Raw genomic sequence first — 72089 nt, 5'->3', positions numbered from 1 at the left:
TCCTTATCAGTTGAGTAAATGAGTAATCCTCATTGCACACTTAGTGTGCATCCTTTCCCCCCAAGTTTATTGAGATACAATTAACCTATAACACTGTATAAGTTTAAGGTGTACAACATGTTGATTTGATAAACTTGTATATTGTAAAATGATTACCACAGTACGGTTAGTTAACACCTCCATAACCTTACATAATTGCCATCTTTTTTTTTTTTTGTAGTGAGAACACTCAAGATTTACACTCTTAGCAACTTCCCATATATAGTACAATATTATTAACTATAATAACCATGCTGTACATTGGATCCCCAGAACTTACTCATTTTATAAATGGAAGTTTGTACACTTTGGCCAATCTCACCCCATTTCCCAATTCCATCCCACCCCCACTACACATACATACACACACACACACACACACACACACACACACACACACACACACACACATCCTTTCTCGTACCATGATTTTATTCTGCTCTATGAGTCTGGCTTTCTTAGATTCCACATATAAGTGATATACAGTTTGTCTTTCTCTGATTTATCTCACTTAGCATAATGTCCTCAAGGTCCATCCATCTTGTTGCAAATTGCAGGATTTCCTTCTTGCTTGTGGCTGAATAATATTCCACTGTGTATTTATAAACCACATCTTCTTTACCCATTCATCCATTGACAGTCACTTAGGCTGTTTCCATATCTTTGCTATTATGAATGATGCTGCAATGAACATGGGAGTGCAGATATTTCTTGGATATCTTGTTTTTATTTCATTTGGATGGATACCCAAAAGTGGGACTGCTGGATCATAATAGTTCTATTTTTGATTTTAGGAGGAACCTCCATATTGTTTTCCATAGTGGCTGCACCAGTTTACATTCCCATGAACAATGGACAAGAATTTCCTTGTCTCCCCATGCTTGTCAACATTCGTTACCTCTTTGTTTTCTGATGATAACTATTCTAATAGGCATGAGGTGAAATCTCATTATGATTTTGATTTACATTTCTCTGATGATGAGTGATGTTGAGCATCTTTTCATATACCAGTTGACCATTTGTATGTCTTCTTTGAAGAAATGTCTATTCAGTTCCTCTGCCCATTTTTAAAGTGGGCTGTTTGTTTTTGCTATTGATTTGTATGATTTCCTTATATATTTTAGATATTAACTCCTTATCCAATTTATGATTTACAAATACTTTTCCTATTCCAAATATTTCCTTTCTATTTTGTTAATTGTTTCTTCTGATGAGTAGAAGCGTTTTAGTTTAATGTGGGCCCACTTATTTATTTTTGCTTTCATTGCTTGTGCTTTTGATGTCATACCAAAAAACTATTGCCAAGACAAATGTCAAGGAACTTTTTCTGTTTCTTTAGGAGTTTTATGGTTTTAAGTTTTCTGCCTAAGTCTTTAATCCATGTTGAGTTAATTTCTGTGAGTGGTGTAGGATAGGGGTCCAGTTTCATCCTTCTGGATATGATTATCCAGTTTTCCCAGTACCAATTTTTGAAGAGACTACCACTTCCTCATTGAATATTCTTGAATCCCTTGTCAAAAATTAATTGACTGTATATGCAAGAGTTCATTTATGGGCTCTTGATACTGTTCCATTGGTCCATGTTTCTATTTTTTTTTTTTTACCAGTACCATATTCTTTTGATTAATATAGCTTTGTAGTACAGTTTGAAATCAGGAAGTGTGATGCCTCCAGCTTTGTTCTTTCTCAGGATTGCTTTGACTATTCAGGGTCCTTTTGATTCCATAGGAATCATAGGATTTAAAAAAAAATTTTGTGAAAAATGCTTTGGAATTTTGATAGGGATTGCTTTCAATATATAGATGGTTTTGGGTTGTATGAACATTTTAACAATATTAATTCTTCCAATCCATGAACACAGGATATCTTTCCATTTATTTTTGTATTTTTTCATCCAAGTTCTATAGTTTTCAGTTTACAGATTTTGACTGCTTGGTTAAATGTATTCCTGAGTATTTTAGTGGTTTTGATGCTATCATGAATGAGAGTATTTTATTTGTTTTTCAGATATTTTGTTGTTAGTGTATATAAATACAACTGATTTCTGTATGTTGATTTTGCAGTCTGCAACTTTAATTTGTTGACTAGTCTAACAGTTTTTGATTGGTCTTTTGGATTTTCTATATATAAGATCATATAATCTGCAAAGATAATTTTACTTCTTCCTTTCCAATTTGGATGCTCTTTATTTCTTTTTCTTGCCTAATTGCTCTGGCTAGGACTCCAGTACTGTGTTGAATAGAAGTGGTGATAGTGGGCACACTTGTCTTGTTCCTGATATTAGAAGAAAAGCTTTCAACCTTTCCCCATTGACTATGATGTTAGCTGAGGTCTTGTTATATATGACATTTATTAGGTTGAGGCATATTCCTTCTTTGATCTATTTGTTGATAGCTTTTATTCTGAAAGGATGTTGTATTTTGCCAAATGCTTTTTCTACATGAATTGAGATGATCATATGATTTTTATCTTTTATTCTATTAATATGGTGTAAAACGTTTATTGACTTGGGTATGTTGAACTATCCTTTCATCCCAGGAATAAATCCCACTTGATTGTGGTATATGATCCTTTTAACGTATTGTTGAATTCAGTTTGCTAATATTTTGTTTAGGATCTTTGCATCTATGTTCATCAGGGATATGGGCTGTAGTTTTCTTTTCTTATAATTTCCTCATTTGGCTTTGGTGCAGGGTAATGCTGGCCTCATAAAATGGGTTTTCAGGTGTTCCCTCTTTTTCAACTTTTAGAAGAGTTTCAGAAGGATTAGAAGAGTTTGAGATGGATTGCTATTAATTTTTTAAATGTTTGGAAGAATTCACCAAGGAAACTCTCTGGGCCTGGGTTTTTCTTTGGTGGGGGATTTTTGATTATTGATTCAATCTCATTATTATTGGTATGTTTCAATTTTCTATTTCTTCATGATTCAGTCTTGGCAGGTTGTACGCTTCTAGGAATTTATCTGTTTTCTAGGTTGTCCAATTTATTGGTGTATAATTGTTCATAGTAGTCTCATGATCCTTTGTAATTCTGTGGTTGTGGTTACAATGTCTCCTCTTTCATATCTGATTTCACTTATTTGAGTCTTTTTCTCTTAGTCTAGCTAAAAGTTTTTCAATTTTGTTTATCTTTTCAAAAAATCGGCTCTGAGTTTCATCGATATTTTCTATTTCTATTTCTTTTCTGGTCTCTGTAATTTCTGGTCTGATCTTTGTTATTTCCTTCCTTCTTTTCCTTCCTTAATTTGTTCCTCTTTTTGTAGTTCTTTGAGGTGTAAAGTTAGGTTGTTCATTTGAGATCTTTCTGTTTTATTTATGTAGGTGTTTATCCCTTCCTAGAGCTGCTCTTGCTGTTTCCAACAGGTTTTGGTATGTTGTGTTTCCATTTTTTCTTGCTTTAAGATTTTTTAAATTTCCCTTTGTTTTCTTCTTTGACCCATTGGTTGTGCAGGACTGGGTTGTTTAATTTCTACAAATCTGTGAATTTTGCAGCTTTCCTCCTACTATTGATCTCTAGTTTCCTAACATTGTGATCTGAAAACATACTTGGTATGATTTCAATTTCCCTAAATTTGCTAAGATTTGTTTTGTAATGTATCATATAATGTGTCCTGGAGAATGTTCTGAGTGCTTTTAAGAAGATTGTGTATTCTACTGTGGTTGGATGGAATGTTCTATATATGTCTGTTAGATCTATTTTGTCAAAAAATATAGTTCAAATCCAATGTTTTCTGGATTTTCTGCCTGGCAATCTATTTTTGAAAGTGGTGTTTTGAAGTCCCCTACTACTACTGTATTATTGTCTGTTTCTCCCTTCAGATCTATATTTGCTTAATATATTTAGGTGCTCAATGTAGGGTGCATACATATTTAAGATATTATGTCTTCTTGATGAATTGACTCGTTTATCATTATATAATGACTTTCTTTGTCTCTTGTTATAGTTTTTGGCTTAAAGTTTATTCTGTCTGATATAGTTATGTCTACCACTGCTCCCTAGGCTTCTACTTGCATGCACTATCTTTTTCCATTCTTTCTCTTTAAGCCTATGCGTCCTTAGGCTAAAGTGAGTGTTTCATAGGCAGCATATAGTTGAGTCTTTTTTTTTTTTAATCCGTCCAGCCACTCTATGCCTTTCTTTTGGAGAATTTAATCCATTTATATTTAGAGTACTTATTTATAGGTAGGGACTTATTCATGTCATCTTACTAATTTCTAGCTGTTTTGTAATTCCCTCTTTTTTTCTCTTGTTGCCTTCCTGTGAACTGATGATTTTCTGTAGCAGTATGCTTTGATTTCCTTCTCCTTATTTTTTTGTAATCAACTGTGTTTTCACTTGTGGTTACCATGAGGCTTACATGAAACATCATATAGATATAACATTCTATTTTATGCTGGTAACAACTTAACTTTGACTGCATAAAAAATTCTGCCCTTTTACTCTCCTACCTTTTATGTTTTTTATATCATCATTACCTCTTTTTACATTGGTATTAATTTAAAAATTATTATAGCTATTATTTTTAATATTCTTATCCTTTAACCTTTATACTGGAGTTAAGTGGTTAACACATCTCCATATTACAATATTAGGTATTCTGAATTTGACTATATATTTACCTTTACCAGTGTATTGTATATTTTCAGGTTAATTGGTGTCTTATTATTTCTGCTTGAAGAACTCATTCCAGTATTTCTTATAAGACAGTTCTATTGGAATGCTAAGTGAAATAAGTCAGTCAGAGAAAGGCAAATACTATATAATTTCACTCATATGTGGAATTTAAGAGACAAAACAAATGAGCAAAGGGGAAAAAAGAGAGGCAAACCAAGAAACAGACTGCTAACTATAGGGAACAAACTGGTTACCAGAGGGGAGGTGGGTGAGGGGATGGGTAAAATAGGTGATGGGGATTAAGGATTGCACTTGTTGTGATGAGCACTGGGTGTTGTATGGAAGTGTTGAATCACTATATTGTATACCCGAAACTAATATTACACTGTATGCTAACTAATTGGAATTTAAATAAAAACTTAAAAAAAAAAGACTGTTCTATTGGTGATAAACTCCCTCAACTTTTGTTTGTCTGGGAAAGTCTATTTCTCCATTTCTGAAGGACAGCTTTGCCAGATAGAGCATTGTTGGTTGGCACTTTTTTTCTTTCAGCACTTTGATATATCACCTCTTTCTCCTGTTCTGCAAGATTTCTGCTAGAAATATGCTAATAACTTTATGGGGGTCTCTTGTAAGTTACACACTTCTTTTCTGTTTGTGCTTTTAAGATTCTCTATTTGCCTTTGATCTTTGACAGTTTTATTTAATGTGTCTGGAAGACAATCTTTTTAAGTTGAGTTTGGTGATTAATGAGCTTCATGAACTTGGATGCCCAAATCTCTCCCCAGATTTAGAAAATTCTCAGCAATTATTTCTTTAAGCTTTCTTCTCCCTTCTCCTTCTTGTCTCCTTTTGGAAATTCAATAATTTTCAAATTGTTTCTTCATATGCTATCCTATAGATTATGTGGGCTTTCTTCATTCTTTTTTACTCTTGTTGTTGTTCTCTGACTAAATAACATCAAAGTTCTTGTCTTCTGACTCATGAGTTCTTTCTTCTGCATTCCATCGTGATGTTGATGCTCTCTAAGGTGTTTTGCATTTCATTCTTTGAATTCTTCAGCTCCAGAATTTGTTTTATTCTTTTATCTCTGTGTTAAACATTTTGGGGTTTTTTTCATGTATTGTTTCCCTGATTTTGTTAAATTGTCTTTCCTGTGTGTGTGAGTCTTGGTTTTAGTTTGGTTTTAGTGTTTTTGTTTTTGTTTTGTAGCTCATTCAGTTTCCTTAAAACAGCTATTTTGAATTCTTTACCAGGTAAATTGCAGATCTCTATGTTTTGGGCATCAGTTCTTGGAAGATTACATCCTTTCGTGGTGTCATTTTCCTTGCTTTTCTAATGTTCCTCGAAGTTTTGCATTGTTGTCTTCACATCTGACAGAGCCACCTCCTCTAATCTTTACTAGCTGCCTTCAAGAGAGAAATAACTTCCATCAGCCCTGCTAGGGATTCTGAGGCTTTCTCAGATCCTCTGTACAGCTGTTCCATGCTTCTTGCTCCCCCTTGTGGCAGAATTCTTAAGCTTATATGCCTTCTTTTGATACTGTATTGCACCAGGTTGAATGCTGACAGCTTCCTTTTTGTTTTTCCAAAAGTGGCATTAAAGCTCAAATTTGTGGTCTCTCTCTGGCCTGCAGATTCCAGCTGGCTCTCTGTGAACACTCACTAGCCATATGTCAAAGATTGCTTTCACTACTGTTATCAGAAAGTGAACACAAGAAATTGGATACAGGGTATGATTTTGTGTGTTTGTTGCATGTGTGTGCGTGTGTTGCACCAAAGAGTGGGCTGCCCATGGGCCATGTGGGAGGATCTGTGGGTGAGGTGTCCCCTGCAGCTAGGGGGTTGGTTTCCTGATGGAGTCCACAACACAGTTAGTAAGATCCACATCCCTTTAACATCCTCTGAGAATCCTATCTGGTGCTCTCTTAGCCTCTTCCCATTCACCAGTCCTTAACGATTATGATTCAGTACTCTCTGGGTAGGCTGACAGAAAAATGAGCTCCTTTCACAGTGCTCTACACTTTTCTCTCATTTTTTCCTTGTTAACAGGTGAAATCATGGGCTCAGATTTCTCTTGGCCTTAAGCTGTGCTGTCTTAGGGAAGAGGTGATGATTCTGTTCCTCTTCCTTTTCCAATGTGTCAAAACTTTTTTTTTTTTGCTTCAAAATTGTCCTGGAAATTTTCTGGAAACCTGGACTTCTACGATGGCTCTTTTGGCCTTGATTGTCTAAGACAGTGTTTTGCAGGGGCTCCTAGACTGTGGTTGAGAGGGGCTGGAGTGGCTCACAGGCTACTATAATGTCCATAGCTGAGACCAAGGTCTATATGCCTATTACCCATTTTACAGGTGATGGAACTCCTCCCAGGTGTCTTGGCAAATAGTGCTAGATCCCACAGCTCCCACCTCAGCACTTTTATTCATGGATGGATGTCAAATTCTTGTTGGTGGGGGTGCACCAATGAGGGATGTCTTATTCAGCCATGATGCTGACATCACTCCACCCCCAGTGTGTATCTTTATAATTGCCCTTACCATGTTATATTGTCAGTATAATTAACTGTGGGATTCTTGACATTTCCCATTTTTTACTCCCTGGCACTTAGTACAGTATCTGGCACACAAGAACGCAATTATTTATTGAATAAATAAATGAATGAACTAGTCATCAGAAGGTACTTGGAATTTTAAATGGCATGTTTAATTGGGGAAGGCATCAATTAAGAGAAGGGAAACCTAACAAAGATAATAAATAGAAGTAAGTAGAAATAAGAAATAAATAACAGCATTGGTAGGTCTGTGTGCAATTAATGAGAGAAAAGGTTACATGGAAAAGGCAGATCTATTGGCTGTGAAACCTTGATTTGATAGCCTGTAAGAAGTCAGTGTAAGTTTTTAACCAGCAAACTGATGTAATAAAAGCATTTTTTATTTTTTTTATTTATTTTTATTTTTTTTTAAAGATTTTATTTATTTATGTGACAGAGAGAAAGCCAGTGAGAGAGGGAACACAGCAGGCGAGTGAGAGAGGAAGAAGCAGGCTCCTAGCGGAGGAGCCCGATGTGGGACTCGATCCCGGAACGCTGGGATCACGCCCTGAGCCGAAGGCAGACGCTTAACCGCTGTGCCACCAAGGCGCCCCATAAAAGCATTTTTTAAAGGAATATTTACTTCATGTGGTATAGAATTTGAATAGGAATAGTCTGTCATACTAGAATCCTCAAAGTCATTCTTGGCTTCCATAGGCTGAACTGGTCAATGAAATCCTGCTGGTGGTACTGAGAAATGCTTTTGGAGTGTGCGCTGTAGCAGTATGCTAGTTCCGAATCTCAGTCTCTTCCCTGGATTTTAGCAATAGCCTCCTTGCTCCTATCCTTCTTTACATTTTCTCACTCCCATCACTTTCTGTGCTTCTACCAAAGAGATTTTTCTAAAAACAAGTTTAACCTGCCTAAAAAAATCATCTGTCTTTTGCTAGCAAACCCTTTAGCATATTACACACGACCCTTCACGACCTAATGCTGCCCAACATTTTTGGATTTGTGTCATATCACTCATCTCCATCTATATATTTCAAGTACACCATGATCTCACGTTTATCTGTGACTGGCACATACTGCTTCCTTTTTCTGAAATGCACCTCCACCCTTCCCCACTTGAAAAAAACAGTTCAAATGTCACCTACTCTATGAAGCCATCCCCTCCTCCCCCAGGCAGATTTAAACAGATGGATCATGCCTTAGTCATCTTTGTATTTTTAGAAGTTATTGCAGTATGTAGCACAGTACTGGCTTCTATTAGGAACTGAATTTCAAAAATATATATATTATAAAAGATGAATATAACTGTTACAGTTTGGGAAAAATGTAAAACAAATAGATTTATATAAAGTAAAAAGTGAGGTCTACACACTCCTGCATTACTCAGGTGTAATCACCACAAACCCAATTTTGTGTGTATTATTTTACACACTTTTTATGCCTTCACACATGTGTGTAAAACTACACATGTGTATAGTTTAAAAAATTCAGGCCTAATGTTTTTGAATGACCGAATGAATGAGTGAATAAAGGAACTTAAGATGTTGTTTTATCAGTACTCATTAGTTAAAGAAGTCAAGAAAGAGTCTTTATAAGGATAGAAGAGAAAAATAGAATGTGAGTATTGAAAAAAAACCCCTGCAATTTCATGACTCATTTGCCTATGCTGTTCTTATGTACTATCAAATATAATTTCAAAGCCACAAGTTGGATTCATAGGTGGAAATTTATAACAAGATGCAACAATAAAGATAATCCTTCCTATGTCTCTCTCTCTGAATATCAGTTTTCATACCAGTACAATACAAAGAATTCTACCTTGTAGGATTTTGAAGCAATTAGAGATAATGTATTAATATGTTTGGCACATACCAGAGGGGAAAGGGGTGGGGTATGGGTTAAATAAGTGATGGGCATTAAGGAATGCCCTTGTAATGAGGACTGGATGTTGTATGGAAGTGCTGAATCACTATATTGTACACCTAAAACTAATATAACATTATATGTTAACTAACTGGAATTAAAATAAAAGTTAAAAAAATGTAAATAGCCAAGAAATAAAATGTTTGGCACAAAATTGAGCAATAAATTAGAATTTGAATTGATTAGGTGTTTTACAAATAATGCAAGGGCAAATACTATAAAGTTATCCTGTTTATTAACATTATTCCATCAACAATCATTCTGGCTTTCTTCCACTCTTTAAATCAGTTTTCAGGAATATCCTGCAATATGAATTTGAGTTTTATAATTTGCATAAAATTATAGCTATCCTTTTTTGCTTGTCGTACCTCCTGCTGACTCATAGAATCAGCTTTAAAATAGAAAGGCTATATTTATTTTGCGTAATGTTGCTACAGCGATGGCTAAAAATAACTTCGGTGTGCTCTTAATAATTAAGGCTGCATCTCGACTTTGTTCTAATTGGGAAATAATTCATAAGCCGATTTGGATAACTGGGAACTGTTAACATGCAATAGATCTTGCTTTCTAATTTTTCTCTCCCTTCCATCCCTTCATATATTATTTTAGGGCAAACTCAAGTGTGGTCATAACAGACCGTTAGTAAATGAAAATGTTTTGGAGGAAAAGATTATATACATAGTTTTCTACGTGTATAATTTATTAAAATATTGATTTATAGGAAAGATACACTAGGAGAAATTCAGATTGTATTTTTTTCTCCCTCTTGCTGCAATAAATTGTTATACTTTTGTAATTTTCATGTGTTGTTACTTTGTTTTCCTAATCAGAGTGTAACCTGTTTGGGACAGAAACAATGTCTTAATCCTTTTTGTGCCACTTCCAATACCTATTAGAGTGCTATTTAGTTTTTAATGAGTAAATTGTCTTTAAATGCGGTGTTGACAGTGTAAGCTTATTTCTAGAAATACATTTTACAACGTGTTTAGAATGCATCTATTCCTCGTGCTAAACCTATTAGGTGATGGCTCTTATTTTAGTGAATTATTTATCCATTATAATTACAAAACCAAGACTGCTTTCTGGGATATTTTTTCTTTGAGTGATATCAATGTATGTAACTCTGTTATTTAGTAGTGAATTATCTTGGTCTCAGGCTGCTGCTGCTATTTATTGGTACCGCATTCAATTTTACTGGTGTGCAAGTATCAATAATAAAACATTATCATTGCTTTCATATGTGTTTTCTAAAATTTTGCATGGTTCCCATCTCCACACATCAACTGTCCCTTTTTTGGGCAAATGATAATTCTAAGAGGTGTTGCTATTTTCTATGGGGCCAAATTTGTATATAAGTAATTTGTGCAGATATGAACCTTTTCACATTTTCTGTCTCTCTCTTCCTCCCTCCCTCTCTCCCTCTACCCATCTGTCATTATCAGTATACGATGCTAGGTACTATAGGGGATAGAAAGAAGCGTAAGACTTGGTGGGGAGGCGCCTGGGTGGCGCAGTCGTTAAGTGTCTGCCTTTGGCTCAGGGCGTGATCCCAGCATTCAGGGATCAAGCCCCACATCAGGCTCCTCTGCTAGAAGCCTGCTTCTTCCTCTCTCACTCCCACTGCTTGTGTTCCCTCTCTTGCTGGCTGTCTCTGTCAAATAAATAAATAAAATCTTTTTTTTTTTTTTCTAAAAAGAAAGAAGCATAAGACTTGGACATTTCTTCAAGAGCTTATCATCTATTGAGGAAAAAAATATGTGCACATATAAAAAAATTAAACACCACAGCAGTCTATATGTCACAAGTAAATAACACAAGCTCAGACACTATAGAAAATCCAAGAATGATATTTTGGGCTGGAATGATATGGTATGTTGAATGAGTCTGAGGGATAATCTGATATAAGGGGGAAAGCATTACAGCAATGAATTGGAAGACCAGGTTTTCACCTCCACAACTTACTGATTAATGTAACCTTTTGTGTCTTGTGCTTTCTGAACTTAATTTTTCTCATCTACAAATTGGGAACTATGATCATGATACCTTCTGTGTTTCTTTAATTTTTATTTTATTTTTCTTAATTTTTTTATTATATTATGTTAGTCACCATACAGTACATCCCTGGTTTTTGATGTAAAGTTTGATGATTCATTAGTTGTGTATAACACCCAGTGCACCATGCAATACGTGCCCTCCTTACTACCCATCACCAGCCTATCCCATTCCCCCACCCCCCTCCCCTCTGAAGCCCTCAGTTTGTTTCTCAGAGTCCATGGTCTCTCATGCTTCATTCCTCCTTCTGATCACCCCCTCTCTTTATCCCTTTCTTCCCCTACCGATCTTCCTAGTTCTTATGTTCCATAGATGAGAGAAACCATATGATAATTGTCTTTCTCTGCTTGACTTATTTCACTTAGCATTATCTCCTCCAGTGCCGTCCATGTTGCAGCAAATGTTGAGAACTTGTTCTTTCTGATAGCTGAGTAATATTCCTTTGTGTATATGGACCACAACTTCTTAATCCAGACATCTCTTGAAGGGCATCTAGGCTCCTTCCATGATTTAGCTATTATGGACAATGCTGCTATGAACATTGGGGTGCATATGGCCCTTCTCTTCACTACGTCTGTATTTTTGGGGTAAATACCCAGTAGTGCAATGGCTGGGTCATAGGGTAGCTCAATTTTTAACTTTTTAAGGGACCACCACACTGTTTTCCAGAGTGGCTGTACCAACTTGCATTCCCACCAACAATGTAGGAGGGATCCCCTTTCTCCACATCCTCTCCAACAATTGTTGTTTTTTGCCTTGTCAATTTTCGCCATTCTAACTGGCGTAAGGTGGTATCTCAAGGTGGTTTTGATTTGAATTTTCCTGATGGCTAATGATTTTGAACATTTTTTCATGTGTCTGTTAGCCATTTGCATGTCATCACTGGAAAAGTGTCTGTCCATATCTTCTGCCCATTTTATGATTTGTTTATTTGTTTCTTGCATATTGAGTTTGAGAAGTTCTTTGTAGATCTTGGATACCAATCTTTTATCTGTAGTATCATTTGCAAATATATTCTCCCATTCTGTGGGCTGCCTCTTAGTTTTTTTGACTGTTTCCTTGGCTGTGCAGAAGCTTTTTATCTTCATGAAGTCTCACACGTTCATTTTATCTTTTGTTTCTCTTGCCTTTGGAGATGTGTCATGAAAAAGGTTGCTTTGGCTGATGTCAAAGAGGTTGCTGCCTATGTTCTCCTCTAGGATTTTGATGGATTCTGTCTCACATCAAGGTCTTTCACCCATCTGGACTTTATCTTTGTGTATGGTGTGAGAGAGTGGTCAAGTTTCATTCTTTTGCATGTAGCTGTCCAATTTTCCCAGCACCATTTATTGAAGAGACTGCCTTTTTTCCACCGGATGTTTTTTCCTGCTTTATCAAAGATTAGTTGCCCAAAGAGCCGAGGGTCCATTTCTGGGTTCTCTATTCTGTTCCATTGGTCTGTGTGTCTGTTTTTGTGCCAGTACTATGCTGTCTTTCTGATCACAGCTTTGTAGTACAGCTCGAAATCTGGCATTGTGATGCCCCCCGCTTTGTTTTTCCTTTTCAACAGTTCCTTGGAGATTCGGGGTCTTTTCTGGTTCCATACAAATTTAAGGACTATTTGTTCCAGTTCTTTGAAAAATGTCCTCGGTATTTTGATCGGGATAGCATTGAAAGTGTAGATTGCTCTGGGTAGCATGGACATTTTAACTATGTTAATTCTTCCGATCCATGAGCATGGAATATTTTTTCATCTTTTGGCGTCTTCCTCAATGTCTTTCAAGAGTGGTTTATAGTTTCTAGAATATAGGTCTTTGCGTCTCTGGTTAAGTTAATTCCAAGGTAACGTATGGTTTTTGGTGCTATTGTAAATGGGATGGATTCCCTAATTTCTCTTTCTTCAGTCTCATTATTCGTGTATAGAAATGCAACTGATTTCTGAGCATTGATTTTGTATCCCACCACATTACTGAATTGCTCTATAACTTCTAATAGTTTGGGAGTGGATTCTTTTGGGTTTTCCATATAGAGTATCATGTCATCTGCGAAGAGAGACATTTTGACTTCTTCTTTGCTGAGTTGGATACCTTTATCCCTTTTTGTTGTCTGATTGGTGTTGCAAGGACTTCTAGTACTATGTTGAATAATAGTGACGAGAGTGGGCATCCTTGTCGTGTTCCTGATCTTAAGGGAAAGGCTTCTAGCTTTTCCCCATTGAGAATAATATTTGCTGTAGGCTTTTCATAGATGGCTTTTATGAGATTGAGAAATGTACCCTCTATTCCTACACTCTGAAGGGTTTTAATCAGGAAAGAATGCTGTATTTTGTCAAATGCTTTTTCGGCATCAATTGAGAGGATCATATGGTTCCTGAGTCTTTTCTTGTTGATATGATGTATTACACTGATCGATTTGCAAATGTTGAACCACGCTTGCATCCCAGGTATGAATCCCACTTGGTCATGATGGATAATCCTTTTAATGTACTGTTGGATTCTATTAGCCAGGATCTTGTTGAGGATTTTGGCATCCATATTCATTAGGGAAATCGGTCTGTAATTCTCCTTTTTGATGGGGTCTTTGCCTGGTTTGGGGATCAAGGTAATATTGTCCTCATAGAATGAGTTTGGTAGCTTTCCTTCTGTTTCTATTTTTTGAAATAGCTTTAGGAGAATAGGTATTATTTCTTCTTTGAATGTTTGGTTGAATTCCCCAGGAAAACCGTCCGGGCCTGGAGTTTTGTTATTTGGAAGGTTGTTTATCACTGACTCAATCTCTTCATAATTAATTGGCCTGTTTAAGAAATCAATTTCTTCCTTTTTCAGTCTTGGTAGTTTATAGGTTTCCAGGAAGGCCTCCATCTCTTCCAGATTGCTTACTTTATTGACATATAGCTGTTGATAAAATTTTCTAATAATCCTTCCAATTTTCTTGGTGTTGGTCATGACCTCTCCATTTTCATTCATAATTTTATTGATTTGGGTCCTTTCTCTTTTCTTTTGGATAAGTCTTTCCAGTGGTCTGTCAATTTTATTGATTCTCTCAAAGAACCAGCTTCTAGTCCTGTTGATCTGCTCTACTGTACTTCTGGTTTCTAATTCATTGATTTCTGCTCTAATCTTGGTCAGCTGCTTCCTCGTGAGTCGAGGTGAGAATATAAAAACTGCATTTTAGATTTTTCTATTCTTTTGAGTGAGGCTTGGATGGCTATGTATTTTCCCCTTAGGACTGCCTTTGCAGTATCCCAAAGGTTTTGGACCGTTTTGTTTTCATTCTCGTTGGTCTCCATAAATTGTTTAAATTGATTTTTGATTTCCTGGTTTATCGAGTCATTCCTGAGCAGGATAGTTCTTAGTCTCCAAGTGTTTGAGTTTCTTCCAAATTTTTCCTTGTGGTTGAGTTCCAATTTCAGAGCGTTGTGGTCTGAGAATATGCAGGGGATAATATCAATCTTTTGGTATCAGTTGAGACCTGTTTTGTGTTCCAGAACATGGTCTATTCTTGAGAATGTTCCATGGGCATTAGAATAGAATGAGTATTCTTTGGTTCTGGGGTGTAGTGTTCTATATATATCTATGAGGTCCAACTTGTCAAGTATGGCATTCAAAGCTCTTCTTTCTATGTTGGTTTTCTGCTCCGGTGCTCTGTCTATTGCTGATAGTGGAGTGTTGAGGTCCCCTACTTTAACGTACTTTCATCTATCTGTCTCTTTATTCTGGTTAAGAGTTGGCTTGTGTATCTTGCTGCTCCCCTGGTGGGGGCATATATATTTATAATTGTCATATCCACTTGTTGGATACATCCCTTAAGAATAATATAGTGCCCTTCTGTGTCTCTAACTATAGTCTTTAATTTAAAATCCAAGCTGTCTGATATGAGAATTGCTACCCCGGCTTTCTTTTGAGGTCCATTGACGTGAAAGATGGCATTCCATCCCTTTACTTTCAGTCTGGATGTATCTTTAGGTTCAAAATGAGTCTCTTGTAGATAGCAAATGGATAGGTCATGCCTTTTTATCCAATCTGCAACCCTGTGGCGTTTTATGGGAGCATTTAGGCCCTTTACATTGAGACTGATTATTGAGAGATATGATTTTAATGATGCCATGTTGCCAGTAAAGTTTTTGTTTCTATAGATTGTGATTTTCTGTTCTGTATCATTCTTGGGGCCTTTTTACTTTTATAGAACCCCCCCCCTTAATATCTCCTGTATGGCTGGTTTCGTGGTTATGAAATTGGTCAATGACGGGCGATTCTGGAAGGTCTTTATTTCTCCATCAATTCTGAATGACAGCCTTGCTGGATAAAGGATCCTTGTCTGCATGTTTTTCTCTGACAGAGCTTTAAAAATGCCGCCCCCATCTCTTTCTCTCATTCCAGGTCCATGTAGACAGGTCTGACGTAATTCTGATAACTTTGCCTTGGTACGTGAGAAATTTCTTTGCCCTGGCCGCTTTCAATACTGTATCCTTGGATCTAATATTTGCGAATTGCACTATGATGTGATGTGGTGTAGTTTTGTCGTGGTTGAGCTTGGGAGGGGTCCTCTCTGCCTCTTGGACACGAATGCTTGTTTCCTTTGCTAGATTAGGGAAGTTTTCAGCTACAATTTGTTCAAATATCTCTTCTAGACTTCCGTTTTTCCCCACCCCCTCGGGGATGCCGATGATTCTGACATTGGAACGTTTCATTGAGTCAGTAATCTCCCGTAACCTACATTCTTGAGAATGGATTTTTTTGAGCCCAGATTCTATTTTAGCTTTCTCTTGTACTAACCCACCCTCAATTCGCTGATACGTTCTTCTGCCTCATTCACCCTGGCCGTCAGAGCCTCTAGTTTTGACTGCATTTGGCTCATAGAATTTTTAATTTCTGCCAGATTTGCTCTCATTTCTGCCCTTAGAGATTCTATATTCTCATTAACATTTTCGTTAATACTTTTTTCAAGTCTACACATCATCTTGACCATTGTTACTCTGAATTCCATTTCTGATAATTTGGTTATATCCATATCCACTAGTTCTGTGGCAGAGGCCACAGACTCATTGTCTTTTCTTTCCTGGGGGGGACTTCTCCTTCTCATCATTCTGATGAGGAGAGGTTGCGGGGTTGTCCAGAGCCCAAATTATTGACTGTGACCCAGGCAGTGTGCACTTGTTTTATAGGGATCTTAGGGATGTGGGCTTCTTGATTTTTCAGGCTGCCTTTTGGGGGAGGGGCCTGCCGCCCCGATACTCAGGCAACCCTGTTTTGGTAGAGTCTCTGTGTCCCCCCCAGGGGGGATGGGCACACTGTGAGCCAGTATTTCCAGGCTTTCGTTCTCTGGCAGCTTTCCCTGGTGGTTTGCTGTGCCTCTTCTGAGAGTCAGAGCAGCAGTAGCCGAATCTCAGCCTCTGTCTCAAAACAGAGGGATTGCGGACCATTCTCCACTGATGTTCTGGCCACTTTAACTCTGTTTCTGTTGGTGCTGCTCAACCCTGTAGCGTCCTGGGATGTGCGCCCCATACCCAGCATCCCAGCCCTCACTTCCAGGGCCCGCGCATCTCTGTCCTTTGTGTTTCTAACACTGCCAGCTGCCAGCCACCAGCCGCCCCCGCGCGCTTCCGGGGCTCCCGGTCTCCGTCTGGTTCCAGTGAGCACACCGGGATTCCGGAGTTCCGCGAGTAGCCTGGTGGCGCGCGCTCCCGGCTCACGTCTCAGTCTGCTCTCTTGCGGGTGCCAGTCCACAAGTCTGCCCGCTCCCCCGTGCGGGTGGCTACTGCTTCCCGGTGCCCGAACGCGGGCGGTTCCCTTCCCCTTCTGTTTATCTTCCGATATCTGTGCGCGGTTTCACGGCTCCCCGCTTCATACTTCAATACTCAGCGCTGGAGATGTTCATTTGTAGAGATCCAGATGTATCCTCCTGCATCTGATGCTGATTCCGTGGTTGTTCAGGATGGTCTGGTACCTATCCAACTCTACTCCTGCTTCTTTAATTTATGAATAACATAATCAAATAAAGTTATATAAAAATGTTCTGAAAATATTAATGTATGACTCTAACCTAAGGGTGTGTGTTTTAATTTTTCATCACCTACAGAGTTTTATGCTCAAACATCACTAATTTAAGAGATGTTAAAAGTTCAATAGGAAGAGAGGAGCAATGCTGATATATAATGTATATGTATGTATTGATGTGGGAAACAAAGGCAGAAGAAAAATTATTAAATTTCCTTACTACCTACAGCCCATTGACCAGTCCTTGAAACAGGCAGAGTGACATTCCTCTAGGGACTCAACTGCCTTGATGTTAATACTTTGCTAAGGGCAAAAGGCAATCCTAGCCTGATCACCCCACCCCCCCCATCCTGTAAGTCTACTTTAATGTATAAAAATTCCTTTGGAAACTTCCTTTATCTCTAAACCTCCCCAAGTTACGTGTTGGTAAACAACCCCCAAGCATATGGCCCACCGATATACACCTGAAGGGTCTCATGACCCAGGTTTTATTAGACGGTAATAAATGACTTTTCCCAACAATATCTAGTCCCCTCAAGGTCCTGGAAACCTTGCTTCCAAAATTCCTTAGAGACTTAACGCTATCCCTAACGCCCTCCCAACTTGAAAGTATATAATGGGGCCACTCCTCATGACTCCATTGCAGCTCTTTCTGCCCACGGGTCCTGTTCTGTGCTTAAAAAAACCACCTTTTTGTACCAAAGACGTCTCAAGAATTACTTCCTGGCTGTTGGCTTTGAACCCTAACATTGTTCCTACATCATGTACGTAATTTAATAGGGGCAGGAAATAACAACATAATGGCAGGACTGTGATATAAATCTGACATGGAGAAAATTCATACTATACCTATAATTATTTAGAAGCGAGTAATAATTGTTACAAATAATACAAGGATAATTATAGCCATTATTTGTTGAGTCTTTACTATGCCTCAGGGACTCTGTTAAGAACTTCTTGTACATTTTCAAATTTAATCTTTACAATAGTCTTAAGAATCAACCAGTATTATTCCCATTTTCATAGAACAGAAAACTCTGGGTCAGAGAAATGGTCATTTGGCAAGGTCATAGCTAGTAAGTAGCAAGAGCAGGATTCAGGATGTGTCTGACTTCTGAGTCTGTCTTCTTATCCGGTAATTTCCATAATTTTGATATATCACGCAAAATGCAACAGACTCAAAAGAAGTGGTTTGATGTATTTATTAAATCAGAAAAAGAACTAGGTATTTATTTATTTAAAGATTTTATTTATTTATTCATTCGACAGAGATAGAGACAGCCAGCGAGAGAGGGAACACAAGCAGGGGGAGTGGGAGAGGAAGAAGCAGGCTTACAGCAGAAGAGCCTGATGTGGGGCTTGATCCCATAATGCCAGGATCACGCCCTGAGCCGGAGACAGACGCCCAACCGCCGTGCCACCCAGGCACCCCAGAACTAGGTATTTAAATAATAAATTATTTTAAAGCAAAGGTGAAGTGAGAAACTATAAGGGAATCAGAAAAGCCAGTTCGAGGTGGGCTTCTATGCCATGTCTGAGAATTTAAACTTGATTCTGTAGGTAATCAGGAGCCACTCAGATTTCGAATATAGAAACTTGGTCATTGCCTACCTGGCATTGCTGCAGGATTTCTTTTTCTTTACTGCCCATGGTTCTTGGTCACACTGCTTCAAAGAATGAAGAGGTAGACCAGGGGAAGAGTGGTAGGCAGCAAAGCAGCTTATTGCACGGTAGCAAAGCAGTAATTGAGTGATAGTACAAAGCTTCCAAAGAGGGAGGGGACCTGAGAGGGTTGGCACTGGAGTTTCTAAGACGAGGGGGTTTTATGGGATTAATGGCAGCTGTTTAATCTGATTAACCCTCCATGTGCTTGTCACCCAATCAAGTTTTTGTCATCTCCCTATCACATGGGAAAGGGTGGAGGGCTCCTTCCAGGGTGCTGTAAAATCCTTTTAAGGGTTGTTTCTTCTTAGGGCAAGGCCGGGGTGGGGGAGGGGGTCATTCCTGTCTGCCTTTCTCCCAACTATCCTTCATTAGCATAGAGTCTGTCTCAATAAGCAAATGAATGAATGAGATTTGTCTTTTAGAAAGATTTGAGTTGGTGACAGGGTGAAATATGGTTAGGAGGGAAGTAAGATGAAAGTAGGAAAACTCCTGTAAGAGTTTGGGGAAAGATGTCAGAGCCTGAACCAGTGACATCCGGGAGCTGGCTGGTATTGGCCTGGAGAGCCAATTACATATAGCTCTTCCCAATTCCAGGTGCAGTGACATCAAGTTGGTAGTTTGAAATCAGCCACGGTAGGAGAATTTATACCACAGATCTCTGCAAACACTACAAATTAGGGCGTTCTTGCTGGAGAGCTGATTTACCGACACATTACTGGCCTGAACAAAAGCACCAGCAATTGGACTGGAGAACAAGGAAAACTTACTAGAGAGGTTAATGAGGTAAACCCAGCAATACTCACCATTAGCTGATTGATGGGGGAGAAGTGTTGTTGTCACCAGCTAGACCTCAAGACCTGACCTTTACTGCTTGCCTGCTTGCACCCATAGGCCTTTGTTCCACTTTTCCTTCCAGCTCATCCCGTACCTCAAGCACAAGACCCTAGGGGCATAGCATCCTGAGATGGAAACCTAAACTATCCCTCCAGCGATAACAACTGCCTGGGCAGAGTTCAGCTAACAGACCACCCAGACCAATCTGAGATTAACCCCAACTCACACCTTTACAGATGAGCATGGAGTGACCCATGGGATGACTGACAGTTTCCTTTACCTCATCATAATAGTAAAATTTCCACCCAAGGAGGAGCACAAGCCTCATTTGAGCCTCATTTATATAACATACGATGTTAAGGCATGCTTCCTTAAGGCGCATGTGTGACCTTTTGCCCACCCTTACCTACAATGACAAGGCTTCCCTATCTAAATATTCATCCTAACGCAAATAAAAGGAACCCATTCAGCCTTGCTCAGAGAGTCATGTCTTTGAAGTTTATTCCCCATGATCTCCTTATTTGCTGCAAATGAAGTTTACTTTGTGTGATAACTCCACCAGTATAGCTTCTGTGACTTACCAAAGAGCAAACTCACAGTAGGTCAGCTACAGTGTCAGTGGGAGAGATTATAAAATGATTTATCAAATTATTAGCTTGGATGATTCAAATGGGATACTGGTGCGTCCTACCAGGACAAGGAGTTCAATAAAGGGAGAAAGATAGTGAATTCTCTTCAGGGAAAACTGGAGTATCTGTGAGACATGATGGTAAAGATGTCCAGACGACAGTGTTTATATAGATTTGGTACAAAATGAGGTCTGGATTCAATATGAAATATGGGAATCATGAGGATATAACTGATAGTTGAAGTCATGGGAGTAGATAAACATTTAAAACAAAACAAAGTAACAGAACCCTGGGAAAGGCTGTGGCAAATCTTCACATTTCGTAAAGTAAATACAAATGAAATCATATGCCTTTTTGTTTAAAGACAGTTTGAGTAAGTAGGTAGGGTTATATTTCTTTGTAAGTGCTGCATTCAGAATAAAACTACACTGCAATGTAAATGAATGTTAAGGAATATTGGTATCTAATGAAAACAACTATTATAGATCAGATTTATAAGAACTATACAGCAAGATTTATCAAAATGACACTTTAATTTTTTAAAATATTTTATTTATTTTAGAGAGAGAGACAGCACAAGTGGGAGGGGCAGAGAGAGAAAGAGGATCTCAAGCAGACTCGCTGCTGAGCGTGGAGCGTCTCAGATCATGATCTGAGCCAAAAACAAGAGTTGGAGGCTTAACCAAATACACCACTCAGGAGCCCCTCAAAATGACACTTTAAAACAACAAAAAGATTTTTTAAATATCCAAAAGAAGTTTAACTTTTATCAAACATCTGAAAGAACAAAAACATTCCAGAAAATATAAAGAAAAATTATTTTAGAATTCAGCTAAGATGTAATTATAAGGAAGTGTATCCTATACTTAACGCTATCTTGGCAGTGTATTTTAATTGTTTATTTCTTTGCTTCTCTCATTAGACTTTACTGGGAGTGGGGGAATGTTGTGTCTTTTACCCAAGTTTAGGGCCTTGTACATAGTTATATAATCAGAAAAAATCTGTTTCTTCCATGACAAGATGGGAAGTTTGAACAGATGACCTGCGAGGTTCCTTTCAACCTAGAGAGTCTATGAATAGGTCACAGAAATAGAATAGATAGAAAAAGTGATAGTTGCTTACTTACCACTTAAAAGAAGCGGGCTTAGTCCTTTGTAGCAGCAAAGGGCCAATGTTTCAAAGCTACGGAAAGGCAGTTAATATTACAGAAAGGCAGCTTAATATTACAGTGGTAAGAATTTTCAATTATTCAATTAAGAATTAACAATTACAGCAACCCAAGAGAGATTGTTTCAGGACGTGGCTATCTAGGAAATAACTGGAATGTAAAAGCTGATCCTTAGATACTTTTAGTTTAGGTCTTCCCAATCTTATTCATGACATTGCACAGAAAATGGTTGTACAGCATATCAATCAACATCTCAAGGCATATTTGTCACACGTTCTCAGGACTTTGGGAAAACTCATCTAGTCCAACATCTTCATCTGCAATGGGAGAAGCTGAATCTTAGGGGATGCAACATTTCCGGATCAAGCCTTTAACATTAACGCTGGTACTAGATAGTGTCTCTGCACAACTAATTAGCCAAAGTCTCCTTCCTAGAAATTATGCAGGGTTGGATGTCAGGCTTGAAGACTGGGTCTGGGATGGTTGCAGTGCATGGGAGGACGGTCTAGATCAGTATTGCTTAAATGTGGTCCCACGACCACTGGCATCAGAACTTGTTAAGCGGTAAAGGAACTTATTGAAAACAAGAGATTCACGGGCTTCACACAGATATACTTAAGCAGGCACTGCGGCAAGGCCAGGACATCTGCATTCTTAGGTTTGAAAACACTCCCTACTCCCTACTCCCCCACCCCTGCCCCAGCAGTATTTTTGGCCTCTAGAGCTCCAGCTCCGGCTAGAACTGAGCGGCTCCGCTCGTCGCGCCACATGCCAGCCTCACCTCGGAGCAGCGTGGGCTGCACAGTTATCCCGCGTCCTCGTAGTAAAATCGTCTGTTACGTACTAGCCCTTACTATCGTCACAGGCGGACGCCAGCCAGCACGGCCCTACCGGGGGGAGACCACCGCAGCGCCTCCATCAGCCTCCTGGCCCCGCGCAGGAAACGACTGCGGAGGGCGGGGGCCGGGGGCAGAGGCGGCTCAGCTGCGCCCCCTTGAGGCCAGGACCCTCCGCAGGCGAGCTGGGCTGCGGTTTCCCTTCTCCGCCCCCGAGCTCCTCCTCCTTTGCAGACGCAGCCCCGCCCACCGGGGAAGCCACTACGGCGCCTGCGTCAATTCTGCCTTGCACCGCCCTCTACTACCAACCGGATGCTAGCGGATTTCCCATGGTGCTTCGCGAGTGGCGGGCATGAGAGTAGACTGCAGAGGGTCGTCAGTGGGTTCTCGTCGTCATTGTTGGAGTTGTTCTCTTGTGCCGCAGGGCTCTACGAGATTGGTGCCTGGGTCGCTGCCTTGTAGGTTGGTGCAATGGCGCTTTTCCGGGGCGTGTGGAGCGTGCTGAGTGCCTTGGGAAAGTCCGGAGCGGACCTCTGCGCGGGCTGTGGAAGTCGGCTGCGCTCGCCTTTCAGGTGGGACGGCTCGTCTGTAACCTCGGGAGGTGGCACGGCCCGGGACGCTCTGGGATTGGAGTGTGTACTTTTTGTCCTTCCTAGGAGGTCTGGGCCACTATGGCGCTTTGATTCAGACCTCGACTTTGCCTAGGTGGCTTTGAGACCAGGCCTTAACGCCAGTAGTCTTTCCGGCCACCCTCCACCTTTCTTCTTCCTTCCCGCCCCACCACACTGTCCAACCTTGTAAGCACCCGTTCCGAGTTCTCTTTGAAGTGGCGCCATGAGCCTCCCGCCACCAATATAGGCGTTAAGGAGGCAGGGGCCAGGAGCTGAAGTAAGATGCTTTCCTCCACTTCGCCCTTCCTAGGAGGCATAAATAGAGCTTTGAGACTTCAGTTTTGCAGGTCTTCCTTCTGGTTAGGACAGGGTTTTAAATGTCACTAACACGGTGTCATCTATAGCATCTTGATGACATCTCATTTGGGATCTGTGTTCCTATACAAATGACTATTTGTATCACTTAAATACTTGATATCGGTTTTCTTTATTCGTAGTTTTGCGTACGTACCGAGATGTTTTTCATCCACCGTGAATAGTTACCCAAAGAAGCCTCTGACTTCATACGTTCGATTTTCTAAAGAACAGCTACCCATATTTAAAGCTCAGAACCCAGGTAAGGAGTTTTGGAGCACTTACTCTTTTCTGAAGTAATAAAGAGGACACTAAACAATTAAACTTCAAACTTGATTTGCATTTTCAAAGCATCCATTGACTGCGGAAACATAACCATTACATTTAGTGGTCTGTAAAATAGGAAGTATGACATATTTTAAACCGAGTAGAAATGCCTTAAAAATAATTGAGAGTTAATAGAAAGGTTTATTATTTTACTTTTTTATTACTGTATATATATTTATTGAAGTATAGTTGATTTACGGTATTATGTTTCAGGTGTACAACCTAGTGATTCTAGTGATTGCATAACTCTACATTATGCTATGCTCACCAAGTGTAGTTACCAACAGTTGCCATACAATGCTGTTACAATATCATTGACTTTATCCTCCTGACTTATTCATTTAATGAAAGGTATTTTAAAAATAAGCAGCATGTGGAGTGGAAAGCATCCAGGGAAGAGGATGAAAAAGCTGAGTTTGGAGGATCTAGTTACCATTGGCCTGGAGCACCATTGATAAATCATCTTATCTCTTACTTAGCTCCTACTTCAGGGAATTGTTAATGAAGTTGCAATGAAATAATAACTTACGTGGATGTGGTCTATAAACTGTAAAGCTCTGTACAAATTACTGCTAATTTCAAGAGCTTTTTCACTGGAAATCGGTTAATTCCTGAAAAAAGAGATTTTCAGGTAGGATGTTTGTTGACTGCCTAGAAAGGCTGTGGGCCTTCATTTGGGGTTATAGTGGTGTAAAGATAACAACTAAATTAATAACAGTCAACTTTGTTTATGATTTCTTAAGCCCTTTCACAGGGCACTTTTGAAAACCAAGTGAGCTATAATGAAAATTCTCACATTATAAAGAATTGGTTTAAAAGACATGTTTCAGAAGTACTCACATCTTTTAAAATATGGTAGTTCGAACTAAGTGGTTTGTTAAAATGTTTACATGCATCCTGGTCGTTCCAGTTAAGATGAGAAAGAAAATGGGGAATAATGAATTGATTTTGGAATGGTTTGTTTGCAAATAGTATTTCTGTAGTTGAAATACAGGGTGATGCTACATGAGTCAAGACTGTATCTTATTGTTTAGTCAGGTTTTATGAACTTAATAATTCCTGAAAGACTAGGGAAAAAGTTTTGTTTGGAATATGAAGTGAAAAGCTTGAAGAAGTTGATTACCCAACTGCTTAAACTAATAATTTCTGAGGACTGTTTAGGGGGGTATGTGATATACTTCTTATTTTTTAGATAACAGATTTTAACAATGTTTAATAAAATACGAAATTACATATCAAACTTAAATTAGTTGATTAAAGAAAGCCTAAATCATTGTATTGAGTTGTGTGTGGTATAGAGGCATCTGTAATAAAACTTAGAGCTAATGGATTATGCTTTCCTAGAAGTTTTTAGAAATTAATCCTGAGACATAAAATTGTGACTTTTTTCATTTTATTCCAATCTGTAGATGCGAAAAATTCAGAACTAATTAGAAAAATCGCCCAGCTATGGAGGGAACTTCCTGATTCAGAGAAAAAAGTAAGCATATTGGTTTTTCTGCATTGCTTACCAGTTATTCTGCAGTTAAAAACAACAGTCATGTCCTCTAGGGTACCCCCAAAATTTTTATTTAATACCCATTATCTGTAAGGAACTTCATACCTTCTGATTCACATAAATGATTAGAATATGAATATATGGCAGTGGTGATGAAGGGTTGGCAGCAGTCCGAAATTGAAGACTAATTGTTAGAATCTCACCTTAGTTAGCATGTTTATTAAAAATACATGTTTTTAATCCATGTACATGTGATTCCAGAGCACATTTTCCACTTGGTGGTTTAGTCTGTCTTTATCTGAAGTCATGCAGTTGTCTTTCCCTGGCAGGTATGCTGTGTTAAATTTACCAGCAGTAGTTCATTGACTTCTTATTTGGGTTTTTTATTTATAGATATATGAAGATGCTTACAGGGCAGACTGGCAGGCATACAAAGAAGAGATAAACAGAATTCAAGAACAGTTAACTCCAAGTCAGATCGTATCTTTGGAAAAAGAAATCCTGCAAAAACGTTTAAAAAAGAAAGCATTAATTAAAAAAAGAGTAAGTATCAATGAAGTATTCTTTTCCTTTAGCAAAGGACTGAAATTTATATAACTATGAATATAGGGAGTTTTTCTTACTTTTGATATGTGTGGCCAAATGGTAGAATGTCAGCAGGAATACCCCACTTAGGAAATAGTGAGATAGCTCTTTTCTGTCACTACCACCACCTGGCATTGAGTCTGTCTTGGAAACCCTTGTTTCTACTTTCGGATGTATCTGAATTTAAGATATGTAGTTAGGACTAGCATGAAAGCTGTAGTAACAGTTATGAAACAGCCAAATCAGAAATAACAAGAATCTTTGCTTCTGGGTCTTGTCTAGAATAACCTGCTGATTTGAATTGTTTTATAGGTAATGGTGAGTTTGATTCTGAATGTTGCTGAATAGACTGAATTCATTAACACATCAGGAAGAAGTGATTTATTGTATCTAGTCAAGTAAGAAGTACCCATAGGATGAAATTCGATTTTTCTTTATTAAAAATCCCATATGGTTCAAAATTTGTAGTTCCCAGCTTATGGTTATTAATCCACATAAATTCTGTTGCTTGAAAGACTACATTTTTCTGTAGAACCAGTGTTAGGTATGAGGTAGTCAGTTTGCTGGTCCAGTACATATACTAGAGAAAATGGTTATCAGAGTTAAAACTATTTCTTTGGAAAAGTAGATTTGAGACTGATGTGAGATGCCAACATTTCTCTCCCTGACAGGCCCCCCGCAGCACCAGAGTTGAGGACTCAACCATTTTAAAGTCAGTAATCTAGATAGTAATCTAGTCTTCTGATCCAGTTAGTAAAAGGCAGAAAAGGTAATAAGAGAAATACAGTGTCTGTTTAAGGATAGTATTTGGAGGTGTGATTACTGAAGTTTATTCTCCCTCTTTTATTTTCCCTTCCTCTTTAATGCACCCATCCAGTGTTAAGAGTGGAGAGGACCAGAAATGAGAATTGGGCAATGATACGGGATTTCCTTTTCATATATTTCTTTCTCCTTGTGTTTCCATTGTTTTTTTAAAAAGATTTTATTTATTTATTTTGAGAGAGAGAGCGTGCACGCACATGAGCAGGGGAAGGGGCAGAGGGAGAGGTAGAAGCAGACTTCCTGCTGAGAAGGGAGCCCAACACAGGGTTCGATCCCAAGACCCTGAGATCACGACCTGAGCCAAAGGCAGATGCTTAACTGACTGACTGAGCCACCCAGGTGCCCCTTGTATTCCCAGTATATGTTTGTTACACCTGTTAGAAGTTGTCCCATAGGCGTTGGATAGTCTGTTCAGTTTTTGTTTGTTTGTTTGTTTTTTCAGTCTTGGTTCTCTTTGCTTTTGGAGTTTTGAGGATTCTATTAATATGTCCTTTAGCTCAGAGATTCTTTCTTCAGCCAGGTCCAGTCTAATAAGTCCATCAAAGACTTTCTTCGTTTCTGTTATAGCATTTTTGATATCTAACTTTTTTTTTTTTTGGTTCGTCCTTGGGATTTCCATCTCTTTTTTATTGTCAGTCTGTTCTTGCATGCAGTCTAAAGTCCTTAGCATATTAATCTAGTTGTTTTAAATTCCTGGTCTGATAATTTCAACATCCCTCCCATATCTGGTTCTGATGCTTGCTTTGTCTCTTCAAATTATGTGGGTTTTTTTTTTTTTGACTTTTAGTATGCTGTGGAAGTTTTTTCTTGATGGATGGACATGAGGTACTGGGTAAAAGGAACTGCTGTAAATAGGCCTAAGTAATGTAATGAGGTGTGGGGGCAAGAAAAGCATTCTGTTGTCCTATGATTAGGTCCTGATCTTTTAGTGAGCCTATGCCACTGGTCTGTGAACTTCACAAGAGTTTCTCAGTTCACTCCTGCACACACCTCCTCCCCCTTAGGTGTGGGACAAAATGGCTGGAGTGTGCAGGAGTTGGGTATTTCCCTTCACTCAGGTCAGTTAGGTTCTGGTTAACTAGTTAACCCTGAGGGCAGGCCTTGTTAATAGTTGAGTGCTCAGGCATTTCAAAATAGTTTCTTTTCCTCTTCGCCTCACAGAAGCAGGAGGGGATTTTCCCCAGTATTTATTGTGGAAATCTGGTCTAGCTTCTAGAGGTAAATCTTACAACACTGTGAGGACCCTCCTGTGATTGGGTCCCCCTGTGGTTTTTAAACTCTAAGAGTTGTCCACACAGAGCATCCAGCAATTCATTTATTACAATAGAGGTTTTCCTACCCCAGCAGTGGTTCCAGCAGGGCTTGCCTTGACTCCCTGTATTCACTTGTATGTCTCTCCAGTCTAGGGGCGGCACTTTGCCCTGATTTCTCCTCTCTCTTGGATCCAAGAAAGGTGGTTGATTTTTCAGTCTCTTCAGCTTTATACTTACTGTTAAGGGTGATGACTTCCAAGCTCCTTGCATGTAGAACCTGAAACTTGAAGCCTGAAGGTGTTTTCTCTCAGACTTTCATTTTCACTCCCTGTTGGAATTTTTTTTTCTATTGAAGATTCCCAGTGCCAGCTAGTTAGAGATCAGGTGAGAAGTGTGGGGATCAGGAAGTTACAAGTAGAGCACCTGGGAGAGAAATCCCTAGCAGTAGCTCTAGAAAGAAAAGGGGAAATAGTTAAGTTATGGAGTGCCTGGAGTCTACAGTAGTTTTATGACTGAGAAGTTCAGCGAGAAGGTAGTAAATCACAGGGGTCCTACTTATGAACAAAAACTGGGTTATTGACTTTAACCAAATTACCATTAAAAGCCATATACTTTTGTAAATTACAAGTAAATTCAGAAACTAAGGAGGTTAATGCAGTATCCCTTGTTCTCTGAAACTCAGAAACTACACTGATTTAAACAGCAAGGGATATGTGTATTATTTTTCATCTCCTGCCTCCCCTGCTCTTTGGTACCCAATTAAAAGAATTTAACACATCGTTGAGGTTTAAAAGTTGAAAGATATCAGAGAAGGAAATGAAATGAGAGATTATTAAACAGATAGTCTAGTAGTCATGGGTTGTGGTGGAGCCATGTGGTGACGAGGAGATGATAGTGTCCTGTAAGGATGAAGCTGAGATTGTTTTAACCTTTTAAAAAAGGTTTTGTATATATGTGCTCAGTTATTCAGTTTGTGGAGACTATGAAAATCATAGGTAAAGGAATTGTTTTTGTATGGAAAATAACTCATAAAATTTATTAAAAATTTTAAAACTTAGTGCTATCAAAAAAAGTTTCTGTGTAGTGAATAAAGTTTCTGGAGGTAAAGTTAAGTCTCCTAGACGTTAAAACTGTGTCTAACTCTGTCATTTTTGTTACTCAGGAGTTAACAATGCTTGGGAAACCGAAAAGACCTCGCTCAGCTTATAACATTTTTATAGCTGAAAGGTTCCAGGAAGCTAAGGATGGTACATCACAGGTAAAACAGAACAGCATTTGTTTTTTAAATTTTTGTTTATTTTGATTTTTAAAATATTTAAACAGAAAGTTGTAGGGGTGCCCATATGTTAGGAGGTGAAGAAAAGTAGTAAATTATTATAAATACACAAATAAGGTCCTCTTTCTTGTATCTCTTTTAAAGGAAAACCCTTGTTCTTGCCATGTACAGTTAATTTGAGTACTTGCCAATATATGTATATTTGACTTTTTTTTTTATTTAAAAAAATAACATTTTCAAATTTATAGGGGTGTCAAAGTTCTGGAGACTTCTTACCTGGCAATTCTTAACTGCTTTGCAATCGCTGGGAAAGAATGAGAGTAAAATTACAATATTTTGTACTGGGATTTGAGTATAATCTCTTGCTTCATGTTATATCCTTTAATAAAATTTTGGTTATGCCTGTGGGAATGTATTACACACATGAATATCATCATATGAATGTGTCCAAGAAAGAAGCTTGTCATTCCTGCTGTGGCTTGTTCTTTCCTTATTTCCTTCTTAGAAGCTCCAAGTGGTGATTATATTTTTCCTTTTATAATATGATATGGTAAGAAAAGTATTCAGATCCCTGACTCTTGTCAATCTGAGGTGAAGGTATTTGCCACTCTGCCACATTTTGGGTTATTTGGATCTGTACTTCATTTCACAAATCTGTTTAATGCATGATTAAATAATGTTTATGTGATGTAGTCTTCCCTGGCTGTATACTTTTCACTGTTTTATTCCTTGGGATTTTATTTTATCTTATTTTTTTTAAAAGACTTATTTACTTGTTTTAGAGAGACAGAGAGAGAGCGTGTGCATAAGGAGAGGGATGGAGGGAGAGGGAGACAAGCAGACTCCCCGCTGAGCGGGGAGCTTGACACGGGGCTCGATCCCAGGACCCTGAGATCGTGACCTGAGCCAAAATCAAGAGCCAGATGCTTTTAATGACTGAGCCACCCAGGCGCCCCACTCCTTGGGGTTTAAAAATTCAGTTTCTATAGCTTTACATTACTAAGATGCATGCCTGTTTATTTTTTTAGTTGGAATTTGCTCAGTCGCTAACTTACTTTGGATTTAGTGTTCTTATCAGTATAAGAAAGTTATATGCTAGAGAATCCTAACTCAGCGGTTCTTAACTCAGACTGTACCTTGGAATCAGCTAGAAAGCTTAATGGCTGAGGGACCCTATCCTGGGAAATTAACATTAATGCAACTGTCATTTTTAATCATTTAAAAAATATTGGTTATACATCCTCATAGGTAAAAGAATCAAAATAAGACTTGTTATGAAACGTACCAGTTTTCACAGCCCTGTCGTACTGCTTGCTCCAGAAGCAAATACCTTCAGCTGTTAGCTCATTCTTGTGGTATATACCCATATCTCTAAAAAATACCTTACATTGTTACTTATTGATTTATTTCAATTTTAAGCATTATCTATATCTTAGGCATTACCTCCCACTATTTGAGACAAACATTTAACACTTTCTCATCCCACTGTTCATGTTTCCGCTCACCTGCTTCCCAGTATAGTTATCATAATTTTGGTTAGTTGAATATCGAGTATGTTATTATGATAATGTAAACCCTAGTCATAGCTGAGCTGTGCCATTTGCTATGATTATTTTTCCTTTCTTAAAAAACTGACGTCTACTGAAGTTTGTTATGTTTTGTATTTTTTTCCCTTAGCTTATTATATACTCTCAGTAATTTAGCCTTAAACTCTTACTAAATAGATTCACCAGCTTCCAGTGCATTCAAGTGCATTAGCTATTCTGTCAGTGTGGTGCCTCTGATTTGTTCCAATTTGGTTGTGGCCTTTTATGCTTAGTGCACAGTTGACATTCATCCTTGTGGTGCTTTTGCTTCTTCTGTTGTCTTTCTTGATTTACGGATTCTGTGATAGCATCTCCCCAATGAGAGTACATGGGAGATCAATTTTTTGAGTTTTTGCATGTCTAAAAATATCTCTGACCTTACATTTGTTTGATAGTTTGGGCATAGAATTCTAGGGTAGGAATCATGTTCTTTCAAAATTTTAAAAATATTGCTTCTTTGTCTTGTAGCTTTTTGTTATTATTATTATTTTTTAAGATTTTATTTATTTATCTGAGAGAGAGAGCATGAGAGGGGTGAGTCAGAGGGAGAAGCACACTCCCTGATGAGCAGGGAGCCTGATGTGGGGTTCCATCCCGGGACACAAGGATCATGACCTGAGCCAAAGGCAGTCACTTAACCAACTGAGACATCCAGATGCCCCTTGTAGCTTCTTGTTACTGCTTTTGAGAAGTATAAAGCCGTTTTGATGATTAGTCCTTTGAATGTGATCTGCTTTCTTTTTTCTTCCCTTCTCCCCTTTTTTCCCTCTGTTCTTCCTAAGAGAGAGAGTCTTCTGAGCTGGTCCTCTCATTTTCTTTTCTGTATTATTTTCTCTTAGCGTTTTTTGCTATACGTTTTTACTTAATCTCCACTGGCCCCAACTATACCTGGTATCCACAGAGTAGCTCTGTTTTACCCTTTTGAGAGGATAAATCCTAGAATCTGCCTGTGGTGGGGATTTAATATCCTTTTCAAGAGAATTTCAGTCAGTCTCCTGTTTTAAGCCCAACTTTCACCTCTGTTTTCTATCTGTCTGATGCTGCCAATTCCCGAGCTACTTGGGGATTCCTCATTGTAAGCCAGTTTACTTTTTTGGCTTTCCCCAGTGCCAGCTTGGGAATCTGCCTTGTTGGTTAGGTAAGTCACCATTTATCCACCTGCTTTTCAGCTTCTCAGATTTTGTGTTGGTAGTGCCCTCTCCTGTTGTCTTTGTCCTCGTGGGTTTATGCCATAAAAAAATGTTGTTTATTCATTTACTTTTTGAAAAAAATGAACAATAGAAATTTATTGCTCACAGTCTGGAGGCTGGGAAGTCCAAGATCAAGACATCATCATGGTTGCCTACTGGTGAGATCCCTCTTGGTTCATAGCTGGTATCATCTCACTGTGTCCTCACATGGTGGAAGGGCTTTGTGGGTTTTAGGAGGGAGCAAATGTAAATATCTTTCCATCTCTTTAATTTTCTTTAATGAATTATTTTATTTAGGTGAAAACTCAGATTATTAGGCATGCAACTTGATAAATTATTGTTGAACTCAGTGAATACTAAACTTCATGGATTAAATATAAGCAAAAACCTTAAAGAATTGAGAGCTTTAAAGCAGTTCCTTCCAAAGCTAAGAGAGCAATTATTTAGTGAGTAGCTGTCCTTGAATATATTAGATGTGTTTATAAAGGTAAGTTTTAAAATGTTCAAAATGTAATAGTTATGTAGTCTCAGATAGTACCTGGTACCTCCATTTTTATTGATAAGAAAAAATTTAGAGCTCAGAACAGTAAAGTTTATTATTCTCATTCTGCTTCTCCTTAAAATCACTGATGATTTCCTCTTAGCTTTAAATAGATACTTTTCAGACCATTTCCCTCTCTCCTTCACACTTGCCTTCTCCTACCCCTGTATGTCTCCCTCTGCCCTTCATTCTTCACCCACCGATTTATTCCTTCAGTCTCTGCTTTCTGGGAGCAGCAGCACAAGCTGTATGAGGTGTGCTGACTCTCCTCTCTGCCTCTCCTCCAGCCATGGGTTCCCTGAATCCTTCTAATTTTATAAATGAAGAACCAAGCCTAAGGGAGGTAATGATGACTTTTTCCAAGTCATATAATTAAGTTCAGCTAAGTAGAATTAAGGACTAGTGTTGTGGTGTTCCTATGACTACATCTAAATACTTTGGCACAGATTTTAGAATAAAACATTAAGATACAGGGAAGAAATAAAAATACTTAGTCTTTGAAGTTAGTCTATCATGGGAATATAGATTTATACTTGAATATTGTTGAATCGAAAAGGATACATCTGCACAGCAAAGGAAACCATTAACAAAGTGAGAAGGCAACCTACTGAATGAGGGAAAAATATTTGAAAATCATGTATCTGATAAGGGGTTAATATATAAAATATATAAAGGACTTGTACAACCCAATAGCAAAAAAACAATCTGATTAAAAAATGGAGAGAGGGGATGCCTGGGTGGCTCAGTCCGTTAAGTATCTGCCTGTGGCTCAGGTCATGGTCCCAGGGTCCTGGGATCGAGTCCCGCATTGGGCTCCTTGCTCAGCAGGGAGCCTGCTTCTCCCTCTGTCTGCCACTCCTCCTGCTTGAGTGCTCGCTCTCTGACAAATAAATAAATAAAATCTTTTAAAAAAAACGGGGAGAGGATCCAAATAAACATTTTTCCAAAGAAGACATACAGATGGCTAGCAGATACATAAAAAGGCGTTCAGCATCAATAATGATCAGGGAAATGCAAATCAAAACCACAGCGAGATACCGCCTCAGAATGATTTTATCAAAAGATGGCTATTACCCATTTTATCAAAAGATGGCTATTACCCAAAAGAATGACTATTATCAAAATGGCTGTTATCAAAAAGATGAGAAAATCACGAGTGTTGGCAAGGATGCCGAGAAGAGGGAACCCCTGTGCATGTGTTGATGGGAACGTCAATTGCGGCTCACTATAGAAAATGGTATGGCGGTTCCTCAAAAAATTAATAGAATTACCATATGATCCAGCTATTCTACTTCTGGATATTTATCCAAAGGAACCAAAACACTAACTCAAAAAGGTATCTGCATACCCCCATGTTCATTGGGCATTATTTACAGTAATCAAGACGTGGAAGCAATCTTAACTGTCTATGAATGGATGAATGGATAAAGAAACTGTGGTTTATTTATCAACAGAATATTCAGCCGTCAAAAAGAATGGAATATTCAGCCATCGAAAAGAATGAAAGGCTATTTGCAACAGCATGGATGGCCCTTGAGAGCATCATGCTAAGTGAAATAAGAAACAAATAAATACTGTATGATCACTCTTATATGTGGAATCTTGAAAACAACCCAATTCGTAGATACGGAGAAAGGGTTGGTAGTTTCCACAGGTTGGGGTTGGGGCCCAAAATGTGTGAGAATGGTCAAAGGGTACAAACTTCTAATTTTCAATAAATAAGTCTTGAGGATATAATGTACAACATGGCGACTATAGTTAATATTTTAAAGTTGCCTGGAGTAGATCTTAAGAGTTCTCATCACAAACAAAATTTTTGTAACTGTGTTATTTTGACAGATGTTAACTAGACTTACGGTGGTGATCATTTCACAGTATATACAAATAATCAAGTTTATACCTGAAACTGATAAAATGTTACATATTGATGATATCTCAATAAAAAGATAAATATCTTCATCCTATTAATTTTTTGTATGTTTTAACAGTTTAATAGTTTTTATTTAGAAAGTAGGAATTGATGAGACTTTGTGATTCTTGACATCTGAGATTTTATTGTTGGAATGAATAATAAAGATCTTAACCACTGAAGTCTCTGTATCTGGTACTTAAACATATGTGTTTTACAGGTAAAGCTGAAGACTATAAATGAAAACTGGAAAAATCTCTCTAGTTCTCAAAAGCAAGTAAGTAGTATGGTTTTAGTTTCAAGCGTCTAGTTAGAATATCTGTGAGAGAATATATATTAGGGCAAGGCTGGATTCATGTGAAAACAACTTTATATCACTAATAACACAAAGTATTTTAAAATTATTTTTATATCCTTAGAAACAGTTTGGCTTTTTTGTTTTGGTAGTTTTTAACTGCAAATAAAATTGGTATTTAAAACAGTGTCACTCATAACTTAGAGTGCTCACTGTATCCAGTGACAGTCACTCCTTGCCTCTGCTCCTTTCCCACATCCCAAGCCTTAACATTGTACCAACTTTATTAATTCTTACAAAAATCTTTATCTCTGGCCCCTTTCTCATCTTTTGTCTCAAAAAACCTTCCTTCTTCAGTCCCCCTTTATACATGTAGAACAGTAAGGTGATTTCTAGAGTATACGGAGCATTCCAGAAATTAATTGTAAAGGACTCTTCTAAAGAAATAATTTTAACAGTTACACTTTTTCTCAGGTATATATTCAGCTTGCTAATGATGATAAAATTCGTTATTATAATGAAATGAAATCTTGGGAAGAACAAATGATGGAAGTTGGACGAAATGATCTTCTACGTCGCACAGTAAAGCACCAAGGAAAAGATGACACTGACGAGTATTAAAATAGAAGATTGAGTTATGTTCATAATGGATAGACACAAGAAACCAATTAGGTCTCAATACCTGAAGCTATTGAAAATTAGAAAGGATAAAGTTGGTGAACATTTTATATTTAATTCCTTTTTCTTTAGCTCATGGACTTCTGCCAGTTCAATACATTTTGTATTCGTATCTTGCTTTGGAAAACCCAAACAGATAAAAAGTTCATGTGAAATTTATTTTGTGTTAAGGAACTACTGAGGATCAAAATAATCCATGAAATGCAGCGGTGAATCATTTTACCTTTGATAAAGGTAAATCAGACTGTGAAGTTTTTTTATACTTGATGACTGGAAGGAGTATTCTTGTTTCCTCATATATGTATGTGTGTGTGTGTGTGTGTATATATATATACATATACATATATATACACACACATATATATATAGAGGCAGGAGTTTCATATCCGAAGCTGTCCCAAATTGTAGAAATCCTAGTGTTCTGTGATATAATTGTACAGTTTAGAAGAGTACCCATAACTCATCTAGGTAAATTCCAGTTCCTAGGTATAATTCATATATTCAGAGTTGATGGTTATACATGCAGGGAATTGCTGATTTCAGTTGCATTTTTTTATAAAAGGGATGAAGAGATTTATAAACCTTTTCCTCATTGCCTTTTCCCAAAGTAAAAACCAAGAAATTATGTACCAAATCTATGCATATTGTTTTTATACTGCATAGAATAAAAATTTTAAATGTTTCCTAATTATATGTTTTAAGGTGAAACATTCATTTTGCAGATTTTGTTTTCCTTTTTAAGTAGGGGTATGTATTCTGAATTAGTTTCTCTTTCTCATGTGAGTATATTTATCCAGAAAGTAGGTAACTTGTCTTGTGTAAGTTTTAAAATGAGAGAAGTAAAAAGCGAAAGTCTCCCAAAGTCTTTAGGCTTGGAATTTAAACATTTTGCATAACATATATAAGCCCATATGTAAGGCACAGCCAGCTCTGGCTTGTGACCAAATTCAGCCCATTGCCTGCTTTTCATGGCCCATAGACTAAGAATTACATTTATGATTTTAAGTCATTAAAAAAAAAATTTCAAGAGACATGAAAATTAATATGAGATTCTGTGTCCATAAATAAAGTTTTATTGGAACACAGTTATACTTACTCTTTTACTCGTGGGTTATGGTTGCTTTTGTGCAACAGTGACAGTTGAGTAGTTATTTCAGAGACTGTATCCTGCAAAGCCTGAAATACTTACTATCCAACCCCTTAGGAAGAAAGTTTGTCAGCCTGTGGGCTATAGTATAGAATAGTGTGACTGGTGTTCCATTGTATAAATGTGTTGGGATAGTTCTTTAAAACTCTCTCAGAGGTTCTTGTTTTAGAATCTCTGTCACCCTTACCTTAAGAGAAAAGAAGTCAGACCACTGAAAAAGCTAAGCGAACTTGCTCCACAGTGTTAGCAAGGAAAATTATCTAGTTTCAAGTTATGTTGCAGTATAATAAAAAAGGTCCACATAGTGTGGAATGAGATTCTTTTAAAGTATTTGCTATAGCTTAGTAAAATGAACTTGAGCTTTCCAGTTAGCGCATACCACAAAAACCTTATCAACTTTTAGCATTTGTTTATCCTCTTAGGAGAGTCAAGCAAAGGTTTTCAAAATCCATACCACCTTTTTGATCAAAATCATATATCTTTCATCATCAGTTCACAGGAACAGGATAACTCAAAATTTTTATGTGCTTTATATTATGCCAAATATTGAGAAATGGTAGTTTCTAAGTCTGGATGGAAAATCAGTAAAAACTCACAAAAAGGTGACTTATGTATACTGAGCTTGACAAAGGTAGGGACTGAAGAGAAAAATATAACTTAAGAGGAATAAGATTTAAATGTATAAAGTTGGGTGTTTTCAGATAACTCCCCTGGGGTTAGGAATACAGGACAGTCTGCCATTAGTTAAATAGATACACCATGAAAAAAAATAGATACATCATGGTTCTGAGGCTAGAGTATTTTGGGGAAGAAGGAGAGGTACACTATTGTCTGTCAGTCGTTTGGGTTTCCAGGAGAATTAAGCTCTCACTCCCTGTGGCATCTAGAATGGTACTGATTATATACCATCTTTATGAGAAGGGCAAAAGTCATCAGTCAAATAATTCACTGTGTCCTGTGCTTCAGATGAGCCCAGGGAGCGCACAGGCATCAATGTTGGTAGTGAATATTGTAGAATGGGTGAGATAGAGAAATGAATTTTGTCAACACCTGACAAATGTACAAAGCACATCTTTGCAATTACCTTCTGAGCTCTTTTAGCATTTTACCCATGGAGGCTATTTTATACTGAACACATTCAAATCACATCTCCCCGAATATATTGGGCGGCTCAGTATCCAGTAAGTTCTTAAGTATTTACACCCTCATATAGGAAAAAGAAGTATGAAACAGTGGAAAGAGCTAGAGAAGAACTAGATTATGATAATACCAAATTGTATTGGGTTTGCTTTGTTTCTAAAAGAATGTTACTATTAATATTTTCAATATTAGAATAATCTGATTCCATAGCTTTCTTAATAAACTTCAGTACATGCTGAAGACAGGAATGCCAGATGCCAGATGCCATCTAGATTAACAATATACACAAAGTTTCTATTGTAAAGAACAGGAATTTATATCAGTAACCAGTGGCCACTCACATAAAACCTTGCTTTTTAAACTTTGCTTAAGTTGCCCCATCAAAGTAATTGCTGTAGGAGGAAGTACAGAAGAGTGCTAGAGGGAAAGATGCTGAAGAAATGAAACAGTGTTTTTGCTGTTCTTTTTTTTTTGGAAAGATTTTTATTTATTTATTTGATAGACAGCCAGCGAGAGAGGGAACACAAGCAGGGGGAGTGGGAGAGGAAGAAGCAGGCTCTCAGCGGAGGAGCCTGATGTGGGGCTCGATCTCGGGACTCTGGGATCACGCCCTGAGCCGAAGGCAGAAGCTTAGCGACTGAGCCACCCAGGCGCCCCTGTTTATGCTGTTCTAAGCTGTTCGTTGTACTTTTGTTCATAGGAGTACCAGTATTAGGTTTTTGAAATAATTTGATGACAGAATAGAGAGCTGTGTGATTATTTTACTTTGTGATGTTTACTTAATATCGTGTGCACATTCACAGCTACTATAATCATGTAATTTTGCTATTGTTTTTGGCTAACTCCTCTTTTGGAAATGCCATTTTAAACATAAAGCATATAGTTGCTCTGAATGGGTATATTTAAATTTGTGAATTAAAAGGTTATTACTCTAAGTGGATTTAAAGAAAATAGAAAATCTTATTGATTTTTCTAACATTTGCTGTACCTAAAACAATCATCACCAGGTTGTGCTAAACCAGCAGGAAGTTTTTATATAGTTGACTGATGATATCCATTATTTCTCTTAATTTTATCAACATTCATTTTAAGAATATTCTCTTCCTTTCTTTCCTGTCCCCAGCTACTTTCCCTCCTCTTCATAGCACCAACCTCTTACAGACAAATTTAGAAATGTTATTAAGCCCAGACTGTGTTTAAAAATTTTAAAGCAGTAACATGCTAAAGATTTTTAAAACATTTTTTAAATTGAGTCTTTGGAAAGCATAAGAAAATGAACACATTTATTACTTTGAATTTGTAAAACAAACAGCATAATTATGCGAAGCTGCTTTCATCAGTCTCTCACATTGTTCACAAATAAAGTACTTTTGATAATTGATTAAATCATTGATTATATTTAATGGCAAATACATAAAATACAAAACCATTTTCTAATACATTTTAAAGTACATTTTAAAAAAGTACTGGCTAAGGAACTAAATATTTAAAATTGACCCTACGCAAGAATTTTAAATAAGCTAAACATTTTTTTTCACTTTAACATCATTCAAAACACCATTATATAAAATGGTTTCTGATTTACTTAGGTGATGTGCAACAAAATGTTTGAATTTACTCTTTTTTGCTTGTATTGACTGAATTTAGAATTTATCTAGTTTGATTTCTCCTTCCCTACAAATCCTGTGTAAAATATGGAAAGAAGGAAAAGAGTGTATAGTTTTGACGCAGTGACCTTTTATTATATAGGCTGCCAACTACCAGCCTTAACATTATAAAACTTGGTTTAATTATTCATTCATTCATTCATTCATTCAACACAGATCAGAAAATTTTTATTATTCAGTTTAAAGTTGTAAAAAAAGTAGCCTTTTGCCTGTTTTCATATTTATATGTTATCACTCGATTTCTGAGGATTTCAAATCAATTAAGTTCTAACTTTAAAAAGCATTGAAGACCCCTACTGTAGCAAACAGTATATTCTATAGTTCATCAGTCTTACTTTCTAATAAGATGAAAATGATAGCAGTCTCCATAATCTTAAAATCTAGGTGAAACAAATTGGACCATGAGGTCCAATAACTTGTAAAACGTAACCAGGTCACTAGACCAACACGCTAGTGTACAACTTTAATAATTTCTAGCAACAAAATACCTAGAATAGCCATTAAAAAATACGTTCATTGGATTGTAGATTAATTTCTTTGTAAGAAGTAATTATTTTTTTTAAAGATTTTATTTATTTGACAGAGATAGAGACAGCCAGCGAGAGAGGGAACACAAGCAGGGGGAGTGGGAGAGGAAGAAGCAGGCTCATAGCAGAAGAGCCTGATGTGGGGCTCGATCCCATAACACGGGGATCACGCCCTGAGCCGAAGGCAGACGCCTAACCGCTGTGCCACCCAGGCGCCCCGTAAGAAGTAATTTTTTAAAAGTATAGTTCAATTGCGGGCAAACATGAAAGATACCAAAAATCTTGTTTATCTCCACCTTTCCTAGTGGAATCAGGTGCAACTGGAACCTTACTAGTTTCAACAAAAACAGATTCAAAGGCAGCTTCCTGTTCATCGAAAGAATCAGCAGCCATGGCTCCTTTAATTAGTGTTGTATTGGTGAAAGATTGTTGCTGCTTGGAAATTTTGCAGGATTCCACTGCTTTTTACCTCTTTTACCAAGAATTTTGATATAATTAGCAGGTGTGAGTCTTGTTGTTTGACCATCAAGACTAGCCAGAAGCCAGCCACGCACTTAGGGTTGCTGTTCTTTGAGAGCTAAGTTTAGCATCTCACCATCGTGGAAAGAAACTTCTTCTTCAGATACAGCAGCAAAATCATATTCTGCCCTAGCAACTACATGGTTTTCCTCACCACTTGCCTAGTTTGTATTGTTTCTTACTTCATCATTATGGGTAGACAGCAGTTTCCAGATGAGGTAAGGACCACCAAGGACAACAACAAAGAACAAGAATACTGGCCAAGGTTTTGCTGAGTTAGCTTCTCCGTCCTCAGCACCAAAGCAAACCACAGTTCACTTTCTGCCCAAAGGTCCTCATTCTCAGAGCCTCCTCTTAAACTATCATCCGCTGCAACCACCTGTGAAGATACCTTATAGTCCTAACTAATGCAAAAGCTGAAAAAACCTTTGTGAAATGTATTTTTAATCGGGAACAGTGATTCGCTGCATCCAATACAGCCCTGAAACTTAGAGACAGCTGGAAAGGGAGGATCCATCATCCTACTGAGAGAGGCAAATGCATGCACAACACTCAGTGGGCTGAAATGAACTGCTTTCCTCAGCTTGCTGAACACATCTCCTAGGTGGCAGATCGTCTACACGAAGACAGTTATAGCCCAACCCATTATATCCATAACTATAAGGGCTCCAGCTTCCATTAAACGAATTTCCATAGGCACGATATCCTAAAGAAAATGAACTGTAAGCAGGTCTGACGGTATTCACGTGGCTGCTTCCTGTCTGCTGTGATGGCCTTGGAAGAATAGGTGGGGGCACTCTGGTAAGTGTTGGTTGCCCAGGTCTTGTTAATAAAGTAGGACCCAAATCAGCAGATTGGAAAGTGGGGCCAGGTCCTGGTCTCCCATGGTGGGAATTCGGCGGTCTCCCACGGTTTTGGGGGAGGAGGTGGCTGGGAAGCCACCTCCTCCTCTGCTCAGCTCCCAGTCTGTGCTCTCTAAGGTTCTATTTAAAGTACTTGTTTATACTGGAAATTTTGTGCATTGAATTGGGTGGGATTAAGTGATGAGAGGAGGGGTCCAAATTTATTTATTAATCCTTCAGAAAGTGTTGAAGCATTATGAGCATTTGCTACGAATTTTGGGTTTTTTTTTCCTCAGTCACCAGTCAGAACAGGTCCTCAGTAGTCGTGTAACAGGCCGTCAGTAGTAGTAGTAAGGTGAACAAGAATTTTACTGGTGGCAGGTACTTAGTTTTACTGGTGGTAGAGGCCAGTCGTTTTTACCACTTTGGAATTTCTACCCTGACTACAAAAGCACTTAGGTGAGGGTAGTAGAGATTTGTTAAAAGCATAGAAATTTTCTTTTAATTTTGGCATTAACATCTGATTATGTATAAACTTAGTATCAGGTATAAGTTAGACCTAAACAACTCAGGATGTTTGCTCAAAGCTATCTCCTCACCCTCAGTTTTTAGTTTTGCAAAGCTCTTACTTGTCCTCTGTAATAAGAGCCTGAATGACAGTTTGAGTGGATGGTGAGACATGTCACAACCTTTAGCCAATACTATTATTGACAGTGTTGTCTTGGATTCAGAATGGAAGTGTCCCTCTTTTTTAATGGAGAATGGGAATTGATTGTTGAGAAGTTTGTTGCTGAATATTAAGAACAAAAAAGTGTACATGAAGAAAATAATTAGAACTAGCCATTGGTCTCTATAAAAACCAAATGATGAAAAAAAGGTTTGAAAATGGTGAGATGAAGCCTTCCCTTTTCCAAAATTCATTAAAGTGGCTAAAGAAATGCAAAACAAGTAGACAGATATAGCAATATTAGAAAACAGGAAACAGTACCATCGATAGAGCAGCAATTTCTTGGTATTTTTGGAAGATAGGAAGATGGGTAGGGATCCATAGGTGTTCATTGGTGCCAATATAAACGAACCACATAAGGTGAGTGAAAAATAAACATGGAGGTCTCACCAGTTCTGAGTAGTAGGGGCTAGTAACAAGGGTTATCCCTTAAGGTTGTTGGAGAGAAATTGGGGTTGGGTGGAGCAGGAGAGGAGTAAGAATGGACAGGCTAGAGTTTGTGTGTGTCACCTTATTTTGCTTAAGCTAAGGAAAGTAGAATGATATGATACGGCGTGGTGGGCTCTGTCCAAACTAGTGCTATGATTCTTAACCCTTACTCAAAAGAATCAACCCTAGAGCTTTTAAACATGCAGATGCCTAAAGTCAAAATCTGGAGGGTAGAACTGAGGATTGGCTTTTATAAGTTCTCTTGGTAAAATAATGTGGTGCTGGGGTGGAGAACCGTTTGGTGGGAGTAGTGCTGTAAGTTTGGCTTCCCAACCTGGTGGTAGTGGCTGGTATTACTATGAGTAGGTTATAGGTAGGGTAATCAAGGTCCATTATCCAAGCTAGAAGGCTTTTGAAAAAGTAGGAATTAGTAGTCATACCTGGACAACAAACAACCTGGAGCATATGGTCACTCTAGTTATGAGTGTGCTTAGGTATTCCTTTCACCTCTGTGTAGTTAGGCTATTGCTTGGAAGAGCCAGAGTTGTGTAAGGAGCTGCTTCTGTTTACTCCAGTATGCCTTGTGAATAAAACCATTTTTTGTATGCCATGATGTGAAAAAGGCTGATAAATACTGTTTCTAGCCAACCCTAGGCTACTTTTAACATAGGTAGTAAGATGTGAATTTCCTGTGAAAGAGAGAGCACCTCCGCTGCTGTTGAATCCCCAAATTAAACCCTGGCCAGTAGGCTTAATGCTGTTTGAATCTTGGAATCAAGCTGAGGACCGTTCTCCCTCTATCCCATGTATAGTCAGACATATTCGCTTTCTGTTTAAGGGCTTATGGAGCGTTCTTCAGGTTAGGCAATATGTTCGGTCATAAAACAAGCCTCAGTAAATTTAAAAAGATTAAAAATCATGCAAAATAATCACAATGAAAAAATAAGGAAATTTGGGAAGTATATAAATATGTGGAATTTAAACATCCGTTCCTAAATAACCAATGTGTGAGAAATAAATCAGAAGAGAAATAGAAAATAAATTGGGATGAATGAAAATGAAGACAACCTACCGTAATGGGATACAGCTAAGCAATGCTTCAGAGGGATATTATGTATAGACCTACTGCCTACGTTATGGAAGATCGCAAATCAACACCCTAACCTTTCACCTTAAGACTGGAAAAAAAACTAAGCCCAAAGCAAGTGGATGGAATGAAATAAGATTTAGAGCAGAAATTAAAATAGATAATAGAAAAACAATAGAGAAAAATCAATGAAGCCAAGAAGCGGTTATTTGATCAACAGAATTGACAGAATTGGCTGGATCAGCCCAAGAAAAAAGACTGAAATTACTAGAATCTGAAATGAAAGAGGGAACTTTACTAATGACCGCACAGAAATAAAAAGGATTATAAAGAAATACTATGAGCAATTTTATGTCAACAAATGAAATGGACAAATTTCTAGAAAGAAAATTAAAGTCATAGTGTAACTGGTAATTCAGAAGGAAGGAAAGTATTTTCTAAAATTGGTTGGTTCAGAAAAATGTTTTTAAGTGTCTTTTAAAGTTATTCAGCAGTAGAAGAGCTAAAATTATAAAATTGAAGGAGAGGAGTAGTGTAGGTGATTAAAATTTTCATCTTTTACTTATATGTAAATAAAAGAGGTACAATTGTCGTTTAGAGCATATAATCAAAACTGAAGCCTGAAAAGTGGAGTGACTAGCTTAAGAGATGGAAACGGGGGTGGGAGAGCAGGAAGCAAGACTTTTACCCTTCTGATGTTTTAATTTCTATGTATTACTTAAATAATTTTTTAAAAGATTTTATTTATTTGAGAGATTGTGAGCAACCACAAGCAGGGGGTGGGGAGGGGCAAAGGGAAAGGGAGAAGCTGACTCCTGCCTGAGCGGGCTCGATTCCAGGACCTTTGAGATCATGACCCGAGCCAAAGGCAGGCGCTTAACCAACTGAGCCACCCAGGCGCCCCTTACTTAGGTAATTTTTTTTAAAGATTTTATTTGTTTGAGAGAGAGAAAATTCCCAAAGGAATCTACAATTTTTCTCTTTTACCATATGAATATGTTTCTTTTTGATCTCACCCCAGCTGTGATATTCACAAGTCTGCATGTACACTTATGACTGATTCCTTAAAATGGTGGTGGGGAAAAAAAAGGTGGTACATTAGGGAATAGACAGGAGAATGGTGTGGCTGGAGTGCACTAGATAACCTGGAGAATATAAGACATGGTCTGTGGTAGGGAGGTCAAAGATAGATCTGAGATGTTGACGGTTGACCATCCAACTATCAGATGATATAGGAGGAATTCATATTTGAAGGAATGTTCGTATTTTAAGTTGATACACTTTTGAAAGTTAAATATATATTTTTTGGTTGATGCATTTTAAGCTTTTGCTGATATATAGTCTATATATTATACATTTTAAAGCATACAACTGAAGTTTTTATTTACTATTTTCATGGAGTTATGCAACTATCAAAATCTAATTTTAGAATGTTTTCATCACTCCTAAAAGAAACCCTGTCTACCCCTCACCCTCAACCCCAGGCTACCACAACCATTACGTTGTGTATTTGTCTATTCTGAACATTTCAAATAAATGAAATCATGCAATATGTAGACTTTTGTGACTGCCTTCTTTCACTCAGCATGGTATTTTCAAGATTCATCCCTGTTTTGGCTTGTATAAATACTTCATTCCTATGGCCAAATAACATTCCATTGTATAGGTATACCACATTTTATTTATTCATTAATCAACTGAACACATTTAGACTATTACGAATAACACTTTGGGGTTATTATAAGTAACACTACTATGACATTTGTGTATAAATTGTTGTGTGGATGTTTGTTTTTCTTGAATATATACCTAGGAAATGCTGGGTCATTTGATAACTATTTTTAACCTCGTGAAGAACTCCACAGACTGTTATCCAAAGTAGTTGTACCACTTTACATTTCCACCAGCAATGTATGAGGGTTCTAGTTTCTCCACATCCTTGCTAACACTTTTTTCTTTTTTTTTAAATTGAGATACAATTGACTTATAATATTACATTATTTTCAGGTGTATAATATAATGATATGTTGTTTGTGTACATTGCAAAATGATCACCACAATAAGTCCAGTTAACATCTGTCATCATACATAGCTACAAAGATTTTTTTCTTGTGATATTAAAATCTGTACTCAGCAACTTTCAGATATGTAATACAGTATTATTAACTATAGTCACCATGCTGCACATTACATTCCTAGGGCTTATTTATTTTATAACTAGAAGTTTGTACCTTTTACCCACTTTGCCTACCCCCAACCCCCACCTCTGGCAACCACCAATCTGTTCTCTATATAACACTTATTTTTATGTCTTTCGTTATATAAGTTTATGTCCTTGTTATGTTAACTTGTGTTTGCATAATGACTAATGATAGCATTTTTTCACTTGTTTACTAGTCATTTGTATATCTTCTTTAGAGAAATGTCTATTCAGTTTTTTGCCCTATATAAAATTGGGTTAGTTATCTTTTTATTGTGGAGTTTAAAGCGTATGTAGTCTAGATACAGATCCCTTGTAGGATATATGAATTGCAAATATCTTCTCCCATTCTGGGAATTGTCTTTTTACTTCATTGATGATATCATTTTGCAGCACAAGTTTTAATTTTGATGATGCCCAGTTTATTTTTTCTTTTGTTTCTTATGCTTTTGGTGTCATATCTAAGAAACAATTGCCAAATCCAAGTTCGTGAAGATTCACCCCCTCTATTTTCCTCTAAGTGTTTTATAGTTTGGCTTTTACATTTAGATATATAATCCATTTTTAATTTTTATGTTAGGATTACACAGGGAGTTAATTTTTGGGTATGGTGCAAGGTGGGGGTCCGCTTCATTCTTTTGCATGTGGATATCTGTTTTCTAGCACTATTTCTTGAAAAGACGATTTTAGCCCCATTGAGTTGTTTTGATATCCTTGTGAAAAAGCAATTGACCATAGATCCATAGGTTTATTTTTGAAGGCTCAGTTCTATTAGATTGATCTGTATGTCTGTCTTTATGGCAGTACCATACTGTCTTAATTACTGTAGCTTTGTGGTAAGCTTTACAACTGTGAACTGTGAATTTTTCAACTTTGTTCAGCTTTTCCAAGATTGTTTTGGCTACTCTGGATCCTCCTGCATTTCCATGTGAATTTTAAGATCAGTTCGTCAATTTATGGAAAGAAGTCAGCTGGGATTCGGATAGAGATTGCACTGAATCTGTGGTAAAAATTGGTGCCTTTTGATATTTCCATTGTTTTGTCTTATCAATGACATCTTCATATCAACTTGCATTTGGCAGATATGTAAGTTTGTTCTTGATGCATTTTGGAGCATGATTGTGGGTTAACCTAACAATGAAGTGGCCACAATGCAGTTAGAAAGACAGAGGAAACAGCACATCCAAAGTCCTTATATAGGATGGTGAGAATGAGGTTGATTAAAGAGATACTTAAGAGATTGCATCCATAGGACTTGATAATTGATGGTATATGAGAGGAAAGGCAGAAAAAGATATTAAAGATTATTCCCAAGTTTCTTTGGGCAACCAAGATGGAGAATACTGAAGAATCTCTTTCCTTCAACTCGGCCATTTATCTGCCTAGATCTATGGGTTTCTTGCCTCTCTAGGCTATTGTTTTTCTAGAGTTAAAGAGGCAAGACAAGGCCAGGATTTAGATTGTAGGCATATGCACAAAAATGGTGAAGCTGGGAAGATTGAGAGTTGCTACATTGGATAGAACCAAGCGTTAATTTGTATAGAGATAATCATAGTGTTGTGACTTTGTTAAATTAATATTTGTTAAGTAGAGCTTTGGGGTCTCAGATGGTAAGCCAGGAGAGTTCAACAAAAGACTATAAGAGAAAGTGAAATAGAGAAGTTTATTACTCACAGGTCCTGGAGGAGCTACTCTGCATGCCTAGAGGGGCCATGCAGGGAGGTCAAGGCAGAGTCCAGGTAGAGAGAGAGCAAGGCAGGACCGGGCATATACCTTTATTAGGATACTTGGATGGAGTGCTTTGGGGTTCCCAGGCTAAGTTCCGATTGGTTAACTCAAGCTCGAAAAAGGTAGATTTTGGTAAAATTCTGGGAGTCTTAGCTGAAGGGCTCATAAGGCGAAGGTCCTGGGAGGTGGAGGAGAATGCTTATTACAAGGGTGGTTGAGGGAGTCATATCAGGAACTTATATTTACCTGTGATTCTGTGGGCTGTTAACTATCCAGGGTAAGAGCTTAAGGGAGGGGCTAATGTCAGCTTGAGGGCACTTGGCCACACAGAAGTTTGCTGAGACAGCAGTATTAGGGAGCAGTTTAGCTAACTCTCAGTACAGAGGCCTGAATGTGCATCTAAGGAAATCTGAGAGTTCACCTAAGGAGATTGTACTACTGGAGACAGACGGGTGATACATCAGTGCTGTGACTGAGGCTACAGGATCTGAGATGTCACTATAGGCAGAGGCTGGGTTGTGGTATCTAAAACTGGGTGTTCAACTGACAGTAAGTGTGAAGAACTTTGTTGGGGGAACCAGGAATCAGGTTCTAGAACAAAAAAAGAGGAATAAAGAACATCAACCACCCAGAGTCTGAAGTTCATCAAAACCAGTCTTTAACAAATTAAGGAATCATTTGCAAAACATGTAAAGCAAATTTCTGGGTGTCTCAGTAGATCAGTAAGAAGCTCAGGTGATTCCGCCACAAATGGAATATTGATCATACTTTGAAAAACACTGATGAAATAAATTATCAAAAGACTAACTTAATGATGAATCAGTAGGCTACTAGGAGATCTATCCTTTCTTTAAGTTTAGGACAGATCTTAATATATTATGAATTATCTACGAGGAGTAGAGCCCTACCAGATCTTTGGTCTGTGTGATCATTCTCTAAATAAGTGGTTCTTGACCTGGTGGGGATAGGCAGGAAGGGCTGGTGTTATGCCCCTCAGAATATTTGGCCTTTTTTGTCTGGAGGCATTTTGATGGGGCAATACTACAGGCATTTAATGGGTAGAGGACAAGGCTGCTGCTAAACATACCGTATGCAGGGTATTCCCCACAACAAAGAATTGGCTGGTCTCAAGTGTCAATCTTGCTGCTATTGAGAAAACCTGCTCTAAATTCTGGACTAACATAAGATCTTGGAGTAAAGAGTAATTGCTGGCAAGATTTAAGAGACATAGCTAAGGTAGTTCTAATTCATTGTCTTTGGAAGTTGCTACTATTAGCAATATCCACACAACCACCAGAAGAAATACTAAGCTTTATGGGAAGAGAAGGATTAAGGGGAAGGGTATACAAACACCCAGGAAAGCCCCAGGAACAACTCTTAACCTCTGTTTCATGAAGACTGATTCATGATGATGGCTATTTGCACGGTCTTGGAGATCCTTGTAAAAGTGACCAGTAAGAAGAGCTTGTATTTGTTTAGCATTTCAGTTCACAAAACATTTGTACATTCCTGAGCTTATCCTTTGGCTTGGGAAGTAACCAGCATGGCCGTTGTAACAAATTGCCACTCTGTGACTTAAAAACAATGGAAATTTATTCTCTAATAGTATCGGGATCCAGAAATCTGAAATCTATGGTTCAGCAGGGCTGTAATTCCTCCAAAGGCTGAAGGGGAGAATCTGTTCTTTGCTTTTTCCAGCTTCTGGTAGCTGTTGGCATTGTTTGGCTTGTGGTGGTACTCTCTCTCTCTCTGCTGTGTCTTCTTATCACCTTTTCTTCTGTGTATGTGTCTCAGAACTCCCTCTGCCTTTCCCTCACAGGCGCACGTGTGATTGCATTTAAGGTCCACTCAGATAACCTGAGATAAGGTTCTCCTCTCAAGATCCTTAATCACATCTATTACCATGTAAGGTGATCTTCACAGATCCTAGGGATTCGGATGTGAGCATTCTCTTCTGGAGTCTCTACCATTCAGCCCACTGCACAAGGTAATGATGACTCTCATTTTACATTATCTTACTAGATCACATGGCTAATGAATTGTGGAATTTGGCCTTTGAGGCCAAATGCTAGTCCCATCTTTTAACCCTATACTATAAATCATAACAAGAAATAAGAGAAAAGAAATAGCTAAGGCAGAAAATAAGAATAGAGGAGAATAGGGAAGTAGAAAACAGTTAAATTGCAGACTTGAGATTTGAGACAGTAGGCAAGAAGAAATACTGCTGTGAAAGAAGGCTAATAGATGAGCCTGGGGGCAATGGTCAGTTAATGTATAATTGAATTGCTACCATCTGGGGTTTTTCTTATCACCATACCTGCCGAGGTTTAGTGTTCCAGACCTGGAATTACCTACAGGGGAGATAATGTCATTTACTTACAATAGTTGGCATAATGCCTTGCAAATAATAGCATTTCACCATTGCAAAACACCTTAGTTATCAGCTATAGTTACCGGTTAACATTTTTGTGCTCAAGTTCTGTAAAGACTATTGATCTGAAACTTTTCTAAACCTTGCAAATCATTACTTGCCAGACAACTAACACTCTCAGGCAAGTGGTAAACAATGCAGCTTTCATTTTTCCTGCTCCTTGTCCAGTGTTACCCTATTGAGAGAGACCACTGTTTTTAGACTACAGCTATTGTCAACTTTGGCTACACACTAGAATAACCTGGGGAACTTTAAAAACCCTGATGTCTGCACACCCCACGCCAATTAAAGAGCAACTTCCAGGAATGGGATCTGAGAGAAGAGGAACACAAACTTTTTACATTTATTTTTTAACTGTCACATTCACGTTTTAAAATTGATATATGGAATTTTATAATTTTAAAGAGTTGTAGAGTATTAATTTTCTAGCATATCATAAATACTGATTTAAAAATATAAAAGTCACATCATTTCTTTAAATGTATATAATGGGGGTTAAAAACCATAGTGTAACATTATAACTTCATTATCACTGGGAAATTTCCGATTATTCCTTTCCATTCCACACCCTCCGTAGAATTTTATCCTATTAATGTAATATATTCTCATCTTTAAATGTCTTTTATTTGTTACCCTATCATAATTGAATGGAGCAAACATATGGATATAAATTTGGATTGAGCTTTTAAATTTCCTGTGTCCACAGACTTTAAGTACTTAAATCTGGATTGTGGGATTGTTATAATTACTATTAGAACACAAATAATAAATGCAACATTAATATATTAAGAATAAACTGAATATGACATATATATATTTTTGAGCTACATGATTTATTTTGATAAAACGAACACTGAACAGATAATCTGATGGGTATAGGAGGACTTTGCTTATTTGGCATCTTTGCAGTTATTCTATGTTGGTGAATCTTAAAAGCCAAATCACTTATTTTTAATTAAAATTTTTTTTTATTTATTAAGTTTTTATTTTAATTCCAGTATAGTTAACATACAGTGTTGTATTAGTTTCAGGTGTACAAAATAGTGATACAACAATTCCATACAACACCTCGTGCTTATCATGTCAAGTGCACTCCCTAATCCCCATCACCTATTTCACCCATCCCCCCACCCACCTCCCCTCTGGTAACCATTAGTTTGTTCTCTGTAATTAAAAGTCTGTTTCTGGATTTGTCTCTTTTTTTTTCTTTGCTCATTTGTTTTGCTTCTTAAATTCCACATATGAGTGAAATCATATAGTATTTTTCTCTGACTCACTTATTTTACTTAGCATTATACTCTCTAGCTCCATCCATGTTGCCAATAGCAAGATTTCATACTTTTTAATGGATGAATAATATTACATTGTATGGATATGGATATATATGCATATATATATATAAGATGTGGAGTTGGAGAGGATGTGGAGAAAAGGGAACCCTTGTGCATGTTGGTGCATGTTGGTGAGAATGTGAACTGGTGTAGTCACAGTGGAAAACAGTATCAAGATTCCTCAAAAAGTTAAAAGTAGAACTACCCTATGACCCAGCAATTGCACTACTGGGTATTTAGCCAAAGAACACAAAAACACTAATGCAAAGGGGATACGTGTACCCCTATGTTTATTGCAGCATTATGTATAATAGCCAAGAAATTATGGCCCAAGTGCCCATCGATAGATGAATGGATAAAGATCCAAGATTTCATTCTTTTATGGCTGAATAATATCCCACTATGTACCACCTCTTCATCCATTCATCTATCTAGTTTATTTTTGGTTTTGTTTCCCTTGTCTCAGGAGATATATCTAGAAAAATGTTGCTAAGGCTGATGTTAGTGACCTTACTGCCTGTGCTATCTTCAAGGATTTTTATGGTTTCAGGTCTCACATTTATGTCTTTAATCCAATTTAAATTTATTTTTGTGTATGATGTAAGAAAGTGGCCCAGTTTCATTCTTTTGCATGTAGCTTTCCAGTTTTCCCAACAACATTTGTTGAAAAGACTATCTTTTTCCCATTGCATATTCTTTCCTCCTTTGTCAAAGTTTAATTGACCATATAATTGTGGATTCATTTCTGAGTTTTCTGTTCTGTTCCATTCATCTATATGTCTATTTTTGTGCTAGTACCATAGTGTTTTGTCCCCCACGGCTTTGTAATATAGCCTGAAGTCTGGAATTGTGACATTTCCAGCTTTGCTTTTCTTTTCCAAAATGGCTTTGGCTATTCAGGGTCTTTCATGGTTCCATACAAATTTTAGGATTGTTCTAGTTCTGTGAAAAATGCTGTTGGTATTTTGATAGGGATTGCATTAAATGTGTAGATTGCTTTGGTTAGCATAGACATTTTAACATTGTTTGTTCTTCCAATCCATGAGCGTGGGATGTCTTTCTATTTCTTTGTGTCTTCAATTTCTTTCAAATGTTTTAGTTTTCAGAGTATAAGTCTTTCATCTCTTTGGTGAAGAATATTCCTGGGTACTTTGTTATTTTTGGTGCAATTATAAATGAGATTGTTTTTTAAATTTCTCTTTCTGTTGTTTCATTATTTGTGTATAGAAATCAACAGATTTCTGTATGTTGATTTTGTATCCTGTGACTTTACCGAATTCATTTATTAGTTCTAGCAGTTTTGTTTTGGTAGTCTTTTTGGTTTTCTGTATATAGTATCATACCATCGGCAAAGAGTGAAATTTTACTTCTTCCCTACCAATTTGGATGATTTTTATTCCTTTCTCTTGTCTGATCATTTTGGCTAGGACTTCCAGTACTATTTGAATAACGTGGTGAGAGTAGACATCCTTGTTTTGTTCCTAACCTTAGGGAGAAAGCTCTCAGTTTTTTCCCCGTTAAGTATTATGTTAGCTGTGGGTTTTTCATATATGGCCTTTGTTATGTTAAGATATGTTCCTCTAAACCCACTTTGTTGAGGGTTTTTTTTAATCATGAATGAATGTTGTACTTTGTCAAATGCTTTTTCTGTGTCTATTGAAATGATCATATGGTTTTTATCCTTTCTCTTATGGACGTGATGTATTATGTTGATTGATTTGCAAATATTGAGCCACACTTGCATGTTGGGAGTGAATCCCACTTCATTGTGGCGAATGATTTTTTAAAATGTATTGTTGGATTTGGTTTGCTAGTATTTTGTTGAGGATTTTTGCATCTATGTTCATCAGAGATATGGGCCCTTAGTTCTCCTTTTTTGTGGTATCTTTATCTAGTTTGAATATCAGGGTGATGCTGGCCTGAGAGAATGGATTTGGAAGTTTTCCTTCCTTTTCTATTTTTGGAATAGTTTGAGAAGAATAGGTTTCTATTCTTTAGATGTTTGGTAGAATTCCCCTATGAAGCTGTCTGGCCCTGGACTTTGGTTTGTTGGGAGTTTTTTTTTTTTTTTTTTTTAATTTTATTTATTTATTCGACAGAGAGAGAGACAGCCAGCGAGAGAGGGAACACAAGCAGGGGGAGTGGGAGAGGAAGAAGCAGGCTCAGAGCGGAGGAGCCTGATGTGGGGCTCGATCCCAGAACGCTGGGATCACGCCCTGAGCCGAAGGCAGACGCTTAATTGCTGTGCCACCCAGGCGCCCCTGTTGGGAGTTTTTTGATTACTGATTCAATTTCCTTGCTAGTAATCAATTTGTTGAAATATTCCATTTTTTTCTGCTTTGGTTTTGGTAGGTTATATATTTCTAGGAATTTATCCGTTTCTTCCAGGTTGTCAGTTTGTTGGCATTTGGGTCTATTACAATTGTTTAGATTTCTGTGCTGTTGGTTGTTATTTCTCCACTTTCATTAGCAATTTTGTGTGTTTGGGTCCTCTCTCTCTCTCTTTTTAATGTGTCCTGCTAGAGGTTTACCAATTTTGTTGATCTTTTCAAAGAACCAGGTCCCGGTTTCATTGATGTGATCTACTCTGTTTCTATATCATTTATTTCTGCTGCAATCTTTATTATTTCCTCCCTTCTCCTGGTTTTGGGTTTTGTTTGTTTTTCTTTCTCAAACTCTTTTAGGTGTAAAGTAAGATTGAGATTTTTTCTTGCTTCTTGAGCTAGGCCTGTTTTGCTATAAACTTCTCTTTTAGGACTGCTTTTCCTGTCCCAAAGGTTTTGGACCATTGTGTTTTCATTTTTGTTTGTTTCCATGTAGTTTTTGGTTTCTTAGTTGACTCAGTCATTACTAGTAGTATGTTATTTAAACGCCATGTATTTGTGGACTTTCCAGATTTTTTTCTTGGGGTTGATTTCTAATTTCATAGGGTTGTGGTCAGAAAAGATGCATGGCATGACTTTGATCTCTGAATTTGTTGAGGCTTGTTTTGCAGCCTAATATGTGATGTGTTATGGAGAACTGTTCCATGTGCACTTGAAAAGAATGTGTATTCTGCTGTGTTAGGATGAAATTTTCTGACTCTATCTGTTAAATCCATCTTGTCCATTGTGTTTCAAAGCCACTGTTCCCTTGTTGATTTTCTGTTTGGATAATCTGTCCATTGATGTAGTGGGATGTTAAAGTCCCTACTATTATTGTATTGCTATCAATTACTTCCTTTATGTTTGTTATTAACTGTTTCATATATTTGGGAGCTCCTATGTTGGGTGCATAAATATTTACAGTTGTTATAGCTTCTTGTCGGAATGTCCCCTTTATTATTATATGGTGTCTTTCTTTGTCTCATTACAGTCTTTTTTAAAAAGTCTATTTCATCCAATAAAATATTTCCTATCTTGGCTTTCTTTTGACATTCATTTTCATGATAAATGTCCTCTCACTTTCAATCTGCAGGTGTCTTTTAGTCTGAAATGAGTATCTTGTAGGCAGCATATAGATGGGTCTTGGGGTTTTTTTGTTTTGTTTTTATCTATTCTTTCACCTTATGTCTTTTGATTGGAACATTTAGCCCACTGACATTCAAAGTAATTAATGATAGGTATGTATTTATTGCCGTTTAGTTACTTGTTTTGTAGTTGTTTCTATAGTTTTTCTCTGATCCTTTCTTGCCACTCTTTCATGGTTTGCTGGTTTCCTTTAGCGATATACTTGGATTCCTTTCTCTTTATTCTTTGCATATCTATCACTGGTTTTTGATTTGTGGTTATCATTAGGTTTTTATATATAACATGTGCATATCTCAGTCTATATTAAGTTGATGATTACTTAAATTTGAACCATTCTTTACTCCTCTTCACCCCATGTTTTAGGTATATGTTGTCATATTTTACATCCTTTTGTTTTGTGAATCTTTTGACTGATTTTTACAGATACACTTATTTTTCATACTGTCATTTATGGTCTTTCCTTTCCACTCATAGAGCCGCCTTTAACATTTCTTGTGGGTCTGGTTTAGTGGTCATGAACTACTTTAGTTTTTGTTTGTCTGACAACCCCTTTACCTCTCCTTCTATTCTGAATGACAGCCTTGCTGGATAGAGTATACTTGGCTGCAGATTCTTCCCTTCCAGCACATTGAATATATCATGCCACCCTCTTCTGGCTTACAAAGTTTCTGCTGAAAAATAATAATAAATTAAAATAAATTAAAAAATGATAGCCTTATGGGGTTTCCCTGGTATGTGACTCCTTTCTTTTATTGCTTTAAAATTTTTTTCTTTATCACTACTTTTTGCCATTTTAATTACTATATGTCTTGGTGTGGACCTCCTTGGGTCAGTTTTTTTTTGGATCTCTGTGCCTCCTGGATCTTGGTATCTGTTTCCTTCCCAGATTATGGAATTTTTCAGCTATCATGTCTTCAAATACATTTTTTGCCCCCTTTTCTCTCTGCTCTTTTTCTGGGATCCCTATAATAAGAAATTATACACTTGATGGAGTCACTGAGTTCCCTAAGTCTATTCTCATTTTGCATAATTCTTTCTTCTCCCATTTGCTCAGCTTGATTAATTTACATTAGCCTGTCTTCCAGATCATTAATTCGTTCCTCTGCTTCCTATAGCCATCTGTGTATTCCATCAATTGTATTTTTAATTTCATTTATTGTGTCTTCAACTCTGTTTTTTTTCTCTCTCTCTTTAAGGGTCTCACTGATATCCTCCACTCTTTTCTCAAGTCCAGTGAGATCTTTACAATCATTACTTAAAATTCTCTGTCAGGCATATTACTTAATCTGTTTGCTTAGGTCTTTTGCTGTGGTCTTGTCCTGTTCTTTCATCTGGGACATGCTCCTCTGTCTCCTCATTTTGTCTAACATTCTGTATCTGTTTCTGTGTGTTAGGACAGTCAGCTATGTCCCCTACACTAGAAAGTAGTGGCCTTATGAAGATGAGGTCCTGTAGTGCCCTGCTGTGTAGTATCTCATGTTCCTCAGAACCTGGTGCTTCAGGAAGTTTTTCTGTGTGTGTTGCATGTGCCCTGCTATTGTGGCTAAGCTGCTTTTTCTTTCAGTATGGTCATCTGTAATGGTTTCCCTGTGGTGGGGCCAGTCTGGGGACTTCTTGGGCTTGAGTTGAGTCATACCAGGTGTTTGCCCAAGATGCAGTAACACCAAACTGCAGGGCATTTTCCCTGTGTTGTACCCTGAGTAGATTTCATTGGTGGGTGGGGCCTACAGATAGACCAGTTGTCTGCCTCCAGCCCACTGCTGAGGCCTCTATGTGACGGGTGTGTGTGATTATCTTTCCCTCTCTCTGGGGCAAGAATCATTTGGAGTGGTGCTGGCCACCGTAGGCGCTGCTTGCACACTGCCAGACCTGCAGCATTGCCCTGTATGGGCTCGGCCAAGAGCATATTGGAGAGGGTGGTTCCCCTGAAGCACAGTGCAGGGGTGGTGTTGTGGATGGGTGTTGACACCAGCAAGCTTTGTGGGCCATGGGAGGGACCCTGCAGCATTGGCACCGAAGTGTCCATTAGCCTCCACAGAAGCACAGTGCAGGCAGCAGAGTGGTGGGGTAGTGGTGCCAGTAATCTTTGCACTCCTGGTTCCTCTGGGGAAGGGGCCCTGCCACAATGGACTAAGGTTAGGTGACAAGGGCAGGGTGGCAGTGTTAAGAAGTTAAGTAGGGAAGAGGGGGAGGGAAATGGCGCCTGTCAGTTCCTTTATTCCTAGAGGACTTCCTCATTGATTTCTGTGCCTCCAGACACTCTCTGAGATAAGTAAATAACTTTCCCGCCCCTATGCCCCGGGCACTTTTCAAATCACTGCTTCTATGCTGTATCTCTAGGGGACTGTTTGTTGCACTGTCTCTTGAAGGGTGGGGACTCAGTTTTCTCTCACCCTCCTTGCTCTCCTAGAGCTGAACGAGCTGATTTTTTTTTTTTAATTCATATTTTAAGTCCCACTGGTTGTAAGAACTCACTTCCATGCCTGTGGTTCTCCCCCCTTCCCCCATCCACCACAGACAGCCCTGTGAGTCCATTTAGCTCCTGACCATCCATGTCTCTGCCCTTCCTACCCTTTTCAGTGTAGCCTCTTCTCTGCATTTAGTTGTGGAGTTTATTCTGCCAGTCTTCTGGTCATTTTCTGAGTTATTTATACTGCTGTGAGTGTCCTCTAGTTTTATCTGTGGGTAAGGTGAGTCTAGGGAAATCCTATTCCACCATCTTCCCTGGAAGTCAATAAGGTATACTTATACATTGGAATGCACAGCAATAAAAAAGAATGAGAAATATTTATATATACATTAGCATGGATGAATTTGAAAAGCATCATGTTGGGGTGCCTGGGTGACTCAGTCAGTTGAGCATCTGACTCTTGGTTTTGGTTCAAGTCATGATCTCAGGGTTGTGAGATCAAGCCCTGCTTTGGGCTCTGCACTCAGTGTGGAGTCTGCTTGAGATTCTCTCTCTCCTTCTCTCTCTGCCCCTTCTGCTCATGCTCTCTCTCTAAATAAATAAAATCTTTTTTAAAAAAAGAAAATCATCATGTTAAACCAGACATAAAATAATATATACTGTATGATTCCATTTGTACAAAAATTCTAGAAAATGCAAACGAATTTATAGTGACACAAGGCAGACTGGTAGCTGACTGGGGCTGGCAGTGAAGAGAGGGATGGACTGCAAAGCATTATAGGGAAACTCATAGGGATGATGGAAATGTTCTGTAACTTGCATGTGGTGGTGAGTTCACAGGTGTAATTTATGAAAATTCATTGACTCATATAGCTTATATATCAATATAGTTGATAAAAATATGTTTCAGGTTTTTATAAATATTAAAAAGTAAAATCTTACTGGGAATATACAGAAGAATAAATCCCTACTCAAAGTAGTAAAAGTCTGTCTCTCCTTTTGGAAGCAAAGCTAATAGGGCTGTTCTGGATTCATCCCTTTCCCCCATATCTGACCTATTCTATCCCTAACTCGTCTCATTCCATCCACTTCTCACCCACCAGACCCAGACCATATGTCCATTTCTGGGACATGCTTCTCTCCATAACTTCGTTCAAGTCTTTCTTCAAGTATCATCTTTTTAATGAAGCCCATTCTGAACACTCTTTAAAATGGCAAGCTACATCTGCCTCACTATACTCTGGTCTCTTCTTCTCCACTCTTTATTCTGTAGACCTTAACATCTTCCAAGTATATAATTTACTCAGTATGTTTCGTGTTTATTGTCATTTAGGATGTAAATTCCATGAGGGCAGAAATCTTTGTTTTGTTCTCTGTCATGCCTAGAACTGTGCCTGGCATATACTTAGCACTCATTAAGTGTTGAATAAAAGATGAATGAAAGTGGATTTAAAACTGAAAACTTCAAGTTAGTGTATATTTGGGTCAATAAGATCCCTCATTAAACATTTTATACCTTTCTAGGGATTTTTATAAGGGTATCCTATCTGACACAAAAGCAAAAACAAAAATTTACACTTTAAGGAGGTTGATTCAGTGATTTTTGAGACAAAACTAGCCAGTTATAAATACTATGGAATTCAGGAGTACTAAGTGTAGTCACCAGTGAACTAACTCCAATGATGATATAGGGTCTTGAATATGAGGCAGAATTCTTTAAAGCTAAGCTCTCACACTTCTTCCTTAAAATGAGAATGCCAGACAGGAGGAAAAGCAAATTTGAGGGAAAGTAAATTTAGGATGGTTGTATAGATGTGTTTACTTGCCCAACTCGAAGTATAGAACTATTATCTGGGGGAACAAAACTCTTACATCCTCTAAATAGGTGGTTCTTTACATAAACTGAAAGAGTAGACCAGATGTAAAGAAGTAGGAGACAACTGTGAAGCAGGAGGGGTAGGGGAAGGATTCTGTTACATTCCCTTCCCTGTATAACATGGCAGATTTATGCTTTCAGTCACATCACTGAAACCTAGTTTCTCAGAGACTTTATCATTTCTAGATCAGAGGAATGTCTACTTTTGACACATAAGTGTCAAAGCTTAGGTAGATTTCTGTATTACATGTGTTAAGCACCCAAACCCAACAAATGGAAGTAGAAAGTCAGAACTGGGTCAGAAGAAACTGACCCAGTTGTGGGGTTATTTTCAGCAATTAAAGTGCCTACTGAACTCTGAAGTAGATCAAGAAGACAATAGTCTCTAGGATATCCAATCCGGTGGCCCAATTAAGGATGGGATGAAGGCAAAATGTGCAGTGTTCAGAGGGAATGCAGACAACAGGCATTGCTCAGACAAGTAGAAGCAAGTAATGCCTCAGGAGGCAGGCAGAGGCTGGGGTAGACAAACAAAAGAGAGGGTTTGTTATGCAAAGGCTGGGAAACAAGTCAAGAAGGGCAGGGCGCAAGCAAGAACCCCAGTTCCTGCAGGAACTATTCAAGACACCTTGCAGTTGCAGGGACTGACCTGGAGCAGTACAATAGGTAGGGAAAACTCTCTTCTGAGAGCACCGAGGAAGCCACAGACCGTTCACGTTTTCTTAGACTCTAGGTAGGACGGGAAATGGCGATTCATGACGAATTTCAATTAGGGTCAGAAGTCTAACTTTGACAGCAATTTTGAGAGTCAACATGCACAGTGGGAATAGCACTTCCCTTATAGTCTTGTTTGAAGATCAAATTAGTTATGTTTATACTGCATTTAGAATAGTGCCTTACATAGTAAGCACTACATAGCAGGAGATACATCTTACAATAGGACATAATTTTGTGAAAATGCAGTGCCCAAGTTCTCACCCATCTGGTATGTAACAAAGATGATGTTGTACTTTCTTGAATAAAATATAAATTTAGACATTTCTTAAGTAATTTAAACTTTTTAAATTGCAAATGAAACAATATTGATGGATTTGAAAAATATTGCAGAGCTGATGAAAAGAATTATAAATAATGGCATAAGAAAAATGTATGAATGTTGCACATGTATCTGCACTTCTACTTTACCTGAATCACACCTAAAAATAACAAAATAAGTAAATAAAAAATAAATGGCAAAAGACAACTAATGGCTAAATAGACTACAAGAAATAAAGATAATTGACAAATCAGTGAAGTGATAATACTTATGTATTGTATAAATAAACTATATAATACATGGTATATACAATACATAGAATTGTATAAAATGATATGAATTATTATTTAAAGGATATCTATCTCATCTTGTTCTCTGAGAAGAAAAATGTCACCATATAAATTGAAGTAGATAAAACGTTCTTTTTTTTTTTTAAGATTTTATTTGACAGAGAGAGAGAGCACAAGCAGGTGGAGCGGCAGGCAGAGGGAGAGGGAGAAGCAGGCTCCCCGCTGAGCAGAGAGACCAACATGGGGCTTGATTCCAGGACCCCGGGATCATGGCCTGAGCTGAAGGCAGATGCTTAATTGACTGAGCCACCCAGGCATCCCTAGATAAAACATTCTTGTCATCAACTGGGCAGCCAGTTATTTTGTGCTCTAAATCCATCTTTCCATCTGAGAATAACTCTGGGTGACTAGCAATGACCTTTATTGCAATTCCATTATAGTTATTTAAAAATGATATAGATAGCCTCAAGCTCAAAAGGACCAAAATATGAATATTTGTGGAGGAACCTCTTTCTTCTGTGAACAGGAGCTCTCCTATGAACAGGAGCTGAATTTCAGGGCTCTTTTGAAGTTGAACTTGAAGCTGAATGGTATGGATTCCCCTCTCATAGATCCCAGATCTGACTTCAACTCATTGAGAAGACTTTAGTTCACCCCAGATGCGAGTTCTGTGGTTGCTATAGCACTATTTCTCAAAGATGGGGCCACGGATCTGCTGCATCAGAATGGCCTCTTGTGCTCAATAAAAAAGATAACAAATGGGCCAGAGAAGATTTGCAGATGGCAAAGAAGCACATGAAAAGGTGCTCCTCATCCTATGTCAGCAAGGAAATGCAAATTAAAGCAACAATAAGATACCACCACATACCTATTAGAGCGGCCAAAATCCAGAACGTGGACAACACGAAATGCTGGCGAGGATGTGGGACAGCAGGAACTCCCATTCATTGCTGGTGGGAATGCAGAATGGTACAGCCACTTTGGAAGACAATTTGACAGTTTCTTTCTTTCTTTCTTTCTTTCTTTCTTTCTTTCTTTCTTTCTTTCTTTCTTTTCTTTCTTTCTTTCTTTCTAAGATTTTATTTATTCATTCAACAGAGAGAGACAGCCAGCGAGAGAGGGAACACAAACAGGGGGAGTGGGAGAGGAAGAAGCAGGCTCCCAGCGGAGGAGCCCGATGTGGGGCTCGATCCCAGAACTCTGGGATCACGCCCTGGGCCGAAGGCAGACACTTAACGACTGAGCCACCCAGGCGTCCCTGACAGTTTCTTATAAAACTAAACATACTCTTAACCATACAAACCATTAATCATATTTACCCAAAGGAGTTGAAAACTTATGTCTACACAAAAACCTGCACATAGATGTTCATAGCAACTTTATTCATAATTGTTAAAACCTGGAAGCAATCAAGATGCCCTTCAGTAGGTGAATGGATAAATAAACTGTGGTCCATCCAGACAATGGAATATTATTTAGCACTAAAAAGAAATGAACTATCAAGCCATGAAAAGACATGGCGGACTTAAATGCATATTACTAAAATGAAAGAAACTAATCAGAAAAGACTACATACTCTTATGATTCCAACTACGTGTATGAGATTCTGGAAAACGCAAAACTATGGAAATAGTAAAAAGATCAGCGGTTTCTAGGGGTAGGTGGGGTAGGAGGGATGATTAGGTGGGTCATAGAGGATTTTTAGGGCAATGAAACTACTCTGTATCATACTATAATGGTAGATATATGGCGTTATACATTTGTCCAAAGCCATAGAATGTACAAGAGTGAGCTGTAATGGAAACTATGGGCTTTGAGTGATAATAATGTGTTAATGTAGGCTCATTAGTTGTAATAAATGCACCATTCTGGTGGGGGGATGTTAATAATGGAGGAGACTGTGCATATGTGGGGGCATGAGGTATTTGGGAAATCTCTGTACCTTCCTCTAGATTTTGCTATGAATATAAAACTGCTCTAAAAATAGTCTATTTATAAAACAAAGTCCCCACCAGTTCCAGTACCCAATCCCAGACCTACAGGGTCACAATCTCTGAGGATAGACCCCTTGAAACATCATTTTCTGCAAGTAACCCAGATGATTCTTATGCCCACTGAAATTTAAAATCTGCATTGGAGTACATAAGTCTGCTTCCTCAGCTCAGGCTGCCCAGCATGGGAACAGTTCAGTACCCAGCTGGCTAAGGTTGAAGGCAATAGAGACTGAAGCAAGCTGGATTGGGCTCTTGCTCTTTAATCCAGCAAATATTCTTCCCAGGCTCTCTCATTCACTTTGTTAACCTCAAGTGGTAGTGTAATATACACACCGTTCTTGATTTTGTTGTTATTATTACTGTTTTACATTAGCAGTATATCAGGACATAGAGAACTGCTTCTTTTTTTTTTTTTTAAGATTTTATTTTTAAGTAATCTCTACACCCAACATAGGGCTGGAACTCACAACTCCGAGTCAAGAGTTGCATGCTTTCCTGACTGAGCCAGGTGCCCTGAGAACTGCTGCTTTTTTTTTTTTTTAATTTGTGCTGTATTCCACTGCATGGCTATACCATAATTTTTTTTTAACAGGTTCCCCAATGATTGATTGTTTCTAAACTTTTGCAGTTACAAAAAATGCTGCCATAAATAGTCTTGTACATGTATGTATATGTCATCTAGCACCTCTGTGAATACATCTAAGATAAATTCCTTAAAGTGGAAATGCCGGGTTGGAAGTATACGCATTTGTAATTTCGATCTGTGGTGCCAAGTTGCCTTCCACAGAAGTAGTGCTGGTTACATACCCCCAGCAATATGTGGGCACTGCCTAACTTTTTAATGACTCCTTATTATTCTATTGTAGGGATTATCATAATTTGTTTAATCTGTCTTCTGCTTGTGAACACTGAAATTGTTTCTCTATCCCACATTTATTTTGCTCTCAAAGCCACACTATTTTATTGTACTATGACTAAATTCCTCAACATGGGGGATTTGACAGTCTAGGGAGGGTCCTTGTCCTTACTGTTGTTATTATCATAACAACAGCTCTACAAACTCTTTTCTAAGTGTTTCTCCATCTATGATCTCACTTTTGTGGCCAGACCTCACCTCTAGCCCCTGGGAATTTCTTCTATGAACCCAGCAGGGTGACATCCCTTAAGTCAAATTCCAAAGCTTTGAAGCAGATCAGCAGATCAGGGCCCCCTAATGACTAATTACACACAGCCCTGACCCCACACAGCTTCAAGCTTGTTGTTTTCTGCAGCCTTTCATCCCTGTATCCTTCAGTCCATCTCTTCCCCAGTGGGAAAGCAAACAGTGGAGCGGGAAGAGCATGATGCATGTCCCCCAGGCTATGCAGAGAGCTCTGATCTCTGCAGTGACTTGTTTGCAAACAAATTCTTTCCCGTAGTGTCAGAGGACTGAAGAGAGAAGTGGGAATGGGGACAGCTCTGGCACCTGGAAACTAAAGGTTTATCAGCATGAAGCAATAGTAGAAACGGTTTATGCTGAGCATCTCCAGCTTTTCATATTTTAGTTCTGCTCTAGCCTCAGACTTGGATGGTTTCTTACTGTTTGTTAAAAAGTTCCCAAATATTTAGAGGTTCTCAGAGATGGTGGTCTTGGAGTGGAAATAGTTCTCAGAAGAAAAGTGCTACAACTCCAGCCATGATGGCCTTTTCTCATTAATCTCCTTGGCTCTTCTAGCCTGGGTCCAATTAGAAATCAGAGTGAGAGTGAAATGATACTAGAAATTATTTTGGCCAGAAACCCATTAATATTTAAATCTTACTAAAGGGGGCACCTGGGTGGCTCAGTGGGTTAAGTGTCTGCCTTCTGTTCAGGTCATGATCTCAGGGTCCTGGGATGGAGTCCTGCATCAGGCTCCCTGCTCAGTGGGGAGCCTGCTTCTCCCTCTCCCTCTGCTGCTCCCCCTGCTTGTGCTCTCTCCCTCTCTCTCCGTCAAATAAATAAATAAATAAATAAATAAATAAATCTTTAAAAAAAATAAATCTTACTGAAGAATAGCCAAGAAAGGCATATAATGAAGGCTAGCAAAGGAAAACAAAGTCAGGCTTGTTTGATAAATGTGCTTTTGACCTCCAACCCCAACCATAGTTCTGGTTTACCACAAGATAGCCATGAGGAAAGAAGTGAGAAGAGAAGGAGACTATGACAACCTACTTCCTGTGAGAATGGACCCTGGACCTTACCTCTTTAGCAGTTTATAAGGAAGACGAGAGAACCACACTCCTGTGGATGCAATACCGGAGGAAAGCATGCTCCAAGCAGGGAGAAAGTAAAGGCACTGAAGTAGAAGCATGCTTCATATGTCCAAGGGACAGCCCCTGACTATGGATTTTATTATTTAATCCATGATTCTGTCAGGTGTTTCAATTTACAATTGATAGCTGTGGATTTAATAACTTTAAATATAGTGGCCTTCATTTCTTCATTGCACTGAATAATACTTTATTCAGAACTCTGTTTTGATCTGTTGACATACACTTATTCCTACTGGGGTATGAAATTATGAAGATCAGTGATGTCATTCTTTTCCTAATTGTGGTTGGGAAGACCTTGTAAAGATAGATTATAAACCAAGAAATGTCAAATTAATGATACTGGCAGTGAATTAAGTTATTTTATTGGAAGTCTTCACTTTGAACCATAATTTGTGTAAACCATCCATAAATTAATTGATCATCTGCTTTCCCAATCATTGCATAAACCACAAGGAATAAAGTTTCCCCATTCTGATTATAGTGGAAAAAATAACTTATACCTAGAGATTTGAGTCAACAACACCTTGACAAAACTTGATTTGGATGTCAAGTGCCCAAATCATTTGGAAGTAGCTTTGGTGTCCAGTGGGTTTTTCCTAGTTTCCAAGAAGTTCAGACACCTATAGTTATTCATCCCAGAAAACTACAGCTAGATACATTTTCTACCATCAGGGTCTATTTTAAGGTTTCTCAAAAGTAGTTTATTCCACAAACATCAGAGGGCAGCATTTGATAGGGATTCCAGAAAGACAGAAAAAATTCTTCACATCAAACTTGCCTGAATGCTCCATTGAGCTATGCTTTTCTCTCTTCTTTCCTGATTCCTCTTCTGTTCTTTGCAAGACAGCAAATGCCTTCACCTGCGGCTTTTCACTACTCACTACCCTCTCCTTTCTCCACCAACAGAGCTAGCTGGCTGAAGTTCATCCCTTCCCCCTCCTTTTAGGATGCCTGTGTCTACCACATAGGCTGGAAGGCCAAAAACTCTATCTCCTGATTCTCTTATAGAGCTAGGGTTGCAAATGTGATTTAAATTTGGCCAGTCAGATGCATGTGTGGGGCATTTGTAAGACAGATATGTGTATGGAGGAGTGCTGTTTCTGTTTTCTGTAGGCAACATGGTATGGAGGGGTTAGGCTTTCTGTAGTAGCATCACAATATCCAGTCACTAGCCCTGTGGGGCTCAAGGCATGGGATGTTGGACATGCAGTTTTTGCTGACGCCAGTCAAGCAGGAGTTAAGCAGGAGCTTTGTGACTTCTACAGCAGTGGGGCATTGTGATTACCAGATTGTTGTTTAGGCTGAGTTCCAGGGCAGTTTCCTGGTTCTCTACATTTTTGATGATGGCAGGTAGCTGGTTCGTCGGCAGGCCAGTTCTGTCTCCTGGGAGCCATTCCTGGAGGCCTCATTTGTTTCCCCATCTTTTCCAATACTTTATATGCACCCAATTCTCTGCATTTCTTACATCCCTTTCTGCTTAAAATAGTTAAAGTGGTTTCTGTTTTCTAAAACCGACCCCCGAATGATACATGACTGGAGGTAAGCAAAATCTCCAGCTCAAGTACAGCACCATGATCCATATCTCTATGATCTTTGTAGCCATCAGGTAAACTGAACTGAAATACCACCACGAAATCTAGGGAATAACAAATTACTTCTTCCCGTGTGCCTTGCCCCACTTCTAAAGTAAGTTAGTGTGATTCTACTACTGACATTGACATAACGGATATGCTGTGGCGATCTCTCGGAATGCATGCTGGCAATTAAGCTCACAGCCATAATCCATTCAATAAGCATTTACACAGATAACCGTGAGATTCTTTAGAAAGGGTTATCAGGAGCTCACCACACTAAGAGTATAGCTTCCCTGTCCCTCCAGAGACGCATGGCTGATGGATTCTGACAAACTGGCTTGAGGAATCCACAGATCTAATGATGCTTGCCAACTTCCTCAGCCATTCTACATAGCTTTCTTTTGGATGAGGCATAGTTTGAATGTGTTCTCTGACACTATTCACACACTAGCACGAAAAGTATCTAAATCCATTTGACCTCACAGGATTATTCCTAAACAAGATACATTCTATTTATTCATGCTTTTCAGTAGCTGCTCTCGGGGTATTTAAACTCTAAGGGCCTTTTACATGAATCCCCAGTATACTAACCACTCTTAATGACATTGTTACTCATTGTTGGCATATTGAGTAGTCTCAGGTAAGTGGACTTTTTAATAATAAATGTCCATATTTTTTATATCAGGTAATTGACAAGACTATAAATCCAACCTACAGTTTAGAAAATCAAGCTCATAGCTTGATTTTCAAGGAGACACAAACTGAAATTCCTTAATTTTTTATGACCGACGTGCTGCAACAATCCCTGACTCTTATAACTACAGGGCTGAGATTACTATAAGAATTGGAGAAGGAATCAGAGATTTCCAAGCAATAATCCCTTTTGGAAAACAACAACAACAACAACCACCACCACCACAACAACACACCACCATTGAAATTTCATTGCATAAGGAAGCCATTCTGTCTTTCCTTGTCCACGGAAACTATTCTTTTTGCTACCCTGAGGGCTCTCTCCCAGGAGGAAGCTAATAATCTCCTTCATGCTGTATCTACTATCAGCAGACTAGGGATCATATCCCATTTTTCCCTGTGGTTATGTGCAAAACTGGACATTTCAAAAGAAATTTCTGAAAACATCACAGGAATTGGCAAACTCATGCCAGCAAAAAAAGTAAGCAATCTTTTTAGGAATATATATTGAGGCTACTTGGCTCAAAAGCATAGATGATACTTTTAGGTGGAGCTAAATGTGTTTCTATGGGCGCCTAATTCTCTTATGGTCTATACCCTACAATTTGCCCCCTGGATCAATGTTCCTATCTGTTAGGATTCTTCAGTTATAAACAATATAAATCAACTCTGGCTAGCTGAAATGGTATAGGAATTAATCGCTTAGGCTTTCCTTGGTACAAATTCTGATTCTTTAACTTACTAATTTTATGTCACTGGGCAATCAGACTAATCTCTATTTGCTTTCATTTGTAAAAGGGAATAATAAAAATAATAATAAAAATATTACACACTTCATAAGGCATTGTGAAGAATAGGCAGAAAATTACATGTCAAGAATTTGGCACATAGTAACTATTTAGTAGGTTTCAACTATGATTTTATATCTGGATGGCCTTGCCTGCATTTCTCAAAAGAATTGTTTATGATAGATAAATGAATGAATGAATGAATGAATGATAAATAAATAGATTGATAGATAGATAGATAAATAAATAAATAAATACCTGGAGCTCACCACATAAAGTTTTTGATGTTTATAAATAAGCTTTTTTCCTCCCCCCCCCTTAATGAAAGCTTGTAATTTGCAATGGTTGCCCTTGTGGTGTTAAATTTAGAGTTTATACTTGAAACCATTTGTGTCAGTTGGGTCCTAGAGTAAGCAGACCCTGAGAGAAATTTGGGAGTGCAAGAGGTTTATTGGGACGTAGTAGCTATAAAAGGCAAAAGGGGAAAGAAGTGGGATTCGGCAGGGAGAACCTTCAGACTCTGATGTAGCTCTGACATCTGCAGAGGGAGATGAGGAGGAAGCAGGTTTGGGTAGAAAGAGCCTCAGATCTGACAAAACATCAGCCAACCTGATGTTGGCGGAGCTCTAAAGCAAAGATTGTGTATTAGAGTATGCATTGATGGCTAGGCACTGGTGTCTCTGCTGTGCTATTATTGGCTGGGCGATGCCTTAGAAGAATGTGGCTTTATCTTAAAAGTTAAGGAAGATCCTGAAAGCATTAATAGCTGAGGCTGCTGGCAAGTTCTTTCTTGAAGGGAAGTTCTGAGGAGTAAACATCCATGGCTGCCGCAGTCCACCCTTCATGCTTCTTGGAAGCGGCTCCTCCAGGGTTCTAATGAGTCTCTCTTCCTAACGGGAATGTTACAGGCTCCAACTGACATTCATTGTCTGTCCTTCTCCAGTGATCATCCTAAATCCCCCTCTCCCTCAGCTACTACTTCTCTGGCCTCAGTGGCTTGTCTGTTTTGGTTTTTCCCAAAAGCTTATTGCTGAGGAGTCTGAGCCCTAGGGAACCATATTTTTCTCAGGTCACGATGGCTGCACTTGTCCATTCACAGTTATATTTAGACAAGAGAGTAACTGGAAATGCCTGCAATGGATCACCAGAGTTCCACACATATTCCTCTATCCCAGTTGAGCACAGCAGCTCTACCTCCTACTAACCCCTAATCTATTTAAGGCAGTGACTCCTGTTCTTGCTTGTTGATCCGAGATGTAGGGAGTCCAAAGTGGCCAGATGGCAGCTGTGTCTTATAGATCAATGGAAACCTTGCTGTGTCTCTTTTGGAACCAGGACCTCTAATTCTGCAAGCCCAGAGTTGTGGGGACTAAAACATAAAGTGCTCTAATGGGTCGTTGCAAATGATGTTAAGTGGGGCCACTGCTGCTTTCACCCTTGGTTCCTGGACCCATGAATTTTTCCTGTTGGGTACACAGCACGGTGTACAGGACTGTGATCGGTGTGTGTACTGTAACCTGGAGGATGGTACCGTGTCCCTGAAGAGTACTACCTTTGAGTTAGTACTTCATCAGGTCATTTCATTATGCTAACCGATTGGCAGCTTCTGGGTGATATGAGCAGTGGCTCTCACGTGTTGGCCCACTTCTATATCTCCTCTGTCCCCTACCTTCAGTGGGTTCCCCGATTAGATGCTATAATGTATAGGACTCTCAGGAACTATGGATCAGGTGCTCCCTAACCATAACTTCCAAATCTGACTCATTATTAGATTCATAGACTCCCAGGTTGGAAAAAATTTAGAAGTCATTTGTTAGTTCAGGTTCAATCTGTTCCCTGATTGACAGCTGTAACACCCTTGAAAGAGATCCACAAGCCCAAAGGTGACAAAATCCGTGATACCAATGCCATCATTCCCCTTCTAAGGTCTCATTGTAGACATCACTAATTTTTTTATGACTTTTCTTTCTCTGCTGAGTCCAAATAGGGCCTCAGAATCTTTTTCAACAAACTCTGGAAGCAACTAACACTAAACATTCTGATCTGTGACATTGAGTTGAAATCTATGTGCTATTATGATCTAGCCTTTAAGTGAGAGACAGCTAAAGACTGGGAATGCATTGTTACTTGCAACAGCTACCTTCATTTCTGTAGGAACATGCTGCCTCATTTCACTTGTAAATCCCCCCAACAGCGGTGCCTGCGTGGCTCAGTCATTAAGCATCTGCCTTTGGCTCGGGTTATGATCCCAGAGTCCTGGGATCGAGCCCTGCATTGGGCTCCCTGCTCTGCTGGGAGCCTGCTTCTTCCTCTCCCACTCCCCCTGCTTGTGTTCCCTCTCTCGCTGGCTGTCTCTCTATCTGTCAAATAAAGAAATAAAAATCTTATAAATAAATAAATAAATAAATAAATAAATAAATCCCCCAATATGCACATAAATGCTTAATAAATATTTAAATAAAATTTGTAGAATGAATGAAAAAATAAAATAAATACAAGATTTGAAGAAGTGTTTCATAATTTGTTTCAGATCACCCAGAAAATCTGTTGATTCATCAAACATTTATTGAGAACCTACTATGTTAAGTACTAGTGTAAGAGCTGGGGGATAGAGTTGAACAACACAGATAAGATATCTATCTTTATGGAGCTTATGTTCTAGTAGACATTGACAATAAGAATATTGAGAATAGATGAAGAATGAGAAAATAGCTAGTAGTCAAAATGCTGTGGTGGAAATAAAACAATTTCATGATAGGAATGATTGGGAATGTGGTTCTTTATGTGAGGTGATCAGGAAAGTCTGCAATTAGAAAAAGAGTTTTTTTTTTTTTTTAAGATTTCATTTATTTATTTGAGAGCAAGAGAGAGAGAGCACAAGTTGGGGGGGCCGTGGGGGGGAGCAGCAGATGGAGGAACAGACTCCCTGCTGGGCAGGGAGCCCAATGCGGGGCTCGACCCCAGGACCCTGGGATCATGACCTGAGCCAAAGGCAGATGCTTAACTGTCTGAGCCACCCACGTGCCCAAAAGACTTTTGTTTTTATTGCAGTAAAATATACATAAGATTTACTATTTAACCATTTTAAAATGTACAGGTCACTGGCATCAAATACATTCAAATTGTTGTACAACCATCACCACCTTCCATCTCCAGAACTTTTTCATCATCATAGATAAAACTCTATACCCATTAAAAAAATAACTCCCCATTTCTTTTTCCCCTCAATCCCTGGTAACTGGTAGTCTACTTTCTGTTTCTATGCATTTGCCTATTCTAGGAACCTTATATAAGTAGAATCATATAATATTTGTCCTTCTGTTACTGGCTTATTTAACTTAGCATGTCTTCAAGGTTCATCCATGTCATAGCATGTATGAGAAGATGACTTTTTAAAGAGCTTGTAATTGAAGTATAACATGCAAAGAGAGAAGTTGATAACCCTTTCACAACTTAAACAAATTAGGGTAAGCAGCACCTAGATAAGAAATCTAAAATTACCAGTGCCACAGAAGACCCTCTCAAGCTCCTGTCTAGTCATAGCCCCCAGTGGTAACTTCTATTCTGACTTTTAAGAGTATATATTAATGTTGCCTATTTTTTAACTTTACATAAATGAAACCATACAGTATTTACTGTTTTTCAATCTGCTTTCTTTTGCTCAATATTATGTTTGGTGATATTCATCCATATTGTGTATAGTTATAGTTTTCAAAATTCTCATTCCCTTATAGTATTCTCTTGTGTGAATATACCACAATTTATCCATTAAACTGTTGATGGGTACTTAGTAATTTCTGTCCTTAGCTATTATAAATAGTGCTGCTATGAACATTCTTATACATGTCTTTTGGTGAAAACATGAATGGATTTATATGACTTATATGCATATATAATATATATTGAATATATGGTATAAAACATGAATATATAATGCAAACATATTATATACATTCCTATACATATGTAGTCAGAAGTGGAAATGCTGGGTCACACATTATGTATATGTATATGTATATGTATATGTATATGTATATGTATATGTATATGTATATGTATATGTATATGTTTAGCTTTAGTTGCTTTCCAAAATGGTTTACCATTTAGAAAGGGTCACATTTAAGCTGTCGCCTGAAGTACAACAGAGAGTGGAAGCTGCACTGAGATTTCTATACTAACATCTCTCCACTGTGTGCCAAAAATGTATCCTTTCTTAAAGTGGTTAGAGTCCAATGATAGAAGACCCCACCTCCTTTTGGCTGTGGTCTCCCAGTGACACTTTAGTGAGCGGAGCCTCTGTCATTTTGGTCAGACGGAGGGAGACAGGAGATGCTGACTGATGACTCAGCCCCCTTGGCTCCACTTCCCAGAGCTCCACTCACCACATCAGTGAGCCTGGCAGTGGGGGGAGACATAAACACACCCGTTGTGTTGATATCAGTACTAGCAAAGATGTCAAGAGCCAAAGCCTGAGAAAAGGAGGAGAGAATTGGGGTCAATGGAAAAAAGATCAAATGAGGGCTTGAAAGTCACATCTAAAGAATTATTTCAGTAACGGTGACAAATGAAACACAAGGCCTCTACTGCTAGAATAATCAGTGGTACCTGTTTCAGATTCCTAAGCATGTTTTTGGGAGGTCTTAGGACTCAG

At 38.2% G+C, this 72089-nt stretch overlaps 1 protein-coding gene and 1 pseudogene across 1 annotated transcript; one reads left to right on the top strand and one right to left on the bottom strand.

Annotated features, from left to right (window-relative positions):
- The first annotated feature begins 22604 nt into the window (after positions 1–22604).
- On the top strand, positions 22605–35292 carry TFAM (transcription factor A, mitochondrial). The gene is made up of 7 exons (XM_045783433.2): positions 22605–22848; positions 23385–23503; positions 24978–25048; positions 25460–25609; positions 28889–28984; positions 34449–34505; positions 34998–35292. Exons 1-7 carry the CDS (start codon positions 22748–22750, stop codon positions 35142–35144), a joined length of 741 nt encoding a protein of 246 aa, XP_045639389.1. The 5' UTR covers positions 22605–22747; the 3' UTR covers positions 35145–35292.
- A 4624-nt stretch (positions 35293–39916) lies between these two features.
- Positions 39917–65804, bottom strand: LOC123783065 (peroxisomal membrane protein PEX13 pseudogene; annotated as a pseudogene).
- Positions 65805–72089: the final 6285 nt, after the last annotated feature.

The sequence above is a fragment of the Ursus americanus genome, chromosome 6 (genome assembly GCF_024610735.1).
Source record: "Ursus americanus isolate L20-20 chromosome 6, mUrsAme1.1.p, whole genome shotgun sequence".
In the NCBI taxonomy this organism is placed as follows: domain Eukaryota; kingdom Metazoa; phylum Chordata; class Mammalia; order Carnivora; family Ursidae; genus Ursus; species Ursus americanus.
This window is presented reverse-complemented; position numbering and strand designations above follow the sequence as displayed.

What these genes read in the sequence shown, in the direction of transcription:
- TFAM (XM_045783433.2), top strand. Translation starts at nt 22,748, where the DNA reads ATGGCGCTTTTCCGGGGCGTGTGGAGCGTGCTGAGTGCCTTGGGAAAG. An exon ending in ATTTAAAGCTCAGAACCCAG is followed by an intron (nt 23,504 to 24,977) that starts GTAAGGAGTTTT and finishes TCCAATCTGTAG; the next exon opens with ATGCGAAAAATTCAGAACTA. An exon ending in TCTCTAGTTCTCAAAAGCAA is followed by an intron (nt 34,506 to 34,997) that starts GTAAGTAGTATG and finishes ACTTTTTCTCAG; the next exon opens with GTATATATTCAGCTTGCTAA.